The sequence below is a fragment of the Melanerpes formicivorus genome, unplaced genomic scaffold, assembly GCF_026170545.1.
Source record: "Melanerpes formicivorus ecotype bairdi unplaced genomic scaffold, bMelFor1.0.p_v2 SCAF_41, whole genome shotgun sequence".
NCBI lineage: Eukaryota > Metazoa > Chordata > Aves > Piciformes > Picidae > Melanerpes > Melanerpes formicivorus.
In genome coordinates, this window is record NW_027142393.1 from 1 (window position 1) to 60000 (window position 60000).

At 52.9% G+C, this 60000-nt stretch overlaps 2 protein-coding genes across 2 annotated transcripts; both read left to right on the forward strand.

The window, feature by feature from the left end:
- The first annotated feature begins 7386 nt into the window (after positions 1 to 7386).
- Positions 7387 to 23471, forward strand: NMI (N-myc and STAT interactor). Its single transcript, XM_068158671.1, has 11 exons — positions 7387 to 7725; positions 9741 to 9791; positions 11733 to 11840; positions 13688 to 13765; positions 14796 to 14945; positions 15690 to 15797; positions 17594 to 17756; positions 19324 to 19430; positions 19553 to 19745; positions 21497 to 21603; positions 22531 to 23471. Exons 1-11 carry the CDS (start codon positions 7387 to 7389, stop codon positions 22720 to 22722), a joined length of 1596 nt encoding a protein of 531 aa, XP_068014772.1. The 3' UTR covers positions 22723 to 23471.
- Positions 23472 to 27780: 4309 nt separating this feature from the next.
- On the forward strand, positions 27781 to 35978 carry RBM43 (RNA binding motif protein 43). The gene is made up of 4 exons (XM_068158665.1): positions 27781 to 27861; positions 32829 to 33026; positions 34931 to 35025; positions 35108 to 35978. Exons 1-4 carry the CDS (start codon positions 27855 to 27857, stop codon positions 35837 to 35839), a joined length of 1032 nt encoding a protein of 343 aa, XP_068014766.1. The 5' UTR covers positions 27781 to 27854; the 3' UTR covers positions 35840 to 35978.
- The last annotated feature ends 24022 nt before the right edge of the window (positions 35979 to 60000 follow it).

Consider the following 60000-nt stretch of genomic DNA (forward strand, 5'->3'; position numbering starts at 1 on the left):
TCCTTATGGCAGTCATGATCTAAGCACCTCAATTCCATTTTCTTCCTTCTTTGGACCTCTTCTAACTCTACAAAGAACCAAACCCCTCTCCCTCTGATCCCATCTGGTTCTTAACAGTTACTGCCCAGAAGCTGAGGTGTGCTAAGATTGTTTTGGCACCAATGAAAGGTAAGGTCCTGGCTGTAAACCTTCTTCCATCTTAATCAAAGTATTGTGGATGAGTCCTAATCCTAAGCTGCCAGATGGGTCATGGTTTTCTTTTGAAGTTCCCAGATCAGATTTCTAGGCTTATCAAGAGTTTTTCAGGCTCCTGAAGAACAAATCTTGGCATCAATGTGGACTGCTCAGAAAAACCCTGAGAGTTTTAAAGCTTCTTGTACTCCATATTATCAATGAATCACCTAGTTACATCCCCCACCATGGGCAGACACCTTCCACTAGGCCAGATTTCTCAAGGCCCTGGCCAGCATGGCCTTGGACACCTCTAGGGAAGGGGCATTGAAAACTTCCCTGAGCAACCTGTTCCAGAGTCTCATCATCCTCACTGTCCAAAATTTCTTCCTAATCTCCCTTCTCCCAGCTCAAAGCCATTGCCCCTCATCACTACAAGCCCTTCTAAAAACTCCCTTCCCAGCTTTCTTGTAGCCCCCTTCAGGTAGAGAAAGGCTGCTCTAAGGTCTCCCTGGAGACTTCTCTTCTCCAGGCTGAACAGCCCCCAACTCTCTCAGCCTGTCCCCACAGGGGAAGATGCTCCAGCCTTCTGATCATCATGACCTCCTCTGGACCTGCTCCAGCATGTCCATGTCCTTCTGGTGTTGGGGGGCACCAGAACTGGCTGCAGTACATGAGATGGGGTCTCACCAGAGCAGAGCAGAGGGGCATAAATGGAATGGAATGGAATGGAATGGAATGGAATGGAATGGAATGGAATAGAATAGAATAGAATAGAATAGAATAGAATAGAATAGAATAGAATAGAATAGAATAGAATAGAATAGAATTAGCCAGGTTGGAAAAGACCTTTGAGATCATCAAGTCCAACCTATCACCCAACACCATCTCATCAACTAAACCATGGCACCAAGTGCCTCAGCCAGGCTCTTCCTAAACCCCTCCAGTGATGGTGACTCCACCACCTCCCTGGGCAGCACATTCCAACAGCAAATGACCTCCCTCATCCTGCTGGTCACATTTCTTTTGACAGAGCCCAGGATGCAGCTGCCTTCTGGGCTGCAAGTAACTATTACTGGCTCATGTTGAGTACTTTCATTGACTGCACCCCCAAGTCCTCCTCCTCAAGGCTGCTCTCAAGCCACTCCTCACCCAGCCTATATGTGTGCTATATTTTCCTCCTCGATTTTCCCCTTTACAGTATCACAGTACCACAGTATCACCAAGGTTGGAAGAGACCTCCAGGATCATCGAGTCCAACCTGTCACCACAGACCTCATGACTAGACCATGGCACCAAGTGCCACGTCCAATCCCCTCTTGAACACCTCCAGGGATGGTGACTCCACCACCTCCCTGGGCAGCACATTCCAATGATGAATGACTCGCTCAGTGAAGAACTTTCTCCTCACCTCCAGCCTAAACCTCCCCTGGCACAGCTTGAGACTGTGTCCTCTTGTTCTGGTGCTGGTTGCCTGGGAGAAGAGACCAACCCCCACCTGGCTACAACCACCTTTCAGGTAGATGTAGAGGGCAATGAGGTCACCCCTGAGCCTCCTCCAGGCTAAGCAACCCCAGCTCCCTCAGCCTCTCCTCACAGGGCTGTGCTCAAGGCCTCTCCCCAGCCTTGTTGCCCTTCTCTGGACACCTTCAAGTGTCTCGATGTCCTTCTTAAACTGAGGGGCCCAGAGCTGGACACAGGACTCAAGGAGTGGCCTAACCAGTGCAGAGTACAGGGGCACAATGACTTCCCTGCTCCTGCTGGCCACACTATTCCTGATGCAGGCCAGGATGCCGTTGGTCTTCTTGGCCACCTGGGCACACTGCTGGCTCATGTTCAGGCAGCTGTCAATCAGCACCCCCAGGTCCCTCTCTGTTTGGCAGCTCCCAGCCACTCCAACCCCAGCCTGTAGCTCTGCATGGGGTTGTTGTGGCCAAAGTGCAGCCCCTGGCACTTGGACTTGTTGAATGCCATCCCATTGGACTCTGCCCATCTGTCCAGTCGGTCGAGGTCCCTCTGCAGAGCCCTTCTGCCCTCTAACTGACCAACATCTGCCCCTAACTTGGTGTCATCTGCAAACTTGCTGATGACTGACTCAATCCCCTCATCCAGATCATCACTGAGGATGTTAAAGAGGATAGGGCCCAGCACTGATCCCTGGGGCACACCACTGGTGCCTGGCTGCCAGCTGGCTGTGGCACCATCCACCACCACTCTCTGGGCTCAGCCTCCAGCCAGTTCCTTTAGCCAGGCTCTTCAGAGTTGTGAAATCAACACTCTTCCCTTCACTCTGATTCATGTGTGGTTAACACCATAAATTCATCAGGCAGAAATCAATTAACATACCAGCTCCAGGTCAACTCCATTTCAGTGGAGGAACTTGGCCCAGCTTAGTATCTCAGACAGACTTCCTTCACCAAACAAGCACAAACACACTGCTGAGCTCAAATCCCAAAGCAGGCTGTGTAAACAGCTCGGCGTGGCTGCACTCCCTGGGGTTCAGAGCAATAAAGCTCTTGCAGCTCAGCAGTGGCTCCCCAAGATGACCACTGGAGAAAAAGCCTGCCACTCTGACATTTAGATCTGAAAGCTGATGCACTTAGGTCATAACATAATCACCTCCTCCTCCCTGGCTACCCCAACCTAACCTCTCCCTTTTACTCATCTCATTAGTAACCAGCTTTGTGTTTATAAAGCAATAGTAAACATAGTTGTCCACTGTCAAGGCAGAAAGTCAGAAGTGAAACAGCTCGGACCCAGGGGCTGAGTTTCATCCTTGTTATCTTAACAAACAGATAAAGACACTTGAAACTGCCCTCATAACAACCCCATGGGTGAGCCTCCTGCTGCAGTCAGGGGCACAAGGTTCAAGTGATCTTCTGGGATTCCTATCAAAACTTGGATTAGATTAGAATAGAATAGAATAGAATAGAATAGAATAGAATAGAATAGAGTAGAGTAGAGTAGAGTAGAGTAGAGTAGAGTAGAGTAGAGTAGAGTAGAGTAGACCGGGTTGGAAGAGACCTTCAAGACCATCGTGTCCAACCTATCATCCAACACCACCTAATCAACTAACCCATGGCACCAAGCACCCTGTCAAGTCTCCTCCTGAACACCTCCAGTGACAGTGATTCCACCACCTCCCCAGGCAGCCCATTCCAATGGGCAATCACTCTCTCTGTGTAAAACTTCCTCCTGACCTCCAGCCTGAACCTCCCCTGGCGCAGCCTGAGACTGTGTCCTCTTGATCTGGTGCTGGCTGCCTGGTAGAAGAGACCAACCCCCACCTGGCTACAACCTCCGTTCAGGGAGTTGGAGAGAGCAAGAAGGTCTCCCCTGAGCCTCCTCTTCTCCAGGCTAAGCAACCCCAGCTCCCTCAGCCTCTCCTCACAGGGCTGTGTTCCAAGCCCCTCACCAACTTAGTTGCCCTTCTCTGGACACCTTCCAGCAAGTCAACCTCCTTCCTAAACTGAGGGGCCCAGAACTGGACACAGGACTCAAGGTGTGGCCTAACCAGTGCAGTGTACAGGGGCAGAATGACCTCCCTGCTCCTGCTGGCCACACTCTTCCTGATGCAGGCCAGGATGCCATTGGCCCTCCTGGCCACCTGGGCACACTGCTGGCTCATGTTCAGCCTACCATCAACCAGCACCCCCAGGTCCCTCTCTGCCTGGCTGCTCTCAGCCACTCTGACCCCAGCCTGTAGCACTGCCTGGGGTTGCTGTGGCTAATGTGCAGAACCTGGCACTTGGATGTGTTCAATCTCCTGCCCTTGGCCTCTGCCCATCTGTCCAGCCTGTCGAGGTCCCTCTGCAGAGCCTCTCTACCCTCCAGCAGATCAACTCCTGCCCCCAGCTTGGTGTCGTCAGCAAATTTACTGATGATGGACTCAAGGTGATTGCTGTGCAAGCAGGGGGCAATCCAAACATTGCACAGCCAAAGCAAGCAGCCTGGACTGCAGACCTCCTCAAGTGTGCATGCAAAGCTCAAAGCCAGCTTCTGCTCTTTCTCCAACTCTTTGGCATATTTTGCGTTTCAAAGCCCAACCAAATTCGCTATGACCCTTTGCTGCTACACAGCTCACAGATTGCATTGGGTTGGAAGGGACCCTCGAAGGTCATCTTGTCTGACCTCCCTACAAGGACACCTCCAATTAGAGCAGGCTGCCCAGAGCCACATCAAGTCTGATCTTGAATGTCTCCAGGGATGGGGCCTCAACCACAGCCCTGGGCAACCTGTTCCAGCATTTCACCACCTTCCTCGTGAAGACCTTCCTCCTAAAGTCCAACCTAAATCTGCCCTGCTCCAGTTTCAAACCATTGCCCCTCATCCTGTCACCACAGGCCCTTCTAAACAGTCCTTCCCCAGCCTTCCTGTAGGTCCCTTTCAGATACTGAAAGGCAGTTCTGAGGTCTCCCCAGCGCCTTCTCTTCTCCAGGCTGAACAACTCCAACTCTCTCAGCCTGTCTTCGTAGGGGAGGTTCTGCAGCCTGCTCCAGCAGGTCCACGTCTCTCTCGTGTTGGGAGCCCCATAGCTGAACACAGTACTGCAGGTGAAGTCTCACCAGAGCAAAGCAATGAGAGTTTGCTCTGAAGGTAGGAGTCCACATCTGCTAAGTGACAAAGCCACCTTCTACTCCTTCTCCAACTGTTTGGCATATTTGGAATTTCTGAGGCTTAATGTCTTGACCAGCTGGTGCTGGCAGACAGCTAAGCACAGACAAGCCCTTCAGCCAAGGGTACAAGTCTGTTTGCAATTTTGAGGGTGACACTGCAAAATTACTCAGCTTCAGGGAAACCTGAAAGCAAGATGATTCCTTTTTTCCCCTTTGTCTAGGACACAGGCACTGCCCAATATCTGTGTGTGACTGCAGTGCATCTGTTGTGAGTACCAAAAGAGTCTTGAATCCGGAGAGACAGCCACGGCCAGCTGCTTGGCTACGGTCTTGGGTGGATTGTGTGCTCCTGGATCCAAGAGCAAGATGTGTGTGGTGCTTTCCTTTCACCCCCCCATGCTGCACACACTTTGTACCTGCCACCTGACAGCTGCCATCACGAGAAGGCCACCCTGTCCTTCACAACAGTGAGTCATACCAGCTCTTTCGAGATCCATAAGAGACTCTTCTCCTCTTTTCCCTTACTCACCTACATGAAGAAAGATCATTCAGTAGCCAAATCCTTTTACCCTCCCCTTCAAAAAGAAGCCAGGGCTTCCTCTTCCTCAAAGTGCTTTGCTCTTCCTTGGTGAGGCAGCACCTTGAATACCCCTCAGTTTAAGAAGGACATCGAGACACTTGAATGTGTCCAGAGAAGGGCAACAAGGAGGGGTCTGGAGCACAGCCCTGGGAGGAGAGGCTGAGGGAGCTGGGGTTGCTTAGCCTGGAGAAGAGGAGGCTCAGGGGAGACCTTCTTGCTCTCTACAACTCCCTGAAGGGAGGTTGTAGCCAGGTGGGGGTTGGTCTCTTCTGCCAGGCAAGCAGCACCAGAACAAGAGGACACAGTCTCAAGCTGTGCCAGGGGAGGTTTAGGCTGGAGGTGAGGAGAAAGTTCTTCCCAGCAAGAGAGATTGGCCATTGGAATGTGCTGCCCAGGGAGGTGGTGGAGTCACCATCCCTGGAGGTGTTTAGGAAGAGCCTGGCTGAGGCACTTGGTGCCATGGTTTAGTTGATGAGATGGTGTTGGGTGATAGGTTGGACTTGATGATCTCTGAGGTCTTTTCCAACCTGGTTATTCTATTCTATTCTATTCTATTCTATTCTATTCTATTCTATTCTATTCTATTCTATTCTATTCTATTCTATTCTACTCTGTTCTGTTCTATGGTGAGCTCCTTCCAAGACAGTGGGCTCCCTCCAGGATGGTGGACTGCTGCTGTCCCAGGGAAAGTATTTTCCAGAGCTTTTCCAGATATTCCCTCTTGGAATGTGTCTCCTCCATCAGCCAAGGGTCTTGCCATCACTGGGTGTTTCCTGCCTCCTGCCACCACCCAGCAAAGAAGGATGACCTGTTGCTTCTGATGCAAATACACAGTCCCAGGGAACGTGGTTTAGACCTGAACAAACAAATAAACAAATAACCTCCCCCAGAGGCAGTGTGAGGGTGCCAAGCCTTAGTCATTTCACAGGAAAATCCTGACGCCAGACAAAAGGATCCCAGCCAAGAGAAGAGCTGGGTGACAAAGAGGAGAAATGCAAGGCAGATGATGGCTGTCCTGAAGCATTTGTGCCCTCCCTGAAGGTGCAGCACAAGCAGCCTGCCCCAGCTCAGCCACTCCATAACTGTGCTGGGATTTTCCCACTTTCTGTAGGACACTGCATATGGATGCTGCCTGTGCGCTGTTTATCGCTGCTGCCTCAGGGCTCTGAAGCCCAGGCCCCCTTACCTGAGGGGTGGTGGAGCCTCCTTGCTCATGGATGAAAAGCTGGATGTGAGCTGGCAATGTGTGCTGGCAGCTCAGAATCCCTGAATCCCAACCTGGTAAGGGATGGAAGGAACCTCTGGAGACCACCCAGTCCAACCACCCTGCCCAGGATCACAGTGGACAGGTAGATGTGGAATCCCTCCGGACAGAAAAACGCCACAAGCTCTCTGGCAGCCTGGTCCAGCCATAGCCCCAGCTGTGTCCTGGGCTGATCCCCAGCAGTGTGGGCAGCAGGGGCAGGGAGGGGATTCTGCCCCTCTGCTCTGCTCTGGTGAGACCCCATCTGCAGGGCTGGGGCCAGCTCTGGAGTCCTCAGCACAGCACAGACAGGGAGCTGATGGAGCAGGGCCAGAGGAGGCCACAGCAATGCTGGCAGGGCTGGAAGCCCTCTGCTGTGAGGCCAGGCTGAGAGAGTTGGGCTTGTTCAGCCTGGAGAAGAGAAGGCTGCAGGGAGACCTTGTGGTGGCCTTTCAGAGCTTCAAGGGCTAAGCAGAAAGCTGGGGACAGAGTTTTGAGCAGGACCTCTTGTGACAGGATGAATAGTAAAGGTTTGAACTGAAAGAGAGAGATTCAGACTGGAGAGAAGGGAGAAAATTTTGACAGTGAGGGTGTTGAGAGCCTGTCCCAGGTTGCCCAGGGAGGTGGGAGATGTCCCATCCCTGGACCCATTGCAGGTCAGGCTGTCTGGGGCTCTGAGCAACCTGCTCTAGTTACAGATGTCCCTGCCGAGTCCAGCAGGGTTGGACTGGATGACCTCTGCCGGTCCCATCCCACCCAGAGCAGTGGGTGGTGCGATGCCCTCCCGGGCTGAGGGCAGGCTCTGCGGGCTCTGCTGCCCTCCCACGCGGCGGAGCCGCGGCCCCGCTGCTCGGCGCTGCGGGAAGCGGTGCGGGGCCGGCACCACCTTCCCTTCCCCACCTCACGTCGAGGAAGAGGAGCGGCGTGCCCAGGGCAGACACACACGGCCCGGCCCCGGCGGCTCCTCCTCCGCCAGCGGGAAAGGGAAAGCGAAAGCGGCGGCCCGGGCAGGGAGGTGTCCTGGGGCCCGGCGGGGGCTGTTCCGGGAACCGGGCTGCGAGCTGGGAGCCGCGGGGCAGCGCCGGACGCGTCGCCGTGCCGAGACCGCGGCTGCCGTGAGTTGTGCGAGCCCCGCGCCGAGCTCAGCCCCACGCCGAGCTCAGCTCAGCCCCCCGCCTCTGCCTGCCGGTGGGTGCCCGGCCTCGCCGTGGCCCTCGGGCCGGTGCGACCTTCCCAGCCGGGCCGCAGTCACAGCGGCTCCCCCGCACAGCAGAGGCCGTCCCGGGGAGCTGAGGGGCTGGGGCGGGCGGCTGGGCTGCCAGAGCTGCGAGTGCGGCCAAGAGCCGTGGGTTTGGTCCCCTCAGAGCACAAGGGAAAGCGTAGGGGTGCGGACAGGACCCTTCTCTTACCGACTGACCGGGCTGTCCTGGAGAGGAGACAAAGCAGGCTGGTTCTCAGCTGTGCTCCTCTCTCTTTGCTGAATCAGGAGTGTCTAGAGAAGCGAGATTTTTGTTACTAAAGGCAAGCCAGAAAGGGATTCCTAGATCATTAACCGAGAATGGCCTCAGTTTCAAGTTAACTGTTAACAGCTATCATAGTATCACAGTATCAGTCAGGGATGGAAGGGACCACAAGGGTTTGGGTTGGAAGGGACCTTCAAGATCACCTAGTTCCAACCCCCTGCCATGGGCAGGGGCACCTCACACTGGACCACTTTGCTCAACCTCCCGTTGAACGCCTCCAGGACATGGCAGTGATCCTGATCCCCAGGAGAGGGGATCACAAATGTCCAGCTGGGTCATGATGCAACTCAGGTCCTGACAGGTGTTAAACAGCGCTCCTTAGAGAGTGTCTAACTTCTTGGTGTGAAGCCCTTGTGCACCCCAGCAGCATTTACTTGGGAACTTGGGCACTTTAGCATCTGTTTCTGGATCAGTGGCCCACAGACTTGTCTAAATTCCTTTTTATCTGCCTCCACCAAATGCTGTGGCAACACATTCTGCATTTAACGTTATCTGCTGTAGAGAGGAAGTGTTTTTGTTTGTGTTCAGCAGGCTTAAGGGTTATATCTCTTAAAGCAGAGAGCACAGAGGATGTCAAGGGTGTGTGTAGTGTAAAGGGAAGCAGAGGAGTTTTCAGGACAGTGACATCAAGTTGTGCAATGCAGAACTCCTCACATATGTTCTTAGTTCTTAAGCTTAGTGAGGAAGGAGGCTTCAGATACCCAAAATACATCACTTGAGCCTGTAAAATGATAGAGCATTTGTGTGTAAAAATTGCTTTAGAATAGAATAGAATAGAATAGAATAGAATAGAATAGAATAGAATAGAATAGAATGGAATGGAATGGAATGGAATGGAATAGAATAGAATAGAATAGAATAGAATAGAATAGAATAGAATAGAATAGAATAGAATAGAATAGAATAGAATAGACCAGGTTGGAAAAGACCTCAGAGATCATCAAGTCCAACCTATCACCCAACACCATCTCATCAACCCAACCATGGCACCAAGTGCCTCAGCCAGGCTCTTCCTAAACACCTCCAGGGATGGTGACTCCACCACCTCCCTGGGCAGCACATCCCAATGGCCAATCTCTCTTGCTGGGAAGAACTTCTTCCTAATATCCAGCCCAAAACTCACCTGGCACAGCTTGAGTCTGTGTCCTCTTGTTCTGGTGCTGCTTGCCTGGGAGAAGAGACCAACCCCCACCTGGCTACAACCTCCCTTCAGGGAGTTGTAGACAGCAAGAAAGTCTCCCCTGAGCCTCCTCTTCTGCAGGCTAAGCAACCCCAGCTCCCTCAGCCTCTCCTCACAGGGCTGTGCTCCAGACCCCTCCCCAGCTTTGTTGCCCTTCTCTGGACACCTTCCAGCAGCTCAACATCTTTCCTAACCTGAGGAGCCCAGAACTGGACACAGGACTCAAGGTGTGGCCTAACCAGTGCAGAGTTCAGGGCAGAATGACCTCCCTGCTCCTGCTGGCCACACTGTTCCTGATGCAGGCCAGGATGCCATTGGCCTTCTTGGCCACCTGGGCACACTCAGCACAGCTTCTGGTATTCTGCTGCTGCAGATAAAGAAGCCAATGCACACAATGTTGTGACTTCTTTCCCCTTTGTTTTCTCAGGTTGCAATGGATTTAACGAGTCCTCCACTACCTCTGGAAGAGAATGGGTTTGTAAGTACCTCCTGATGTGCTGCCTGGAAGGAACATCTGTCTCTGCCTCTGCCTCTGAGGCTTTGTGCTACTGGGAGAGTGCTTCTGAAATGTCTCATCTTTCTTCCAGCCTTCAATACTTTGGGAATTCCTCATTCCCACCTCCTCTATCCACAGGGAAAGTCCCAGTCCAAAGTGTCTGCTTCACAGATTCTGTCAGAGTGTTTCCTGTCCTGCCTTGCTTGCTCATCTGTCTCTTTGGAGGTTGCTTTGGCATTTCCTTTTTCCTGCTGCCTCCCTTGATTCAGTTCCCAGGGTGGGAATTTCCCTCTGATTTCTGCTGTTTTCCTTCTTATTTTTAACTTCTTTTCAGTTGAAAAAGGCTGCTTTAGGTGAATTTTCAGTAAAATAACCCCAACACCACACATCCTTTCTCAACACCCTAAGCAAAGGAATTTTTTAAGGCACTTTTATAAGCAGATGGGGATTTCCCTGTGGCTTCACAGGCATTTTCAACTGCCCAAAGTAGTGTGGGGGGGAAAGAAATCCTCTCTTTTTTATGGTGTTTGCAGGAAATACCCAGCATCAGCAGGAGTGCTACGCACTGGCCATTGGGTTCTACACATTGGCCACAGCAACCCCAGGCAGTGCTGCAGCCTGGGGGCAGAGTGGCTGGAGAATAGCCAGACAGAAAGGGACCTGGGAGTACTGGTTGATAGTAGGCTGAACATGAGCCTGCAGTGTGCCCAGGTGGCCAAGAAGGCCAATGGCATCCTGGCCTGCATCAGGAAGAGTGTGGCCAGCAGGAGCAGGGAGGTCATTCTGCCCCTGTACTCAGCACTGGTTAGGCCACACCTTGAGTGCTGTGTCCAGTTCTGGGCTCCTCAGTTTAGGAAAGATGTTGAGTTGCTGGAAGGTGTCCAGAGAAGGGCAACAAAGCTGGGGAGGGGTCTGGAGCACAGCCCTGTGAGGAGAGGCTGAGGGAGCTGGGGTTGCTTAGCCTGGAGAAGAGGAGGCTCAGGGGAGACCTCCTTGCTGTCTACAACTCCCTGAAGGGAGGTTGTAGCCAGGTGGGGGTTGGTCTCTTCTCCCAGGCAAGCAGCACCAGAACAAGAGGACACAGTCTCAAGCTGTGCCAGGGGAGGTTCAGGCTGGATGTTAGGAAGAAGTTCTTCCCAGCCAGAGAGATTGCCCATTGGGATGTGCTGCCCAGGGAGGTGGTGGAGTCACCATCACTGGAGGTGTTTAGGAAGAGCCTGGCTGAGGCACTTGGTGCCATGATTTAGTTGATGAGATGGTGTTGGGTGATAGGTTGGACTTGATGATCTCTGAGGTCTTTTCCAACCTGGTCTGGTCTATTCTATTCTATTCTATTCTATTCTATTCTATTCTATTCTATTCTATTCTATTCTATTCTATTCTATTCTGTTCTGTTCTGTTCTGTTCTGTTCTATTCCTATTCTATTCTAATTGACAAGATTACCTAATTTAGCTCTTCTGCATGCCTGCCATTCATGGGTCATGTTCAAGTTGTATGTAATCTTAAGCAGAAGGGAGGGATTCTTTCCACAGAACCCTTTGGATGTTTTTATCTTTTCCCTTCTGCAGCACATTGAAGCCATAGAAACAAAACAGAACAGAGAAGATTTTCTCTCCTCTTGGGCTTTATCCAGTTGTAGTTCTTCCCATGTTGGTGAACTTCTGCCCTGAAGTACTTACACTCTGAAATGCTTCTTTTATCACTTTCCTCCTGCTTGATGTTAGATTTCCTTGTCCGGTCTCCCTGAGCTTGGAAGTGTCCCATTTGGGAAGGGCTTTTTTTTTCTCATTAGGCCTGGATATTTTTTATGCATTCTCTTGGAGGAACTGCTGAGAAAGCAAATAAACAGTTGTGGGATTGAGAGGCTGAGTTCCATGTGGAGGAACACAGGGCCAACCTACTTTTACTATTATTTGTCACAGAATCCCAGCATGGTGAAGGTTGAAAGGGACCTCTGGGCATCATCCAGTCCAACCCCACTGCCAGAGCAGGGGCACCCACAGCAGCTTGTCCAGGATCACAATGGTCAGGTGGGTTTGGAAGCTCTCCAGAGAAGGAGACTCCACAACCTCTCTGGGCAGCCTGCTCCAGGCCTCCAGCACCCTCACACCAAACAACTTTCTCCTCATCTTCAGATGGAACCTCCTGGCTTCCTCTTTGTGCTGTCACTGGGCACCACTGACAAGAATATGACCCCATCCTCTTGCTCCTCACAGGTCCTTTATCTCTTGCTGAACATTGATCAGATCCCCTTTTGGGCTCAACAGCCCCAGGGCTCTCAGCCTTTCCTCCTGACAGGGATTCTCCAGGCTCTTCAGCATCTTTGGAGCCTCCACTGGACTCTATCCAGTAATTCCCTGTCTGTCTTGAACTGGGGAGCCCAAAACTGAACCCAGCAGCCTGACTAATGCAGAGAAAAGGGCAAAGAGAACCTTTCTTCCCCTGGTGGCCACACTCTTCTTATGCACCCCAGGACCCCATTGGCCTCCTTGGCCATGAGGACACACTGCTGGCTCATGAGGAACTTGTCCACCAGCACTCCCAGGTCCTTCTCCATGGAGCTGCTTTCCAGCAGGCCAACCCCTCACCTGTCCTGGTGTAAGGGTTTATTCCTCCCCTGGAGCAGGACTCTACACTTGTTTGTCTTGAATTTCATGAGGTTCCCCTCTGCTTTGCTCTCCAGCCTGTCCCTGTCTGGCTGAATGGCAGCACAGCCTGGCAGGGTGTGAGCCACTCCTCCCAGTTTGAGATCATCAGCAAAGTGGCTGAGGGCTCATTCTTTGCCTTCATACAGCTCTTTGATGCAGATGTTGAATAAGACTAGATCCAGTTCTCAGCCTTGGAGAAGCCACAGACCTCCAACTACACTCTGCACTGTTGATCACAACCGCTGAACTCTGTCCTTCAATAGGATGGGATGGGATGGGATGGGATGGGATGGGATGGGATGGGATGGGATGGGATGGGATGGAATAGAATAGAATAGAATAGAATAGAATAGAATAGAATAGAATAGAATAGAATAGAATAGAATAGAATAGAATAGAATAGAATAGTAGTTAACCAGGTTGGACAAGCACCTTGAGATCATCAAGTCCAACCTATCACCCAACACCATCTCATCAACTAAATCATGGCACCAAGTGCCTCAGCCAGGCAGAATAGAATGGAATGGAATGGAATGGAATGGAATGGAATGGAATGGAATGGAATGGAATGGAATGGCATAGCATTGAATAGAATAGAATGGAATAGAATAGAATGGAATAGTTCAGCCGGTTCTCAATCCACCTCACTGCCCACTCCTCTAACCCACACTTCCTAAGCTTCCCTATGAGAATGTTATAGAAGGGGCAAAACCTTGCTGTAATGGAGGTAGACAACATTCATTGCTCTGCCCTCCTCTGTCCATCCTGTCACACCATCATGAAGGCTATCAAGCCAATACCCTGTGGCTATTGCCAGTTGAGTAGTTAGCAAGTGACAGTTGCTGTCCAGCATCCCTTGGCTTAGCTTTGTGTCCTGTCTGGCCATTAAAATAGTTCACTGCTTTGGCCTGAGTGTCTGAATGGATTTGGAAAGGATTCTGTGGCACATGCTATGCTCTGGCATGCAGGTTCCAGCAGCTTTTAATTACAAAGCATAACTGATCTCTCAAAATGTTTGAGTCAACACATATTGTGCCCCCACATCATTGGAGGAAAACAGCTAACCAGGCTAAAGACTTTGGGCTTCATGTGAGGAGCATACATTGACAATGACCATGGCCATCCAGCTGCAGAGGGTTGGGGGTTTTATTCTGACACTCATTGGATGCTGCAGTGTCCTACTTACTGCCTAACAGAGTGTGAAACCTCTCCCTGCCTTTTCTTTGCAGACTGTGATACCCCCTGCTCCTTGTGACACATCAAAAGATGAGATGGAAGGACTTAAAGAAGAGCTGAAGAAATGGAAGGCAAGTTCTGTGAAGCACATAGAAATCATAGAATCATTAAGGTTGGAAAAGGCCTCTGTGACCATCTAGTCCAACATCCACCCTTTGACCCAACACCTCCATGACCACCAGACCATGTCCCAAAGTATCAACATCTGCTTGTTCTCTGAACAAGGGATGGTGACTCCCACCACTTCTCTGGGTAGAAATGAGCTGAAAGATCCTTAGAAGATCTCTAATCCATCTTTCTGAAACCAAATCAAGTCTCCCCCCAGACAGAACATGTTTAACTTGTTCTCAGGTCCTGGATGGTACATGCTGGGATTGGTCTCATGGATAACTACACTTATAAGACTAAGAAGCAGAGCCAGCAGGTCAAGAGAGGTGATTCTGCCCCTCTGCTCTGCTCTGGTGAGACCCCACCTGGAGCACTGTGTCCAGTTCTGGAGCCCCTAGCACAGGAAGGAGCTGGAAGTGCTGGAAGGTGTCCAGAGAAGGGCCATGAGGATGAGCAGAGGGCTGGAGCTGCTCTGCTATGAGGACAGACTGAGGGAGTTGGGGTTGTGCAGTTTGGAGAAGAGAAGGCTCTGAGGAGACCTCATTGTGGCCTTCCAGGATCTGAAGGGGGCTCCAAGAAAGCTGGGGAGGGACTTTTGAAGGTGCCAGGGAGTGATAGAACTGGGGGAATGGAACCAAACTAGAAATGGGTAGACTGAGATTGGATGTGAGGAAGAAGTTGTTCCCCATGAGGGTGGTGAGAGACTGGCACAGGTTGCCCAGGGAGGTGGTGGAAGCCTCATCCCTGGAGGTGTTTGCAGCCAGGCTGGATGTGGCTGTGAGCAACCTGCTGTAGTGTGAGGTGTCCCTGGCCATGGCAGGGGGGTTGGAACTGGCTGCTCCTTGAGGTCCTTTCCAAGCCTGACAATTCTGTGATACTAAGAGTATTTCTCCAAGCTGTTCAATATAAAGGACTTAAAGTTTTGTTTGTTTGTGTGGAAGGAAAAAAAAACCACCCAAACCATCTAAAAACCTTTGCCTTTTTGCTCTCCAGGAAAGAGTTCAACGAGCTGAGAAAGCAAAAGCTGACCTTATTCTCTCTAAAAAGCTTACTGATGAAGAGTATGCTAAGGAGCTGGCCAGGGTGAAGGACTGGGAAGAGAAAAAGCAGAAGGAGATTGTTATGTCTAGGGAGACCCATGAGGTAAGGAGAAGGCTTATCAGAAGGCTGGAGCACCTCTCCTATGAGGACAGACTGAAGGAGTTGGGGCTGTTCAGTCTGCAGAAGAGAAGGCTCCCAGTTGACCTCATTGTGGCCTTCCAGGATCTGCAGGGGGCTACAGGAAGGCTGGGGAAGGACTTCTCAGGATCTCAGGTAGTGCTAGGACTAGGGGAAATGGAATGAAGCTGGAGGTGGGGAGATTCAGGCTGGAGGTGAGGAGAAGGTTCTTCCCCATGAGAGTGGTGAAGCCCTGGAATGGGTTGTCCAGGGAGGTGGTCGAGGCCCCGTCCCTGGGGGTGTTTAAGCCCAGGCTGGATGAGGCTCTGGGCAGCCTGATCTAGTGTAGGGTGTCTCTGCCCATGGCAGGGGGGTTGGAACTAGCTGATCCTTGTGGTCCCTTCCAACCCTGACTGATACTATGATACTATGAAGGCGTGCTCATAGCTGTTAGTGTTTTGGGAGTTCAGGAGGTGCTGATGAGAGAAAATAGGAGGAGCTTCCCCATGAGAGTGGTGAAGCCCTGGAATGGGTTGTCCAGGGAGGTGGTTGGGGCCCTGTCCCTGGAGCCCAGGCTGGATGAGGCTCTGGCCAGCCTGATCTAGTGGCTGCCACGTAGGATAATTCAAGGCTGAAACAGCTCCTAATGCCTGCAGGTTCTGCTGAAAGTTGGGTTTTGGGGTCTCTGCACTTCATTTTCCCTCTCTTTCATGCTTTTGGGGGCTGCAGCAACAACTCAGACTGATCAACCAAGAGAATGCTGGCCTGAAGAGAGAGATTGAGCAGCTCCAAGAAGACCTTGTGAAATACACTTCGCTGCTGCCACAGAGCAATCAGGTAAAGGTGGAAGACATTCTGCAGTTTGCCTTTTGGAAGCTGGGGGCAGGTGCTCAGCAGTTGGAATTTGGCTGATTTCTGTGTCAAACACAGCTTGAAGTTTTCTTGTTTCCCTGGTGGAGGGTATGGAAGCACATGCAGGTAGGTGGGGTACTGAAAACAGGAGAGGAAGGGCAGGCAAGCAGAACATGCTTAGCTGGAATTCAAGATGCACACATCAGTGGTGTTTCAAGGGCTCTCACTTCCTATTTCTTGAGCAGGAAAATGGAGGGAAGGGAGTAAATCCCTTGTGCAGGCCATGGAGCATTAGTCTCAGCCTCCTTTCAGCTTCTCATGTTTGTGCTCTCTTTTGTGTTACTCCACCTCAGAAACCAATTCCAGCCAGCTGAATATTGTCCATACCAAGCAGGGTCCAAAGTGGTCAAAGTGCTGCAGATTGAGATGCTCAGCAATGGCAACTTTGGGCCACTTCAGCTGTTGGAAACTTGATTTCATTCCAAATTGGAACACAGCCCAACTATTTGGGGGCGTTCACAGTGAAATGAAAGGACTGCTCATTTTGTGTCTGCAGAGAGATTGAGCCACCAGCCATGTGCTCCCTTCTTTAATGCTCAGAAGATGAGCTTGAGCTGTCTGAAGGACATTTCTCAGTGCAGGAGATGTCAGTTAAGTCCAGCCTCCTAAGTTTCCTCTGCAGTCATTGGAGAGGGGAAGGCTTCACTGGAAGGAGAGTCAGTGTGACCAGGAGCCTCCACCCAAGGTCTGAGTTATCTTCAGGAAGAATCTCTCTCTTTCCATTGGCTGTAGAGGGCATGGCAAGACAGCAGGCTCCTAGATAAGATGCCAGTTTTAAGGGTAGGTGTCATTCCTCTGGTTATTTTATCTTGACATAAGCTGGTTTTCTTCCACACAGGGTTTTAACTTGAAATAGTTACATAAAGGGAAAGCAAAGAGTTACCTCAAACTCCCTCAAGTCCACCAAAGCAGCCTTTCTCAACCAGCTTCTCCATGAACAGTTTTGATCTATCCTAGGGATAAAATCCTTGGATACCCTTCCCTATTTTACCAAGGTGCCAACATACAAGGCTGGTGAGCAGCAGAATTCCCCTTCTGGTGGAGCTGTAATGCAATGAGGCAAAACTAAATGGCAGCAAGATGACTCTGCCACTTCCTGGAGGTGTTTAAGCCCAGGCTGGATGAGGCTCTGGGCAGCCTGATCTAGTGTGGGGTGTCCCTGCCCATGGCAGGGGGGGTTGGAACTAGATGATCCTTGTGGTCCCTTCCAACCCTGACTGATACTATGAAATGTGGCCAACATACAAGGCTGGTGAGCAGCAGAATTCCCCTTCTGGTGGAGCTGTGATGCAATGAATCAAAACTAAAAGGCAGCACCAATGCCCCTTGTGTTTGGCAAGTTTGGGATATCAAGTGTTCTCCTTCCTGCAGGTGGAAATCCCTGTGGACTGCAGTTGAAGTGAACTCCACTTACTAAGGTCAAGTTGAAAGTCAAAGTTAGTGATAAAACAAAAACCCCCAAAAGCCAAACCCCAAACCTCATTGGCAAATATCCCAGGAATAGAGAAGTACAAGTGGTTAGTTGAGTTAGAAAGGCTGTAGTTGCTTCACCAGATGTGATTTCAGCCTGCTGGAGTGCCAAACCTTCAAACCCCCCAGGCTCAATGGAAAACAACAATTCACTTGACTCTTCTGGGGGATAAAAAACAACCCTCCAGAAATTACCTTCTTTTCTCTCTCTCTTTTTTTATCCCCCCTCTTTTGATTCTAAAACCATTAAGATCAAGAAGAAGGTGGCAGAAGTTAAGATGAAATTCAGTCACATGGATGACAAGAAGGATGACTGTGTGGACATGAACACTCACTGTTACTTTACTGTAAAGACAAAAATCCCCTTCAGACTGGATCAAAACCAAGCACTGATCACCTTTCAGGATGAAGAAGGTATGATGTGCATTTTAAATATCAAATTAGCTACAAGAAGGACAAGGAGGGGGTGGAGCAGGTCCAGAGAAGGGCAGGAAAGCTGGTGGAGGGTCTGGAGAACAGGGCTGGTGAGGAGCAGCTGAGGGACCTGGGGGTGATCAGCCTGGAGAAGAGGAGGTTGAGGGGAGAGCTCATTGCTCATTACAGCTCCCTGAAAGGAGGTTGGAGTGAGGTGGGGCTTGGTCTCTTCTCCCAAGGAGCAAGTGTAGGACAAGATGGGGTACTAAGGGATGTGGGGTAGCACCAGATGATGGTTGGACTCATTGAACTTAGAGGTCTTCTCAACCAAAGCAGTTCTATAATTGTATGAGCAAAGAATAGAATAGAATAGAATAGAATAGAATAGAATAGAATAGAATAGAATAGAATAGAATAGACCAGACCAGGTTGGAAGAGACCTTCAAGATCATTGTGTCCAACCCATCAACCAATCCAACTCACCTAAACAACTAACCCATGGCACCAAGCACCCCAGCAAGTCTCCTCCTGAACACCTCCAGTGATGGTGACTCCACCACCTCCCCAGGCAGCCCATTCCAGTGGGCAATCACTCTTTCTGTGTAGAACTTCCTCCTAACCTCCAGCCTAAACCTCCCCTGGCACAGCTTGAGACTGTGTCCTCTTGTTCTGGTGCTGGCTGCCTGGGAGAAGAGACCAACCCCCACCTGGCTCCAACCTCCCTTCAGGGAGTTGTAGAGAGCAATAAGGTCACCCCTGAGTCTCCTCTTCTCCAGGCTAAGCAACCCCAGCTCCCTCAGCCTCTCCTCACAGGGCTGTGCTCCAGACCCCTCCCCAGCTTTGTTGCCCTTCTCTGGACACCTTCCAGCAAGTCAACATCCTTCCTAAACTGAGGGGCCCAGAACTGGACACAGGTCTCAAGGTGTGGCCTAACCAGTGCAGTGTACAGGGGCAGAATGACCTCCCTGCTTCTGCTGGCCACACTGTTCCTGATGCAGGCCAGGATGCCACTGGCCTTCTTGGCCACCTGGGCACACTGCTGGCTCATGTTCAGCCTGCCATCAACCAGCACCCCCAGGTCCCTCTCTACCTGGCTGCTCTCCAGCCACTCTGCCCCCAGCCTGTAGCACTGCCTGGGGTTGCTGTGGCCGATGTGCAGAACCTGGCACTTGGATGTGTTCAATCTCCTGCCCTTGGACTCTGCCCATCTGTCCAGCCTGGCAAGGTCCCTCTGCAGAGCTCTCCAACCCTCTAACAGATCAATTCCTGCCCCCAGCTTGATGTCATCTGCAGTTTACTGATGATGGACTCACTCCCCTCAGTTCCCCCTGTAGCTTGCCAGCTCTAGAGATACAGTGGATTTTACCTGGTGCTTCTGACCCCTGGGATTTTATGGAGACAGCCATGCTGGAGACATGGGTAGTGGGATCTGGGCTGCAAAGCTTCTATTTATTTCTCTCAGACTGGTGCCAAAGGAGATTCTGCTTAAGAGACTGGGGAATAGTTTGGGGTCGGTCATGGTTGAACAAAGCTTTGACTATCTGAAAACCTGTGATTTTTCCCTTAGTTGCCCAGATGCTGGTGAAAAAGGGTAAACACACTGTGATCCTGGACAACAAACCAGTGGATGTGACAGCACAGCCTGTCACACTTGACAAGGCAATCAGATTTGAGGTAACCAGCTGAAATATGGAGCTGTGCAGACACAAACTTGCAGTACTTAGAAAGCCTCCAGCTCGGTGCTTTGGGTGTGCTCAGTGCACAAAGGGCAGGAAAGAAAATTGTCTGTCTTTCAGCTCCATGTCACCATTTCTGGGAAGGAGATCAATGTTGCAGATATACCTGACCTGTCCATCCCTGATGACTGGATGAGAGATAAGCTGGAGCTCAATTTCTACAAGGCTGGAAAAGGAGCAGCAGGAGAGGTGGAAGATGTGGCATATGACAGGCAGTCTAGAACAGCTGCTATTACATTCTGCAAACCTGGAGGTACTGTGTCAGATGCTTTGTCAGCTAGGTGGACAGGCCTGCATGTCCTGTCCACCCCCTGTCCCATCCTGTGTTAACCACTGAATGCTGCCCACAGGCAGTGCAGTAGCTGAGGAGAAGCTGGGGGTTCACCCATCCAGCTCTTAAGTAAGTAAAGCAGGCACAGAATCACACAGAATCCACACATGGTGGGGGTTGGAAAGGCCCTCTGCACATCATCCAAGTCCAACCCCTCTGCTAAAGCAGGGGCACCCACAGCAGCTTGCTCTGTCACAATGGCCAGGTGGGGTTGGAAGCTCTCCAGAGAAGGAGACTCCACAACCTCTCTGGGCAGCCTGCTCCAGGCCTCCAGCACCCTCACACCAAACAACTTTCTCCTCACCTCCAGGATGAACCTCCTGGCTTCCAGTTTGTGCCCATTGCCCCTTGTCCTGTCCTTGGGCACCACTGACAAGAGTCTGGCCTCAGCCTCTTACCCCCACAAGTCCTTTAGCTCTTGCTGAGCATTGCTCAGATCCCCTCTGGGGCTGCTCTTCTCCAGGCTCCACAGCCCCAGGGCTCTCAGCCTTTCCTCCTCACAGAGATGCTCCAGGCCCCTCAGCAGCTTTGGAGCCTCTGCTGGACTCTGTACAGCAGTTCCCTGTCTCTCTTGAACTGGGGAGCCCAGAACTAGACCAAATATTCCAGATATGGTTGGACTAGGGCAGAGCAAAGGGCAAGGAGCACCTTCCTTGACCTGCTGGTCACACTCTTCCTAATGCACACTAGGTGACCATGATGGCAGACTGTGGGCTTACAGTGATCTTGTCCACCAGCGCTCCCAGGTCATTTTCTGCAGCATTTCATCACCCTCCTTTCTGCTCAGTCACGACCTGGCCTGCAGTTTGTGAGCTTTATTTCTGCCTTAACTTTGCCAAACCCTTCCTTTTTCTCTGCATTTCTAAACAGTTGCACTGCAAAAAAAGAAACTGAGGGGACTGTGTTTGATTTTAGCTCTTGTTTCATGTCAAAGTCTTTCAGATTGCCCAACTGTGTGCAATCCTGTGAAGATTGCTGGAGCCACAGCCACTCAGAGCAGCTGCTTTAGGTTTATTGCAGAAGCTTTTGTGGGGAGTTAATGATTTTGCTTGTTTGGAAATGCCAGACAAACTTGTTTGCTGAATGCATCTGAAGGCTCTGCAAGTATCATAGTATCAGTCAGGGTTGGAAGGGACCACAAGGATCATCTAGTTCCAACCCCCCTGCCATGGGCAGGCACACCCCACACTAGATCAGGCTGCCCAGAGCCTCATCCAGCCTGGGCTTAAACACCTCCAGGGACAGGGCCCCAACCACCTCCCTGGACAACCCATTCCAGGGCTTCACCACTCTCATGGGGAAGAACTTCCTCCTCACCTCCAGCCTGAATCTCCTCACCTCCAGCTTCATTCCATTCCCCCTAGTCCTATCACTCCCTGAGATCCTGAGCAGTCCCTCCCCAGCCTTCCTGTAGGCCCCCTTCAGATCCTGGAAGGCCACAATGAGGTCACCTTGGAGCCTTCTCTTCTCCAGACTGAACAGCCCCAACTCCTTCAGTCTGTCCTCATAGGAGAGGTGCTCCAGCCCTCTGCTCATCCTCCTGGCCCTTCTCTGGGAAGTGTGCTAGCACATCTAAATCCCTGGAAGAGAGAGAAATCTGTTCCTTGGTACACTTAAAAAGAGCATCTTGGGTTGCAGTGCTCTGACTCCTCTTCTGTCATTCTCCATTACAGCAGCTCAAAGCTTTGTGAGATGCACTGAATACCCCCTCCTCGTGAATGGAAGGTTCTTCTGGCTCTCTGTGTCCCCAAGCACCACCATGCACTCGGACAAATGTCAGGTGAGAGAATCCAGTCCAGGCTGACCCCCCCTAAAACAGAAGGAGGGAGGTGGAAAATGGGAGATGTGGGCAGAACTTTCTGTTTGGAGAACTACAGAAGCTTTGGGGAAAGCTTTTAGGAAACTCAGTAGCCAGCATGAGTCTGCAGTCTGCTGCTCTGATGATAATCTCCTGGTTTGCCATCTGAAATGCATCATTTAATTGAAAGGGGGGGGGGAATCTTTCCCTGATTGAATTATCTCATTACTCAGCATAATGGCTGTGCCAGACAGGGGTCAGATACTGAACTGCTTGTGAAGTAGGTCAGTTGTAGACACATCATCTTTGGAGTCACACAGCACTGTCCTGTTCACCCCTGATGGGATGTGTGTGGCACTCTCAGCAGAGCCTCTTGTTCTAGGAAAGGCTTGCTCCTTTTTTCATTCAGTCACCCCAAATGAGGACTTTTGTCCCCCAGCAACCCCAGTCTGCTTGCTCACTGGAGTCTCCTTTGCCTTTGTGTGACTAGATTGTGATCACCTCAGCACTGTGTATAGAATCAGGGCTATGGAATTAAAGCATCAGTGTGTCTATTCATGAGGTGGATGCAAGTGTCCTTTGCAGCCATGTGTCTGGGTTGGTGTGGATTTTGTGGGGTGATGCCATCTGGAGTCAGCAGAGATCCCCAGATGTAGCATGTGTGTGAGTGGAGGAGTGTAGGGCTAGCTGCTCATGGTTTGGAGAGGTTTGCTGGGCTAAAACCTGGCCCAGAGAGTGGTGGGGAATGGAGTTAACTCCAGCTGGTGGCTGATGGCCAGTGGTGTTCCCCAGGGCTCAGTGCTGGGGACAGCTCTCTTTCATGTCTTTAGCAGTGATGTGGATGAGGGAATTGAGGCTGTACTTCCAGCACCTGGTGTGTAATACCAGTCTGGTTTCTTTCCTCAACAGGTCTACCGTGGGGTTTCCAAGAAGACCCTTCTGTTGAGTGGAATTCCAGGGATAGATGAGGAGGATGAAGAAAGCATCCAGGACATGGTTGAAATCCATTTTCAGAGGCCCAGTAACGGCGGTGGGGAAATAGAAGCAATCAAATATGCACTGAATAGAGCAGCCTGGGTTTGTTTTGAGGAGGATAATTAGAATGCCCTGAGGGGAAATGTAAGTTGAATTCAGGAAGTTCTGCCTCTTCCTGCTTCCTCAGGGGCAGAGGTCACTCTGCAGCCATTGTGCTTTCGAGCTCTGAAGTCTGTGTGTGGAAAAGAACCTCTTGTCCTTCTCATCTATGGAACAGCAAAGGCCTTCCCTGGCAGTTCAGTCAGAATCACTACTTGCTGCTTCAGAGGTTCCTGATTAAAGCTTTTACCAGTACTTGACACTTCTAAGACCTTGCAAACTTTGGGCAGGTCTCCTGCTCCACAGTGGATTGTATTTACTCCCCCTTCTTCCTCTTTGCTTCCAAAAGTCCTATGTAACCTCCCTCAAAAAGTCTCCTTGCAGACCTGCTTTCACCCAGTGCCACAGCTGCAGGAGGTGGCTCTGGAGGAACTCCAGCCTTGCTGAGGTGGCTGTGTGCTCCCATACCTCAAATCCTTGATGACAGTTTCCCTGTCATTTCATAACATCTGCATTCTCACAAGTAGAAGAGAAAGTGGGAGAGTGTAAACCCACCACAGATTTACTCAAGAACCTGCACCTTAGAGTAAAGGTTATAACAGAAATGGTGCTTGGAGCTGCCAGAAAGCTGTTTCCTTCTCCTAGGGTCAGAGCCTCTGATATCTTCATAGCCAGCAACTCAATACAAAGTCCCCAAGTGCCCCCTTTGGTTTCCAGCTTGTCCTTCCAGTTCTCCTTCTAAACCAGCTCTGCAATAAAATAGACATGTCATGCAATGAGGAGTTATTTTCCAAGGTGGAGTGTTCTTCCCTTTCTGCTGTCTGCCTTTTTATTTGCTGCCCTGCTGGGGGCTGAAATGGTTTGGCAACAGTCATCCTCACTTGGAAGCAGCGTGGGTCTAACCTTGAAAATAAGTTATTTGCCAGCTTAGTGTGCAGGAAAAGGACAATGGACCAAACTGGCAGAAGAAGAGCACGACAAATAGCCCTCAGGTATATGTTATTAAGGGAGCCTGTTCACACACAGTATCACAGTATCACAGTATCACCCAGGTTGGAAAGGACCTCGAGGATCATCGAGTCCAACCTGACACCGCAGACCCCATGACTAGACCATGGCACCAAGTGCCACGTCCAATCTCCCCTTGAACGCCTCCAGGGTCGATGACTCAACCACCTCCCTGGGTAACCCATTCCAATGCCGAATGACTCGCTCGGTGAAGAACTTCCTCCTCACCTCGAGTCTGAACCTCCCCTGGCGCAGCTTGAGACTGTGTCCCCTTGTTCTGGTGCTGGTTGCCTGGGAGAAGAGGCCAACTCCCTCCTGGCTACAACCACCCTTCAGGTAGTTGTAGAGGGCAATAAGGTCACCCCTGAGCCTCCTCTTCTCCAGGCTAAACAATCCCAGCTCCCTCAGCCTCTCCTCATAGGGCTTGTGTTCAAGGCCTCTCCCCAGCCTTGTTGCCCTTCTCTGGACACGCTCAAGTGTCTCAATGTCCTTCTTAAACTGAGGAGCCCAGAACTGGACACAGTACTCAAGGTGCGGCCTAACCAGAGCAGAGTACAGGGGCACTATGACCTCCCTGCTCCTGCTGGCCACACTATTCCTAATGCAGGCCAGAATGCCATTGGCCCTCCTGGCCACCTGAGCACACTGCTGGCTCATATTCAGGTGGCTGTCGATCAGCACACCCAGGTCCCTCTCTGTCTGGGAGCTCTCCAGCCATTCCGACCCCAGCCTATAGCTCTGCATGGGATTGCCATAGCCAAAGTGCAGCACTCGGCACTTGGACTTGTTGAAAGCCATCCCATTGGACTCTGCCCATCTGTCCAGTCGGTCGAGGTCCCTCTGCAGAGCCTTTCCACCCTCTAACTGACTAACATCTGCCCCTAACTTTGTGTCATCTGCAAACTTGCTGATGACTGACTCTACCCCTTCATCCAGATCATCAACGAATATGTTGAAGAGGACAGGGCCCAGCACTGATCCCTGGGGGACGCCACTGGTGACTGGCCTCCAGCTGGATGTGGCACCGTTCACGACCACTCTCTGGGCCCGGCCCTCCAGCCAGTTCCTAACCCAGCACAGAGTGTAGTGGTCCAATCCACAGGCTGACAGCTTAGTCAGCAGTTTGCTGTGGGGGACGGTGTCAAAGGCCTTGCTGAAGTCTAGGTAGACCACATCCACAGGCCTCCCCACATCCACCAGGCGGGTCACCTGATCATAGAAAGAGATCAGGTTGGAGAGGCAGGATCTGCCCTTCCTGAATCCATGTTGGCTGGACCTGAGCCCTTGGCCATCCTTCAGGTGCGCAGTTATTGCTGCCAGGATAATCTGCTCCATCACTTTCCCTGGCACTGAGGTCAGGCTGACTGGCCTGTAGTTTCCAGGTTCCTCCATCCGACCCTTCTTGTGGATGGGGACCACGTTGGCCAGTTTCCAGTCATCTGGGACCTCACCAGTGAGCCAGGACTGGAGGAAAATGATGGAGAGTGGCCTAGCTAGCACATCCGCCAGCTCTCTCAGCACCCTAGGATGGATCCCATCTGGTCCCATGGACTTGTGGATATCCAAGTGGCTCAGCAGGTCCCGAACTAACTCCTCATGGATTTCCAGGGTATTACTCTGCTCCCCGACCCCAACGCCCAGCTCCGGAGACCACTCGTCCTGAACTCCTGCCTTGCTGTTAAACATTGAGGTAAAGAAGGTGTTCAGGACCTCAGCTTTATCCTCATCCTCAGTAACTGTGTTCCCCTCCAGGTCCACTAGGGAGTTCAGGTTCTTCCTGCCCTTCTTCTTATTGTTAATATATTTATAAAAATGCTTTTTATTATCTTTGACTGAGGTGACTGGTGGTTCTCTGTAAACAGCTTTATCAATGGTCTGGGTGAGGGCATCGAGACTCCCTCAGGGAATTTGTGGATGACAGGAAATTGAGTGGATCTGTTGGTCTGCTGGAGGCTCTGCAGAGGGATCTGCCCAGGCTGGATCCATGGGCCAAGGCCAACGGGATGAGGTTCAACAAGGCCAAGTGCTGGGTCCTGCACTTGGGTCACCACAACCCCACAAAGACTCCAGGTTTAGAGCAGAGTGGCTGGAAAGTGCTCAGCAGAGAAAGTCCTGGGGGTGCTGCCAGCTGAAGATGAGCCAGTGTGTGCCCAGGTGGCCGAGAAGGCCAAGACCATCCTGGCATGGATCAGCAATAGTGTAGTCAGCAGGGCCAGGGCAAGTATCATACTCCTGTACTGGGGAGGCCACACTGAGAGTACTGCATTCAGTTTTGGGCTGAGAAGGACATTGAGGTGCTGGAGTGTGCCTAGAGAAGGGCAACAAAGCTGTTGAAGGGTCTGGAGAACAAAGTTCTTTGAGGAGCAGCTGAGGAAACTGGAGTTGTTCAGCCTGGAGAAGACAAGGCTGAGAGGAAACCTTCTGGCTCTCTACAACTCCCTTAAAGGAGGCTGGAGCCAGGTGGGCTCAAGTCTCTTCTTCCAAGGAACAAGTGACAGGACAAGAGGAAATGGCCTCAAGCTACACACCCTGTCAAGCCCTGGAACAGGCAGCCCAGGATACTGGTGGAGTCCTCATCCCTGGAGGGGTTTCAAAGCTGGGGAGGATTTTGGAGCACAGCCCTGTGAGGAGAGGCTGAGGGAGCTGGGGTTGCTTAGCCTGGAGAAGAGGAGGCTCAGGGGAGACCTTCTTGCTCTTTGCAACTCCCTGAAGGGAGGTTGTAGCCAGGTGGGGGTTGGTCTCTTCTCCCAGGCACCCAGCACCAGAACAAGAGGACACAGTCTAAAGCTGTGCCAGGGGAGGTTCAGGCTGGAGGTGAGGAAGAAGTTCTTCCCAGCAAGAGAGATTGGCCATTGGAATGTGCTGCCCAGGGAGGTGGTGGAGTCACCATCCCTGGAGGTGTTTAGGAAGAGCCTGGATGAGGCACTTGGTGCCATGATTTAGTTGATCAGATGGTGCTGGGTGATGGGTTGGATCTCAAAGGTCTCTTCCAACCTGGTTAATCTCTTTCCCTTTCCCTTTCTCGCTCTCTCTCTCTCTTTTCCTCTTTCTCCCTTTCCCTTTCCCTTTCCCTTTCTCTTTCTCTTTCTCTTTCTCTTTCTCTTTCTCTTTCTCTTTCTCTTTCTCTTTCTCTTTCTCTTTCTCTTTCTCTTTCTCTTTCTCTTTCTCTTTCTCTTTCTCTTTCTCTTTCTCTTTCTTTCTTTCTCATTCTTTTCTCCTCCCCTCCCCTCCCCAGGGGGGCTGTGGAGGGAGTCTCCCTCTCTGTGGAGACACTCAAACCCCGCCTGGATGTGCTCCTGTGCGATCTGGTGTAGGTGCTCCTGCTCTGGCAGGGGGGGTGGACTGGGTGAGCTTTCCAGGTCCCTTCCAGCCCCTGACATCCTGTGACTCTGTGCTTATGTTTCTGTAGCAGGCAGCAGCTTTGCGCCTACCTGCTGGAGGGAAGTTCTCTTGGGCTGGAAGCTTGAAGAAGAGTTACTTGTCCTTGTGAGGCACCATTGCTGGATACTGGTGGTTACCTAGCTGGTTACCAGGGGTTAGCTGGCTCCCTGGGGGGTCTCTGGATGCTGGTGGTTACCTAGCTGGTTACCAGGGGTTAGCTGGCTCCCGGGGGGTCGCTGGGTGCTGGTGGTTACCTAGCTGGTTACCAGGGGTTAGCTGGCTCCTGGAGGGTCTGTGGATGCTGGTGGTTACCTAGCTGGTTACCAGGGGTTAGCTGGCTCCTGGAGGGTCTGTGGATGCTGGTGGTTACCTAGCTGGTTACCAGGGGTTAGCTGGCTCCTGGGGGGTCTCTGGGTGCTGGTGGTTACCTAGCTGGTTACCAGGGGCTAGCTGGCTCCTGGAGGGTCTATGGATACCAGGGCTTGGCCGGGCAGAGGAGCGTGCAAGGCGCCGAGGGTACTGCGCCTTCCGCGGAATCCAGGCTGTGCCTCCTCCCCGCGCTGCCCCTGGCTGCAGCCCGCAGGAGGGGGCGGTCCGGAGGAGGGGAGGGGAGGGGGCGGTCCGGAGGAGGGGAGGGGGCGGTCCGGAGGAGGGCCCGTGCCGCCGCTTCCCTTTCGGTTTCACTCCCGCGCCCTGGGCAGGCCGATCCTCGCCGCTGCTCGCCGAGCTGCCCCGCGGTAACGGGCGGCAGCGCTCGCCGGGACGCCGCCATGGCAAGTGCCTGGGGCGGGAAGGGCAGGGGGGGGGGGAGCGCCGGGGCCCGCGCGGGGCTGCGGGGGGAGGCCGGGGAGGGCTCGCGCTGCCCGCGGCCCGGCTGCCGCCTCCGGGCCTGCCCCCGGCCGCGCTGCACGCGGGGAGAGCCCCGCCCCGCGCCAGGGGGAGACGCCCATGGGCGCCTAAGCGTGCCAGCAGGGGGAGCCACCCGTGTGAGCCTCGGGGCGCCAACAGGGGCAAGGGAAGGCTCTGCGCGTGGGTCAGGGCAGCCCCCGGCGTCAGCCCAGGCTGGGGATGAAGGGCTGGAGAGCAGCCCTGCGGAGAAGGACTTGGGGTGCTGCTGGGTGCAAAGCTGGACAGGAGCTGGCACCCAGTGCTGCCAGCACAGCCCCAGCTGTGTCCTGAGCTCATCCCCAGCAGTGTGGGCAGCAGGGGCAGGGAGGGGATTGTGCCCCTCTGCTGTGCTCTGCTGAGACCCCACCTGCAGGGCTGGGGCAGCTCTGGAGTCCTCAGCACAGCACAGACAGGGAGCTGATGGAGCAGGGGCAGAGGAGGCCACAGCAATGCAGGCAGGGCTGGAAGCCCTCTGCTGTGAGGCCAGGCTGAGAGAGTTGGGCTTGTTCAGCCTGGAGAAGAGAAGGCTGCAGGGAGACCTTCTGGTGGCCTTTCATTAGGAGGAAGTTGGGGGTGGTGGAATACTGGTACTGGTTGTCCAGAGAAGTGTTTGAGGCCCCATCCTTGGAGACATTCAAAGTCAAACTTGATGTGGCCCTGAACAACCTGATCTAGTTGAAGATGTCCCCCGTGACTGCAGGGGGGGTTGGATGGACAAGAAGACCTTCGAGGGTCCCTTCCAGCTCAGTGCATTCTGTGTGATTCTGGAGCACAGCCCTGTGAGGAGAGGCTGAGGGAGCTGGGGTTGCTTAGCCTGGAGAAGAGGAGGCTCAGGGGAGACCTTCTTGCTCTCTACAACTGCCTGAAGGGAGGTTGTAGCCAGGCAGAGGTTGGTCTCTTCTCCCAGGCAACCAGCACCAGAACAAGAGGACACAGTCTCAGGCTGTGCCAGGGGAGGTTTAGGCTGGAGGTTAGGAAGAAATTCTGCACAGAGAGAGTGATTGCCCATCGGAATGTGCTGCCCAGGGAGGTGGTGGAGTCACCATCCCTGGAGGTGTTCAGGAGGAGACTTGGTAGGGTGCTTGGTTGCATGGTTTAGTTGATTAGGTGGTGTTGGATGATAGGTTGGACACGATGATCTTGAAGGTCTCTTCCAACCTGGTCCATTCCATTCCATTCCATTCCATTCCATTCCATTCCATTCCATTCCATTCCATTCCATTCCATTCCATTCCATCTATTGTGGTAGAATCATTCCAAGTCAGGTTGGCTGGAGCTCAGAGGAACCTGAGCAACCCAGCTGCAGCTGTCATTGCTGACTGCAGAGATGTTGGACTAAATGGCCTTTAGAAGTTCCTCCCAGCACAAACCATTCCATGATTCTACGCTTTCTGCCTTGCAACAGCCACTGAACACAGCCCACTCTCAGAACAGAGACCACTCACAGAACACAGCCCACTCTCAGAACAGAGACCACTCAGAACACAGCCCACTCTCAGAACAGAGACCACTCACAGAACACAGCCCACTCTTAGAACAGAGACCACTCACAGAACACAGCCCACTCTTAGAGACCACTCACAGAACACATCCCACTCTCAGAACAGAGACCACTCAGAGAACACAGCCCACTCTTAGAACAGAGACCACTCACAGAACACAGCCCACTCTTAGAACAGAGACCACTCACAGAACACAGCCCACTCTTAGAACAGAGACCACTCAGAGAACACAGCCCACTCTCAGAACAGAGACCACTCACAGAACACAGCCCACTCTTAGAACAGAGACCACTCAGAGAACACAGCCCACTCTCAGAACAGAGACCACTCACAGAGCACAGCCCACTCTTAGAACAGAGACCACTCAGAGAACACAGCCCACTCTCAGAACAGAGACCACTCATAGAACACAGCCCACTCTCAGAACAGAGACCACTCAGAGAACACAGCCCACTCTCAGAACAGAGACCACTCAGAGAACACAGCCCACTCTTAGAACAGAGACCACTCAGAGAACACAGCCCACTCTCAGAACAGAGACCACTCAGAGAACACAGCCCACTCTCAGAACAGAGACCACTCAGAGAACACAGCCCACTCTTAGAACAGAGACCACTCAGAGAACACAGCCCACTCTTAGAGCAGAGACCACTCACAGAACACAGCCCACTCTTAGAGCAGAGACCACTCACAGAACACAGCCCACCCTTAGAACAGAGACCACTCACAGAACACAGCCCACTCTCAGAACAGAGACCACTCACAGAACACAGCCCACTCATGGGATGGGTTTGTGGGTTTGGTTGGGTTTTTATCCTAACCCCAATAGCAGGCACTGGAGTGTTGTTCCCAAATACCAGCTGGCAAGGTGTGAGAGGCTGCCTGGCAGCTGAGTGCTGCCGCTCGTGCAGGGGCTGCAGGGGCTGTGTGAAGCGTCAGAACACCCTGCCTAAAGCCCTGCCAATCATGGGAGCACTCTGTTTGCATTCTCTTCATGTTGTCTCATCGCTGCAGAAACTTGCTTTCACGTGAACCTTACCACCAAAATGATTGCCTAATGTAACTACAGCTCCTGGCTCTTGTGAAATGTGATGGGTGATAAAATAAGGCCTCCTGTCTCTGTGAATTAAAAGCCTGCATGGTTGCACAGTCTCACTGAATCTCTCTCCTTGCAGCCCTCAGAAGCACTGGGGTGGTGGTCCACACACACCACTGAGGCTTTTGCTCCTCCAGCAGCATGTTCTGCAGGCTTGATAAGCTCTCTCCTTGCTGCCTTCAGAAGCACTGGGGTGGTGGTGCACACACATCAGTGAAGCTTTTGCTCCCCCAGCAGCATGTTCTGCAGGCTTGATAATCTCTTTCCTTGGTGCCTTCAGAAGCACTGGGGTGGTGGTGCACACACATCAGTGAAGCTTTTGCTCCCCCAGCAGCATGTTCTGCAGGCTTGATAAGCTCTCTCCTTGCTGCCTTCAGAAGCACTGGGGTGGTGGTGCACACACATCAGTGAAGCTTTTGCTCCCCCAGCAGCATGTTCTGCAGGCTTGATAATCTCTTTCCTTGGTGCCTTCAGAAGCACTGGGGTGGTGGTGCACACACATCAGTGAAGCTTTTGCTCCCCCAGCAGCATGTTCTGCAGGCTTGATAAGCTCTCTCCTTGCTGCCTTCAGAAGCACTGGGGTGGTGGTGCACACACATCAGTGAAGCTTTTGCTCCCCCAGCAGCATGTTCTGCAGGCTTGATAAGCTCTCTCCTTGCAGCCCTCAGAAGCACTGTGGTGGTGGTGGTGCACACACATCAGCGAAGCTTTTGCTCCCCCAGCAGCATGTTCTGCAGGCTTGATAAGCTCTCTCCTTGCAGCACTGTGGTGGTGGTGGTGCACACACATCAGTGAAGCTTTTGCTCCCCCAGCAGCATGTTCTGCAGGCTTGATAAGCTCTCTCCTTGCAGCCCTCAGAAGCACTGTGGTGGTGGTGGTCCACACACACCAGTGAGGCTTTTGCTCCCCCAGCAGCATGTTCTGCAGGCTTGATAAGCTCTCTCCTTGCTGCCTTCAGAAGCACTGTGGTGGTAGTGGTGCACACACATCAGTGAAGCATTTGCTCCCCCAGCAGCATGTTCTGCAGGCTTGATAACTGCTGTGCTGGTCCTAATCTTTTATTCAGGCCAGGACCAGAAGGAACTTTGTAAGACAAGTCTAAGGAATTTAGGCAGAATGTAGATGGAAGTCTAAAGAATTTGGATGGAGTGACTCCTCACCTGGAGCACTGCATCCAGTTCTGGTGCCCCAAACACAATAAAGACACTGAGCTGCTGGAGCAGGTCCAGAGGAGGCCACAAAGATGATCAGAGGGCTGGAGCACCTCCCGTATGAGGACAGGCTGAGAGAGCTGGGGCTGTTCAGTCTGGAAAAGAGAAGGCTCCAGGGAGACCTTACAGGGACCTTCCAGTACTTCAAAGGGGCTACAAGAAAGTTGGGGGGAGACTTTTTACAACACCAGAGGAGGCCACAGAAATGATCAGAGGGCTAGGACACCTCCCGTATGAGGACAGGCTGAGAGAGCTGGGGCTGTGCAGTCTGGAGAAGAGAAGGCTCCCAGGTGACCTCATTGTGGCCTTCCAGGATCTGAAGGGGGCTACAGGAAGGCTGGGGAGGGACTGCTCAGGATCTCAGGTAGTGATAGGACTAGGGGGAATGGAATGAAGCTGGAGGTGGGGAGATTCAGGCTGGGGGTGAGGAGGAAGTTCTTCCCCATGAGAGTGGTGAAGCCCTGGAATGGGTTGTCCAGGGAGGTGGTTGAGGCCCCATCCCTGCAGGTGTTTAAGCCCAGGCTGGATGAGGCTCTGGGCAGCCTGATGTAGTGTGGGGTGTCCCTGCCCCCTGCCTCAGTGGTGGGGGACACTACAGGAGTGGGGGTCACTACAGGGTTTGGGGGCACCTCAGTGGTGGAGTTCACCTCAGTGGTGGAGTTCACCTCAGTGGTGGGGGTCACTTTTGGGGTAGAGGTCACTTTTGGGGTGGGGGTCACCTCAGGGGAGGGAGTCACCTCAGTGATGGGGGTCACCTCATTGGAGGGGGTCACCTCAGTCATGGGGGTCACTTCAGTGGAGGGTTCACTTCAGGGTGGGGATTACCTCAGTGGTGGAGGCCACTTCAGTGGTGGGGTCACCTCAGGGGAGGGAGTCACTCCAGGGTGGGGGTCACCTCATTGGAGGGGGTCGCTCCAGGGTGGGGGTCACTCCAGGGTGGGGGTCACCTCATTGGAGGGGGTCACTCCAGGGTGGGGGTCACTTCAGGGGTGGGGGCCAGCACTGCTCCTCACATTGAGAGTGTGCCTCGTCTGTGTGTGCAGGCAGCAGCGAGAGAAGCTCGGCGGGCAGCCAGGAAGGTTGTCATTGCTGGTGTTCCTGATGGCCTGCTGCAGGAGGATGTCATGGCTGACATACTCACCATTCATTTCCAGAAGGCAAGGAACAATGGTGGAGATGTGGAAGAGGTGGAGTACCCAACAAGGCTGAAAGGAGTTGCCTACATCACTTTTGAAGATCAGAAAGGTATTTAGGTTGATGTGTTGTAGTCAGGAGAACCATCCCCAGAAGAACTAGAAGCACAGTTTGGGTTGGAAGGGACCATAAAGATCACCTAGCTCCAGCCTCACAACCCTGGGCAGGGACAGCTCCTACTAGACCCAAGTTGCTCAAGGCCCCATCCAACTCATGAAGGTGGTTGGAGCCTCCATGACTTCTCTGGGCAACCTGTTCCAGTGCCTTACCTACCCAAGGGGTGAAGAGTTTCTTCCTAGTGTCTCATCTAAATCCAGTCTCTTCCAGTTTGAAGCCATTAACCCTTGTTCTGTCGCTCCATGCCTTTGTCACAGAAGCACAGAATTGGCAGGGTTGGAAGGGGCCCCAAGGCTCAGCCAGTTCCAAGCCCCCTGCCATGGCCCCCAGGGACACCTCACACTACAGCAGCTTGCTCACAGCCACATCCAGCCTGGCCTTCAAAACATCCAGGGATGGGACTTCCACTGCCTCCCTGGGCAACCTGTGCCAGGCTCTCACCACCCTCATGGGGAAGAGCTTCTTCCTAGGGTCCAATCTTAATCTTCCCTCCTCTAGCTTGGATCCATTCCCCCCAGTCCTGTCACTCCCTGACACCCTAAAAAGTTCCCTCCCCAGCTTTCTTGGAGCCCCCTTCAGATCCTGGAAGACCACGATAAGGTCTCTCACTACCCAACACCCTAAAAATTCCCCCTCCAGCTTTCTGTAGCCCCCTTCAAACACTGGAGCTGAATTGATCCCTCAGGCTGAGCAACCCCAGCTCTCTCAGCCTGTCCCCATAGGTGAGGTGCTCCAGCCCTCAGTCATCTTAGTGGTTTCCTCTGGACTTGCTCTGCCAGTTCCACATCCTTATGTTAAGCCTAAACCCTAATGACTTTGAATTGTTTACTGTTAGGAGGCTGTTAGGGAGCTGGGAGACTTAACACCTCTCTCCCAGTTAAAAGTTTGGGGCTCTTCTGTTTATTGAAGCCATGACTCTGAGCATGCTTTGTGCAGAGCCTTGTGTTTGGGGTGAGGAATAAATTGACACCCTGCACAACATGAGTTTGCAGCAAGGCCTTTGCAAATGAATCTCTTGCTAATTAACATTCTGAGAAGGCTGGCTGTCTCTCCCTCTCTCCCTGAACACTCACAGAATCACTGAGTGGGAAGGGTTAGAAGGGACCTCTGGAGATCACTGAGTCCAACCCCCCTGTCAAAGCAGGGTCACCTAGAGAAGGTCACTCAGAAGCACATCCAGGTGGGCTTTGAATGTCTCTGGAGATGGAGACTCCACCACCTCTCTGGGCAGCCTGCTCCAGGGCTCTGTCACCTTTAAATTAAAGAAGCTCCTCCTCATCTTTAGGTTGAACTTCTTAGAGAATCATAGAGTCAATAAGGTTGGAAGAGACCTCAAAGATCATCCAGTCCAACCTGTCACCCAAGAACTCGTGACTAACTAAACCATGCCTCCAAGTGCCACATCCAGTCCCCTCTTGAACACCTCCAGGGATGGTGACTCCACCACCTCCCTGGACAGCACATTGCAATGGCCAATTACTCTTTCTGGGAAAGAACTTTCTCCTTACCTCCAGCCTAAACCTCCCCTGGCACAGCTTGAGACTGTGTCCTCTTGTTCTGGTGCTGCTTGCCTGGGAGAAGAGACCAAGGCCTACCTGGCTACAACCTCCCTTCAGGTAGCTGTAGAGAGCAAGAAGGTCTCCCCTGAGCCTCCTCCATCCCTGGAGGTGTTCAGGAAACCTGTGGCCATGGCACTTTGGGACAGGGTTTGATGGCCATGGTGACCAACGACCTAATGATCTTAGAGGTCTTGTCCAACCTTAATGGCTCTGTGAAGGTTCTGTGAAAAGTGTTGTGCCATCAGGCTGTGCAATGAGTGCCTCTGCCTTTGTCTTCAGTTGTAGAGAGTGTTCTGAAGAAGGATGACCATCAGCTGGAGGACAGGAGGCTCTCCAGACACTACCCCCTGAGAGTAACGCCTTACTGTGAGGATGTAAGCATGTTCTTCCTCCCTCCCCTTGGGCTTCCATTGCTCTGTTAACCCATCACTCACCTTCTCCCCTTCCAATTTCCAGGTCTTCAGCTCTGTCACCTCTGTCCTCAATATGTCTGTTTTCAAAGAGCAGTTTGTGTTGGAAGAGCTGCTCCAAGAAATCCAAAGGAAGAGCACAGCACTGAGCTTTGGCCCTCTGCAGCCCGACGGGCACGTTTCAGTTCAGGGGTCATTCCCAGACATCAAATTGCTGAGAGACTTTCTCCTACTCAAAGCAAAATGCCTTTCAGAGGAGGACAGAAGAGGAGAGAGTAAGTCCCACCAGAGTCCAAGGAGGATGCTGCAAGACACCCAGGCTAAGAGAGAGCTGAGTAGCTCTGTGCCTGATGCAGGTGGGGAAGCCCAAGTGGTTGTCCTTGACACAGATGTGTACCACTACATGAAGTCCTTCTCCCCCAGCACACTCCAAGGAGATGCTGGTGTTGTCATTTCTGACATCACTGACTGTGATACCACTACCCTGTGCATTAGGAGTGCTGGACATGGGGCTGGTGTTGGACAGATCTCCAGAGTCAGAGAGCAGATTGAAGATCTCTCTGCCAAACTTTACAGGGCTTTACGTAAGGAAAGGATCTACCTGAAGGAGTACACCAGAGAGGAAAAGGAGAGGTACCACAGGCTGTGTGGCCATCTGAAACCCCACTTCCCTCATGTTTTGGTGGTTGAGCGTGAAGCTCACATTGATGTCATAGGAGAACAGGCTGAGCTACTCCGGTTTACAAGGGAGCTGAGCAGTAAGCTTCAGAGCTGGTAGGCAGTCAGCCTTGATGCTCCTGATGTGATGCTTCTCATGCAGACTGCAGTGCTGCAGCCTGCACTCCTCTCTGTGTGGCTCTCCCACTTGCAGGGCTGGGAAGTCCATTCTCCCCCAGATATCAAATAAAGTTCAGAACAAGAAACAAATGATCCTGGAGTCTGATGAAATGACACAATCACAGCGTGGGCTGGGCCAGAAGGGACCTCCAAAGCTCACCCAGTCTGACCTCCCTGCACTCAGCAGGGACATCCCCAACCAGATCAGGTTGCCCAGGGCTTCATCAAGTCTCACCTTGAATAACTCCAGGGAAGAGGTGATTCTCCCCTTGTACACTGCACTGGTTAGGCCACACCTTGAGTCCTGTGTCCAGTTCTGGGCCCCTCAGGTTAGGAAGGAGGTTGACTTGCTGGAAGGTGTCCAGAGAAGGGCAACAAAGTTGGGGAGGGGCTTGGAGCACAGCCCTGTGAGGAGAGGCTGAGGGAGCTGGGGTTGCTTAGCCTGGAGAAGAGGAGGCTCAGGGGTGACCTTCTTGCTCTCTCCAACTCCCTGAAGGGAGGTTGTAGCCAGGTGGGTGTTGGTCTCTTCTTCCAGGCACCAGAACAAGAGGACACAGTCTCAGGCTGTGCCAGGGGAGGTTTAGGCTGGATGTTAGGAGGAAGTTCTACACAGAGAGAGTGATTGCCCATTGGAATGGGCTGCCTGGGGATGTGGTGGAGTCACCATCACTGGAGGTGTTCAGGAGGAGACTTGATGGGGTGCTTGGTGCCATGGGTTAGTTGTTTAGGTGGGTTGGATTGGTTGATGGGTTGGATGTGATGATCTTGAAGGGCTCTTCCAACCTGGTTTATTCTATCTATCTAACCTCCCTGGGCAACCTGTTCTGGGCCCCTTCCACCTAGCTGCAGCTACCTTTTCCCTGTTGTGAGCTGCATTTTGAGCAGATTCACAGGATCCCAGGATGTTAGGGGTTGGAAGGGACCTGAGCACTCTTGCAGGAATGCAATTGTTCCTTATCTCCAACCTAAACCTCCCCTGGCACAATTTCAGGCCGTTTCCTCTCCTATCAGCTGATGGTAGGGAGAAGAGACAAACCCTCCCCTGCCTCCAGCCTCCTTTCAGGGAGTTGTAGAGAGCTGTGAGGTCTCCACTCAGCCCTTCTTCTGCTCCTTGTGGAGCTCAGACAGCTCTTCAGGGCTGTTTTGAGTACTGCCCACAGAGCTTAAGGAAGTTTTTCAACCTCACAAAGAGAAAATCCTCCCTGGAGGATAATCCCTTAATGAAATTAGTGCTTTTTTGCCTGGTGTCCAGATTGCTCTTCCCTCTGCTCTAGACTGGAGGTGAGAAAGAAATTCTTTGCAGTGAGGGTGGTGAGACACTGCAACAGGTTGCCCAGGGAGGTCGTGGATGCCCCCTCCCTGGAGAGGTTTAACACCTTGAGCAACCTGGGCTAGTGTGAGGTGTCCCTGCCCATGGCCCAAAGTGCCATAGCCACAGGTTGCTTGAACACCTCCAGGCATGGTGACTCCACCACCTCCCTGGGCTACCTTTCATCTGGGGTAATGCTTCTGAGTCTCCAGTATGGCCAGATGAAGCCTAAAAATGGTCCTAAAGGAGGAGTTAGCCTCTAGTAATGCTGTTTAACAAAAGGACACAGCCTCAGGTTGCACCAGGGGAGGTTCAGGGTCTGGGTGATCCCTGAGGTCACTTCCACCCCAAACCATTCTATGATTCTCTTTCCTGAAGTGCCTGAGGGTTTTTATTCTGATTCACAGCATGAGTATTTCTCCCTCACCTCAAGACAGTCTGAGGGCTAGGCTGACAAAGCAGTGGCCCTGCTGTCAGGTTAACTCCTGACTGCTTTACTCCTGTCCACGTTGCTCCTGCAGTCGGGCTTGACTGCGCCACAAGCTTGCAGCGCTGCTCCAGGCGTCACTCAGGCCTCAGCTGCCTGGCAAGCCTTTTTCACTCAGACCCCTTCAGCTCCTGAAAGCCTCCCAGCTGAATCACAGGCGTTTGCTTGTTGAATCCTGGCTCAGCTGTAAGAGCTGCTCTTCAGATTCCCTCCCCGAGCTCCCCTTTGCCCCCGCGGCCTTGGCAGCGGCTCTGCAGCCCTTCTGCCTGGCATTGTCTCATTGTTTGCCTGGTGCTTCCCCATCTGCTGTCCCCTGCTTTCACACCCAGGATGTCATTGCTGCAGACAAAAAGAGCTTTGCCTTCCTTGTTTTGTTTATGGAGTGCTCAGTAAATGGGGAGCTGGCTCGGGGGTGGATTGGTTGAAGGGGAGCTGTTGTTGTGCTCCAGGCTTTATCTTCCTTTCCATTGTCAAGCTACTTTTTCAGCTGAGATTTGCAGCAGCCAGAAACATCCCTCCTCTGCAGTGCCACAGAGTTGTTTGGGTTGGAAAAAACCTTCAACATCATCAAGTCCAACCACGAATTTAACACCACCATCATGGCCGTTAAACCATGGCCCACAGTGCCATGGCCACAGGTTGCTTGAACACCTCTGGGCATGGTGACTCCACCACCTCCCTGGGCAGCCTGACATCCAATCTCAATCTCCCCATTGCTACTTTTGCTCCATTCCCCCCAGTCCTATCACTCCCTGACATCCTCAGAAGTCCCTCCCCAGCTTTCTTGCAGCCCCCTTCAGATCCTGGAAGGCCACAACGAGGTCTCCTCAGAGCCTTCTCTTCTCCAGACTGAACAGCTACTAGATCAGGTTGCCCAGATCCTTGTTGAGCCTCACCTTGAGTATCTCCAGGGATGGGTCCCCAACTGGAAGGACACAATGAGGTCACCTGGGAGACTTCTCTTCTGCAGACTGAACAACCCCAACTCCTTCAGTCTGTCCTCACAGCAGAGCAGCTCCAGCCCTCTGCTCATCCTTGTGGCCCTTCTCTGGACACCTTCCAGCACCTCCAGATCCCTCTTGTACTAGGGGCTCCAGAACTGGATGCAGTACTCCAGGTGGGGTCTCACCAGAGCAGAGTAGAGAGGGAGAATCACCTCCCTTGCCCTGCTGGCCATGCTTCTCTTCACACAGCCCTTGATCTCTTGATCAAGGTGCTCCCTGGCTGGGGGGGAGCAGAATGTTGAGCTCCACATGCACCCTGCACAGCCTGCTGCTCATAGCTCGATGAGGGACGAGTTGTGACTGTCAGCCATGGCTTGCACCTTGGAGCAAACCCACCCAGCTCCTGCAGGAGTGGGGCCAAGTAGCAGCACTGCCATCTGTACCTCCCCCCCTCAGCACACCACGCACTTCCTGCTCCACAGGGACAGGCATGGGAGGGGGAGGGAAGGGTTCCACCTGGACAGAGATAATGGAGCTTTGCTCTTTACAGTCTTTCATTCTCCCCCTCTACACCACTCTCATGAGACCCCACATGGAGCTCTGTGTCCAGTTCTGGAGCTCCTGTTACAAGAAGGAGCTGGAGGTGCTGGAAGGTGTCCAGAGAAGGGCCATGAGGATGAGCAGAGGGCTGGAGCTGCTCTGCTGTGAGGACAGACTGAAGGAGTTGGGGCTGTGCAGTCTGGAGAAGAGAAGGCTCTGAGGAGACCTCATTGTGGCCTTCCAGAATCTGAAGGGGGCTCCAAGAAAGCTGGGGAGGGACTTTTGAGGGTGTCAGGGAGTGATAGGAGTGGGGGGAATGGAAGAAAACTAGCAATGGGTAGATTGAGATTGGATGTGAGGAAGAAGTTGTTCCCCAGGAGGGTGGTGAGAGACTGGGACAGGTTGCCCAGGGAGGTGGTGGCAGCCTCATCCCTGGAGGTTTTGAAGGCCAGGCTGGAAGTGGCTCTGGGCAACCTGATCTAGTAGAAGATGCCCACTGCAGGGGGCTTGGAACTGGCTGATCCTTGAGGTCCCTTCCAACCCTGATGATTCTGTGATGTTTGCTGTCAAGTTGAAGGGTACCACAATATGGAGGTGGTCCATACCAGATCAGGTCTTCACTGACAGCTACTGATGTCATCTGCTTTCTGGGCTGGCCTTGAGGGGATGAGCAGGGGCTACCTTTCCCAGTAGGTTGCAGCAGCTGGACTTTGTCCCATCTGACTTCTCCTGCCATAAACACGGGGAGCACAAGAGGGAGCCAGATGCTTTGGAGCTGGAATGCCAAAGGCTGCTGGGGTCCTGCGGGGATGCACTGGGCAGAGGGATGCTAGGAGCAGGTCCTGCTCTGTCCCTTAGCTGGTGAAAGTGGAGCTCAGGTCAGGTTTGCCTGGAGCAGAGGTGAGAGGTGAAATACTGGAACATGTTGCCCGGGGATGTGGTTGAGGCCCCATCCCCGGAGGCACTCAAGGTCAGATTTGATGTGGCCCTGGGCCGGCTGATCTAGTTGGGAGGTGTCCCTGCTGGACTGCAAGATCACTTTTGAGGGTCCCTTCCAACCCAATGCAATCTGTGAGTGTTGGGAGTTGTCCCTTCTAGCCTTTCATCACTGATGAGATGCTCTTACAGCACATTCTTCCAAGGCTCCACCAAAAGAGGCAAGGAAACCAAGCACTTACTGATTCCACACTGACATTATGGATGGCCAAGATGACCACAAGCCTGAGCACTGCTTCAGCACTTGTGCAAAATGATTCTTTCAGCCCACAGAGCCCTGAACCAGGAGAGCACAACATGGCAACAGGCACTTGCAGCTCAGAAAGCCAATCAGAGCCTGGGCTGCAGCAAGAGAAGCAGAGCCAGCAGGTGGAGGGAGGTGATTCTCCCCCTCTGCTCCACTCTGCTGAGAGCCCACCTGGAGCACTGTGTGCAGTTCTGGAGCCCCTAGCACAGGAAGGATCTGGAGGTGCTGGAAGGTGTCCAGAGAAGGGCCATGAGGATGAGCAGAGGGCTGGAGCTGCTCTGCTCTGAGGACAGACTGAGGGAGTTGGGGCTGTTCAGTCTGGAGAAGAGAAGGCTCCGAGGAGACCTCATTGTGGCCTTCCAGGATCTGAAGGGGGCTCCAAGAAAGCTGGGGAGGGACTTTGGAGGGTGTCAGGGAGTGACAGGACTGGGGGGAATGGAATAGAACTAGAAATGGATAGATTGAGATTGGCTGTGAGAAAGAAGTTGTTCCCCATGAGGGTGGTGAGAGCCTGGCACAGGTTGCCCAGGGAGGTGGTGGAAGCCTCCTGCCTGGAGGTGTTTGCAGCCAGGCTGGATGTGGCTGTGAGCAACCTGCTGTAGTGTGAGGTGTCCCTGGCCATGGCAGGGGGCTTGGAACTGGCTGATCCTTGAGGTCCCTTCCAACTCTGACAATTCTGTGTGCACCTGAGCTGTGGGAGTGACCACCCTGTTACCACTGTGTTGAGGCAGGAGTGAGTTAAGCAGAAGGTGAAAGCCAGTGGTTCTGCTCTCTGGGGATGATGCTTCCCACTAAGCCTCAGCCCTCAGAGGTGAGGACTTGCCATGCAAAGCTGTGCTTAAATCCTGGCTTACCTGCTCTTGAGCTCCTGGTCTCCTCCAGATCTCACCTAGAGATACAGCAAATGAAAGGCATCTTGGTGCTGAAGTGGGTCCAGAGAAGGGCAGCAAAGCTGGTGGGGGGTCTGGAGAGCAGGGCTGGTGAGCAGCAGCTGAGAGAACTGGGGGTGTTCAGCCTGGAGAAAAGGAGACTGAAAGGAGACCTCATTGCTCTCTACAGCTCCCTGAGAGGAGGCTGCAGCCAGGTGGGGGTTGGTCTCTTCTCCCAAGCAGCAAATGAAAGGACAAGAAGAAAGAGCCTGAAGCTGCACTAGGGGAGGTTTAGGTTGGGCATTGGGAACCATTTCCTCCCCAGAAGACTTGCCAAGGCCTGCAAGAGGCTGCCCAGGGCAGTAGTGGTTTCCCCACCCCTGGAGGGATCAAATAGCTGTGTAGATGTGGTTCTGAAGGTGGTGGTTTAGAGGTGACCTGGCAGTGCTGGATTAATGGTTGGACCTGATAATCTTAAAGGCATTTCCTAGCCTAACCAACTCTGTGACTCTAAGTATGGAGGCTTTGGAGGAGAGACACCCCCAGCATGAGGCCACCACTGCACTGAGGAATTCAATGCTGCCTGCACATTCAGGATGACCCATCCCATATCCTCCTGGGCCTGAAGTCAGTGGGCAGTGCTGGCAGCCACCCTGGCTCTTGGTTTTCAGTCAAGACACACTAAAAAAAGAAAACCCCAGCCCAGAGCCAAACCTCACAGAAAGCACCCATTCCATCTGACCAGGAATTGTGACAGTTGTTTCCTACCACAAATCACACAGAACCCCAGAGTGGTGGCAGGGACCTCTGCAGATCACTGAGTCCAACCCCCCTGCCCAGTCAGGGTCACTTCAAGAGGGTCACACAAGAACACATCCAGGACAGTCTTGAATGCCTCCACAGATGGGCACTCCAGCACCTCTCTGGGCAGCCTGCTCCAGGGTTCTGGCACCCTTAAATTCAAGGAGCTCCTCCTCCTCATGTTTAGTTGGAGCTTCTTATGGTCAGTTTTGTGCCCCTTGCCCCTTGTGCTGTCACTGGGCACCACTGAAGAAAGCCTGGCCCCATCCTCCTGCCCCCCACCATTTAAATAGTCATCAGCACTGATGAGATCCTTCCTCATTCTGCTCTCTTCCAGGCATTCTATGTCCCAATTCTCTCAGCCTTTCCTCCTCACAGAGATGTTCCAGTGCCCTCAGCATCTTTGTAGCCCTTTGTTGCAGCCCTCTCCAGCAAGCTCCTTGTCCTTGATCTGGGAAGCCCAGAGCTGGACACAGTACTCCAGCTGTGGCCTCACCAGTGCAGAGTAGGGAGCAGATGTGTCCTGTCTGACTTGTGTGTGGGGACTTACTTTGTAGAAAGTCACCATTTTGACCATCAGAGAGTGGTCCAGCCTGGAAGTGACCTCCAAAGGTCATCCAGTCTGACCTCCCTGTACTCAGCAGGGACATCCTCACCTAGATCAGGTTGCCCAGGGCCCTGGTGAGCCTCACCTTGAATATCCCCAGGGAAGGGGCTTCAGCCTCCTCCCTGGGCAACCTGTTCCAGTGTTCCACCATCTGGGTGCTTCTGTTTATTAGCAGGTAGCTCTGGTGCAGACACAAAGAGTTTGTCACCACTGGAAGGGCTTCATGCACACAGTAAACACTGTGGCAATGGCTTTGAGCTGGCAGAGGGGAGATTTAGACTGGAGATTAGGAAGAAATTCCTTGCAGTGGGGGTGGTGAGACCCTGGAACAGGTTGCCCAGGGAGGTTGTGGATGCCCCCTCCCTGGAGGTGTTTGACACCCTGAGCAAGCTGGGCTAGTGTGAGGTATCCCTGCCCATGGCAGAGGGGCTGGAACTGGATGATCTTTGCAAGCCCCTTCCTACCCAACCCATTGTGTGATGCTCAGCTGCAGGAATGCTTCCCCCATGAGTTCAGGGGGGGGCTGACATTTCACTCAGGCGTGCTTTCCATCTCCCAAACTTCCTGAATAACACATTGAGAGGCTTCAGCATCCTCCCTGCCCTGCCAAGCCAAATGAGAGAGAAGCACCGGTACTGCAGGCTCATTAATGCTGAGCACTGACAGGCCTGGAGGGGCTGCGATGTTATTTACACAGGGTAGAGCCAGCTTTAGGGAAGCAGGGTGGTATTTACATACAGAAGTGATGTGCCTTCAGGAGTCTGTGTGTGCGTGTGGGAGGGCTCTCATTTAGATGCAAAAGGGACAGAAACTGGGAGCAGAGTCTGACACAGACAGGTTTTCACCTGTGCTCCCCAAAACACACTTAAAAACACAATCAGAAGTGCTGGGTTTGGTAGCAGCTGGAGTGTGTCACACTAAAAGGAGGCAGATTGGGAGTAGATACAAGGAAGAAACTTTTTACCACCAGGGTGGTGGACTGCTTGGACAGGTTGCCCAGAGAGGTAGTAGAAAGGCAGTAGGAACCCCATCCCTGCAAACATTCAAGGTCAGGTTGGACTGAGATTGAGCAGAGGGCTGGAGCACCTCTTCTACACAGACAGGCTGAGAGAGTTGGGGCTGTTCAGCCTGGAGAAGAGAAGGCTCTGGGGTGACCTTAGAGCTGCATCTCAGTATCTGAAGGGGACCTACAGGAAGGCTGGGGAGGGACTGTTTAGAAGGGGCTGTGGGATAGGATGAGGGGCAACAGTTTGAAACTGGAGCAGGGGAAACCTAGGATAGACATTAGGAGGAATTTCTTTACCATGAGGGTGATGGGATGCTGGAACAGGTTGCCCAGGGATGGACTTGAGCCTCCATCCCTGGAGACATTCAAGATCAGAACCAACGTGGCTTTGGGCAGCCTGATCTAGTTGGAGGTGTCCCTGCTGACTGCAGGGGAGTTAGGCAAGATGAGATTTGAGGTTGGACATTAGGAGGAAGTTCTTCACAATGAGGGTGGTGAAATACTGGAACAGGTTGCCCGGAGAGGTGGTTGAGACTCCATCCCTGGAGACATGCAAGGTCAGACTTGATGTGGCCCTGAGTAAACTGATCTAGTTGGAGATGACCCTGCTGCTTCAGGGCAGTTGGACTAGATGACCTTCAAAGGTCCCTTCCAACCTATCCTACTCTCTAATTCTGCCTTTTCCCCCCAGCTGGAGCTGTTAGGAGTTCAGCTCCATCAGCATCTCCCTGCTAGCAAACAAGGATGAATCAGCTGCGGAGGACAGAGGGAAGAGAACTTGGAGATGGAAGGATTAAGAAAACCCACAAAATAGCAGTGTTTGTAACAACCACACTTGCCAGCCCTCCCCCCAAATCCTGAAGTCAACCCCCAGATGACTGTGTTTATCTCACTGTTGGCTCAATGCTGCTTGCAGAGCTATCCCCCCGCCTCCCATCACTGCTCCTCAATATTCCAAACCACCGCGGCCCAGCCTGCCCACACCACCCACCTCCCCTCAGTCCCTCTCCCCAGCCAATAAGGTCTGGGCTTCACCACCCCAGAGTCATCCTCCCATCCTCCAAGGGAGCTGATGATTAATGGAAGCCAGCTGCTTGGCTCCCTCTCCTCCTTCCCACACCACTTTGCATTCCTGTTAAAGCGCTCGCGCCGCGCCAGGGCCACGCTTGGCTGTCTCCAGCGCGGCAGAGATGCTGCAGAAGCAGGGCCAGCATTCACACCACCCCTCCTCTGCCTGGCCTGCAGCTCTTTGGGTACCAGACATTTGTCTGGGGAGTGTCAGAGCTGCAGAAGAATCACAGAATGGGTTGGGTTGGGAGGGACCTCAGAGACCACCTAGTTCCCAACCACTGTCGCAGGCAGGGACACCTCCGACTAGACCTGGTTGCCCAAGGCCTCATCAGCCCATGATCACTTTCCAGGGCTGGAGCCTCCACAACTCCTCTGGGCAACCTGTTCCAGTGCCTCACCACCCTCCTGGGGAAGAATTTCTTCCTAGTGTTTAATCTAAATGGAGCTTCTCCCAGGCTGAAGCCACTGACCCTTGGCCTGTCACTCCATGCCTTTGTCAAAAGTCCCTCTCCAGCTCTTCTGTAGTCCCTTTAGAATCCTGGAATGGTCTTCCAGGGTCTCCCCCAAGCTTTCTCTTCTCCAGGCTGAACTGCTCCACCTCTCTCAGCCTATCTTCACAGGAGAGGTGCTCCAGCTCTCAATGATCCTTGTGGCCTCCTCTAGACCTGCTCCAACAGTTCCATCTGCTGGGGACAGCAGGACTGGATGCAAGTGGGGTCTCACCAGAGCAAAGGAGAGCAGAGGGGCAGAATCACCTCCCCCATCCTGCTGGTCACACCTCTTTTGATGCAGCCCAGGTTCCCCCAGCACTGCCAGACAAACAGAACTCAGTGGAAACCTGGGCTGAGCAGCAGCAGAAGAGTTAAGCAAACTCTGTGCTCTTCCCCAGGGGAGAGCCTATTGTAGCTTGTAAAGGCTTGCTGTCTAATCCAGGTGGTGATTAAACCAGCTTCTCCCCCACAAGCCACTGTGACATGGAGAGGCTGACAATTTCCTGGAGAAAACAGCTGTTTTCACTAATGAGCCTCAAGATCAGCAAAACTCAGATGCCTGAGCCCAGCTGTAGCCCCAGCTCTGGCACGTGAGCCCCAGAAGTCCCTTTGATAGCTCTCGCTGGTGTTTCTCACAGGTTCTTGTTTCTCCTACTGTTATCATGCTTAACATGCACAGGGCCTGCTCATCAGGCTGGGAAGTTCCTCCTTTCAGATATTTATCAGGTGGGTTGGTGCTAACTGAACCAGGTAAGGATGGCACTGGGCTCTGGGCAACCTGATCTGGTGGAGGATGTCCCTGCTGCTTGCAGGGGGGTTGGGATGGATGACCTTTGGAGGTCCCTTCCAACCCAAACCATTCTCTGAGTCTATGATTCCATGATCCCACAAGCCCTGTGAGGAGAGGCTGAGGGAGCTGGGGCTGCTTAGCCTGGAGAAGAGGAGGCTCAGGGGAGAGCTTCTTGCTCTCTCCAACTCCCTGAAGGGAGGTTGTAGCCAGGTGGGGGTTGCCTGATGGCACAACACTTTTCACAGAACCTTCACAGAACCAGGAAGGTTGGAAAAGACCTCTAAGATCATTAGGTCGTTGGTCACCATGGCCATCAAACTCTGTCCCAAAATGCCATGGCCACAGGTTTCCTGAACACCTCCAGGGATGGAGGAGGCTCAGGGGAGACCTTGCTCTCTACAGCTACCTGAAGGGAGGTTGTAGCCAGATGGGGGTTGGTCTCTTCTCCCAGGCAAGCAGCACCAGAACAAGGGGACACAGTCTCAAGCTGTGCCAGGGGAGGTTTAGACTGGAGGTGAGGAGAAAGTTCTTCCCAGAAAGAGTAATTGACCATTGGGATGTGCTGCCCAGGGAGGTGGTGGAGTCACCATCCCTGGAAGTGTTCAAGAGGGGCTTGGATGTGGCACTTGGAACCATGGTTCAGTTGTCAGGAGGTGTTAGGTGTTAGGTAATAGGTTGGACTTGATGATCTCTGAGGTCTTTTCCCACCTGGTGGATTGATTCTATGACTCTTGATTCTATGATTCTGTGACACATGCAATGGGTTCTATCAGGAGAGGACAAAACAGGGCAAGCTAACCATAGTGGGGAAGAGAATAGCACAGGACAGAGTGCTGCTGAGTTTCTGTCATGAAGTTTAATGATTTAATTTGGTTTTTTTCTTGATTTCTTTCTTCCCCCCCCACCCCCATGAGATGAATTAATTTTTACAGGCCTGGGAGCCTGGGGAGTGGTTTCATTGCCATTTGTTCTCAAATTGCTTTGCAAAGGACCAGCACTCTTTAATAGGGGAGCTGGGCAAAAGAGAATCACAGAATTGGTCAGGTTGCAAAAGACCTCCTGAGATCATTGAGTCCCACACCAGCTGCCCAGGGCAGGGGGGTTGGAACTAGATGATCCTTGTGGTCCCTTCCAACCCTGACTGATACTGTGATACTATGGCCACTAAACCATGTCCCCAGGTGCCATGTCCACACCCTTCTTGACTACCTTCAGGCATGGTGACTCCACCAGGTCCCTGGGCAGCCTGTCCCAATCCCTGACCACTCTTACAGGAAAGAAATTGTTCTGCATGTCCAACCTAAACCTCTCTTGGTGCAGCTTGAGGTCATTTCTTCTCCTGACACTAAGGAGAAGAGACCAACCCCCACCTCACTCCAGCCTCCTTTCAGGGAGCTGTAGAGAGGAATGAGGTCTCCCCTCAGCCTCCTCTTCCCCAGGCTGAACACCCCCAGCTCCCTCAGCTGCTCCTCACCAGCCCTGTTCTCCAGACCCTTCCCCATCTTTGTTGCCCTTCTCTGGACCCACTCCAACCCTCAATGTCCTTCTTGGAGTGAGAGGCCCAAAACTGACCCCAGGGTTAAGGTGCAGCCTCACCAGTGCAGAGGAACCCTCACTTCCCTACTCCTGCTGGCTGCACCATTGCTGATCCAGGCCAGGTTGCTGGTGGCCTTCTTGGCCACCTGGGCACACTGCTGGCTCATCCTCAGCTGGCTGACAAACCTTTATTTTAGAATAAACCAGACCAGGTTGGAAGAGACCTTCAAGATCATCGTGTCCAACCCATCAAACAATCCAACCCACCCAAACAACTAACCCATGGCACCAAGCACCCCAGCAAGTCTCCTCCTGAACACCTCCAATGATGGTGACTCCACCACCTCCCCAGGCAGCCCATTCCAATGGGCAATCACTCTCTCTGTGTAGAACTTCCTCCTAACCTCCAGCCTAAACCTCCCCTGGCACAGCTTGAGACTGTGTCCTCTTGTGCTGGTGCTGGCTGCCTGGGAGAAGAGACCAACCCCCACCTGGCTACAATCCCCCTTCAGGGAGTTGTAGAGAGCAATAAGGTCACCCCTGAGCCTCCTCTTCTCCAGGCTAAGCAACCCCAGCTCCCTCAGCCTCTCCTCACAGGGCTGTGCTCCAAACCCCTCCCCAGCTTTGTTGCCCTTCTCTGGACACCTTCCAGCAAGTCAACCTCCTTCCTAAACTGAGGGGCCCAGAACTGGACACAGGACTCGAGGTGTGGCCTAACCAGTGCAGTGTACAGGGGCAGAATGACCTCCCTGCTCCTGCTGGCCACACTGTTCCTGATGCAGGCAACCAGCACCCCTGGGTCCTGTTCCACCAGGCAGCTTCCAGCCCCTCTGCCCCTAGCCTGGAGCCTTCCCAGGGCTGCTGTGCCTCAGGTGCAGGACCATACACATTCCATATGTGACCCTATTTCCACAGAGTACCAAAGGCAGGGCTATTTTCTTCTGGCCAAGATTCCACCAGAGCTGGATAGATCAGGCCTGCTTTTGGCCCCCTTTGGGAGCATGTGCCAGGCAAAGCTTGTGCTCACTGTTAGAAAGGAGGATTTTCAGTCTCTAGCCTGCTGCCTGCAGTCTCCAGGGCCATCAGTCTGTACCCCTGACAAAAAAGTGAATGAAAGGCACATCATAATCACTTACACATTCCTGCAGCTGACAGCTTCAATATTAAGACATCTACCTGCTCTCAAATCATTCAGCTAGATGTGTTTGTGGCACCTTAGGCTTAGGAGGCTTTGCCTTGCCGAAGCAGTACAGCTCTTCCGTTCACTTTGGGCTCCTGCAACAGCAGGATTTGGTTCCCCTCCCAGGCAAAAGGTTTCCTGCAGCCTCCTGCTGCGATGGTTTGGTTCCACCTGCCCTGAACTTTTAATCCTATGCCTGTCAGCCTCCGGAGATCTCCTCCAGGAGAATCCAGCTCATTAAGATGACATTGGAGGCAATGCATCTCTTTATTTGTCCTGTGAATAGTAAGCACTATGCAAAGTGGGTGCTAATGTCTCTGTGTTTTCATAACTGGCCCAGGCTTGGCATTTCTTTCTTCTTCTTTTATGGGTTGAAGAATCCAGGCAAAGAGGGCAAATGCTTGCCCCAAGGCTGCACCCTCGAGAGCAGAACAAAAACCTGACAGTCACAGGCTCACAGGATGCCAGGGGTTGGAAGGGTCCTCAGGAAGTCATCGAGTCCAACCCCCCTGGGAGAGCAGGACTATGAACTCTGCAGGCTGTGCAAGGGTCTCTGTGACCCCTCCACCTCACCCAGCTTCATTTCAAACACCACAGCAGAGGTTTCATCATCTCCAGATGGTTTGATCACCCTTTTAAGGAAGGGGTGGGGGAAAGCTTAGTTTTGGGCAGTAGTTTTGGACTGCCCTGTCCCAAAGGGCAGTGCTAAGGCTCCGGGCCATCTCATTTCACCTAGAAAGGTTGGGCCAGGTGATTCTTGAAGTCCCTTCCAACCTGGCAGTTGTGATTCTATGAAAGGCTTGGAGGAGATAAGGATTCAGGGGTTGGAGGTGAGTGGTAGGGAGAGCTGGCACACTGCTGGGCAGGGTGAAGCTGGAGGAGTGAGAGGCAGCTCTTCAGCACCAAAGCCTGGCAGGAGGTTTGGGGCAAGGCTCCTGCATGTTCTCACAGGCTCACAGGATGTTAGGGGTTGGAAGGGACCTCCAAAGATCATCGAGTGCAACCCCCCTGCCAGAGCAGGAGCATAGAATCCAGCACAGGTCAGACAGGAACACATCCAGTTGGGGCTGGAAAGACTCCAGAGAAGGAGACTCCACAACCCCTCTGGGCAGCCTGCTCCAGGGCTCTGTGACCCTCCCAGTGAAGAAGTTCCTCCTCCTGTTGAGGTGGAAGCTCCTGTGCTGGAGTTTGTAATCACACATTAAGGTCAGGCCAGAGAAATATTAACACTTTGTCAGGCTGAGGCATTCAGGAAGCACAGGACAAGGGACCTCAGCTGACTTGATGTTCCTAAAGCTCTTTGTGTTGAGCTGTCTGCTGGCTGAGGGCTGTGTTTCATTGAATCATGGAATGACTTGGTTTGGAAGGGAGCTTTCAGTGTCATCCATTCCAACCACTCTGCAGTCAGCAGGGACATCTACAACCAGAGCAGGTTGCTCAGAGTGCCAGACAGCCTGACCTGCAATGAGTCCAGGAATAGTGCTGAGAGAGTTGGGGTTGTTCAGCCTGGAGGAGAGAAGGCTCCAGGAGACCTTCTGGTGGCCTTGCAGTGCTTCAAGGGCTGAGCAGAAAGTTGGGGACAGACTTTTGAGCAGGGCCTGCTGTGACAGGACAAGGAGGGATGATTTGAACTGGAAGAGAGAGACTGGGACTGGAGAGAAGGGAGAAATGTTTGACACTGAGGGTGGTGAGATTCTGTCCCATGCTGCCCAGAGGGGTGATAGATGTCCCACCCCTGGAACCACTGCAGGACAGGTTGTCTGTGGCTCTGAGCAACCTGCTCTTGAATGGTAGAATCATTAAGGTTGGAAAAGATCTTTAAGATCACTGAGCCCAAGTGTAACCCAACTAGGATGACCACTAGTTGCAGGTGTCCCTGCTGAGTGCAGGGGGGTTTGGACTAAATGACCTTAAAAGGTCCCCTCCAACCAAACCTATGCTGTGATTTTGTGATTAATTAGATGTCAGCTAATGATGTGACCAATGGGCTCTCACCCTTGGCCCCTTCCCCACTGGTGGTGCTGTAGGACTTTGCAGGTGGGATTGAGGAAGATGGATAGATACTGCTGGGGACAGTATGTCCCCTAGCTATCATTCTTGGGGCCCTTCCCAACATCATATCCAAGGGCTTCAGCACTCCCTGTGCCTGCTGAAAGTCAGCTCCTGCATAAAGCTACAAAGTAGGGCTGCTTTTTTTGCCCCCCCCATCAAGATGTGCTAACCCCAACATCAATAACACTTCCCAGGTTTCTTTGCTGCCATGCTCCTTCCTTTCATCCTTGGCAGCAAGCAGCTCATTAAAGAAATCAAAGCAGGTTTTAGGGGGCTGCCTTCATCCTGTCAGCTGCACTTCACGTGGCAGGTCCTCACCCAGATGCTGCAGATACCCTGCAGACAACAGGGAATGAGTATCACAGTGTAACTAACTAACTGAGGTTGGAAGAGACCTCGAGGAGCATCGAGTCCAACCTGAGGCTGCAGACTTCGTCCCTGTGAAGATGCACTTCAGCTGAAGAACTTCAGGAGTGGGGTTTCCAGCAGGTCCCATGGCTATGCTCAGGTACAACCAACTCACTTGTTTCCCCTGTTTGTCAGGAGATGTGTCAGGTTCTGCTCCTCCTCTACTCTGCCCTAGGGAGGTCACATTTGGAGTCCTGGGTCCAGTTCTGGGCTCCCCAGTTCAAGAGAGACAAGAGAGAATCCAGAGGAGGCTGCAATGATGCTGAGGGGCCTGGAGCAACACTGTGAGGAGGAAAGGCTGAGTGCTGTGGAGCCTGGAGGAGAGCAGCCCCAGAGGGGATCTGAGCAATGCTCAGCAAGAGCTGAAGGACCTGTGGGGGGCAAGAGGCTGGGGTCAGACTTTTGTCAGTGGTTCCCAGGGGCAGGACAAGGGGTAGTGGGCACAAAGTGGAAGCCAGGAGGTTCCACCTGAAGATACAGAGAAAGTTGTTTGGTGTGAGGGTGCTGGAGGCCTGGAGCAGGCTGCCCAGAGAGGTTGTGGAGTCTCCTTCTCTGGAGAGCTTCCAAACCTGCCTGGCCACTGTAATGCTGAGCAAGCTGCTGTGGGTGCCCCTGGTGTAGCAGAGTGACTGGACTGGATGATGTGCAGAGTCTCTTCCACCCCCTTCCCCCATGCTGGGATTCTGTGACACCCATGTGGATTGCCTGCACTGCTAAGGAGGTTGGTTAGTGGCTTGTAAGAGCCTTCCTCATCAGGGTGAGAGCCACGTGGGCTGCAGAAGAGGTCCTTGGTAGCAGCAGTGAAGGCAAACACTTCTTGCTGGTCCTCATCTGGAGGTCCTGTGCAGGAAGCCCAGGTCTGTGGGGTGATCTCAGAGACCAGATGTTCTGTGGCATGTGCTGCAGCAGAGAGGCACAAGGGGAGGTGCTTCCCTTCTCACTGGTTTGGGTTCATTGTCCTGCAAGGTTGATTTTCCTCTCTGGTGCTTACCTTTAGCTGTTAACCACAGCCAGACATTTGGCAGCCATGAAACCTTTTCTGCTCACACAAAGATTTGCTGATCCTGAGGGTCTTTTCCAAACCTCAATGTTTCTGTGCTTCAGTGAAAGACCATTAATGGTCCACCCGGAGGCCTTTTCCATGTTAACAAGTCATTTGCTCAGGTGAGCACAGCCTCAGCTCAGCCCTACTGTGGGAATCAAGATGGTCCAAAGAGCTCTAATAGCTACCAGTGCTGCTTGAGAAGGGAAGGGAAGGGAAGGGAAGGGAAGGGAAGGGAAGGGAAGGGAAGGGAAGGGAAGGGAAGGGAAGGGAAGGGAAGGGAAGGGAAGGGAAGGGAAGGGAAGGGAAGGGAAGGGAAGGGAAGGGAAGGGAAGGGAAGGGAAGGGAAGGGAAGGGAAGGGAAGGGAAGGGAAGGGAAGGGAAGGGAAGGGAAGGGAAGGGAAGAGACCAGGCCAGGTTGGAAAAGACCTCAGAGAACATCAAGTCCAACCTATCACCCAACACCATCTCATCAACCCAACCATGGCACCAAGTGCCTCAGCCAGGCTCTTCCTAAACACCTCCAGGGATGGTGACTCCACCACCTCCCTGGACAGCACATCCCAATGGCCAATCTCTGTGAAGAATTTCTTCCTAACCTCCAGCCTACACCTCCCCTGGCACAGCTTGAGACTGTGTCCTCTTGTTCTGGTGCTGGATAGCTGAGCATGGCTGATTCCAGAGAACATGGTGAGTGGCAGCAACAGAGAGGCTTCGGCTTGTTGCACCTCTACCTCGTTGGAGGTGAGAGTTGGTCTCTTCTAAGGAACAAGTGATAGGATAAGAGGAAACTGCCTCAGAGAATTCTTTGGGTTGGAAAAGACCTCCAAGTTCATCCAGTCCAACCATCAACCCACCACCACCATGGCCATGAAACCATGTCCCCAGGAGCCATGGCCACAGGTTGCTTGAACACCTCCAGGGATGGGGACTCCACCACCTCCCTGGGCAGCCTGTTCCAGTGCCTGACCACTCCTGCAGCGAAGAAATTGTTCCTCATCTCCAACCTAAACCTCCCCTGGCACAATTTCAGGCCATGTCCTCTCATTCATTCACCTGATAGTAGGGTGAAAAGACCAACCCCCACCTCCACTCTATCCTCCTTCCAGGGAGCTGCAGAGAGCGATGAGGTCTCCCCTCAGCCTCCTCCAGACTAAACACCCCCAGTTCCCTCAGCTGCTCCTCACCAGAGCTGCTCTCCAGGCCCTTCCCCTGCTTTGCTGCCCTTCTCTGGAAATGTTTCATGTTGCACCAGGGGAGGCTGAGGTTGGAGATGAGGAACAATTTCATCCCCAAAAGGGCTGCCCAGGGCAGTGGTAGAGTCCCCATCCCTGGAGGGGTTCCAGAGCTTTGTAACTGTGGTGCTGAGGGCCATGCTTTAGTGGTGTCCTGGCAGTGCTGGTTGGACTTGATGATCTTAAAGGAGTCTTCTAAGCACAGTGATTCTATGACTCTGTGGCACCATAGGCTCACCCACCAGCCTCCTGCAGAGGACTGGCTGCCACCTGGCTTTTCCCAGCTCTGAGGGAATGCTCTTCTGAGCCATGGGGTGAGGAGCCAGCCCTGCCCTGGTGCTTCCATCCATCAGCCCTTATGGCCCTGGGACTCCCAGTTTGCCTGGAAGACCCAGGGAGTGCAGTTGGCACAGCACCCTGTGGGAGTAGGAAACCATGGCAACGCTGTTTCCAGCATTTCCAGGCTGTTTAGTTTGCCCTAAACATTTTGCAGGCTTTTTTTCCCCCTCCTTTGGCTATTTGTGTGGGGTTTTATGTGGATTTGAACAGGGTGGCCTAAGCCAGAGTTTTTGTCCCTCCCTGCACTTGCCCCTTAGAGGCAGCCTCGTGATGTAGAGTGTTGGAAGTTTCTTGCTTCAAACCCTTAGGCAGGCAAAGAATTTGGCTTGCTGGAGCATCACATCACGTGCATGGCATTGTTGTACCCTGTGAAACTGGGCCAAAAAAGCTCAGCCTAGGGCCTGCCTGGTGGTAAGGGTGAGGAGAGCTTCACTTTTAAGGGAGCCTCCAGGTTCGAATGAGAGCAAATGGCCTCAGGCTGCACCAGGGGAGGCTTAGAGAGAACAATTTCTTTGCTGTGAGAGTGGTCAGGCACTGAAACAGGCTGCCCAGGGAGGTGGTGGAGTCACCAAGCCTGGAGGGGTTCAAGAAAGGCTTGGATGTGGCACTTGGAGCCATGGTTTAGTTGTCAGGAGGTGTTGGGTATCAGGTAGTAGGTTGGACCTGATGATCTCTGAGATCTTTTCCAACGTGGCTGATTGTATGATTCTATGAATCCCATTAGTGGGAAGAGCTAGAAAGCTCAGGCAGCAGGCAGGAGAGATGTTTTCTACCCTCTGCAGTATCACAGAATCACCAAGGTTGGAAGAGACCTCAAAGATCATCAAGTCCAACCTGTCACCACAGACCTCATGACTAGAGCATGGCACCAAGTGCCACATCCAATCCCCTCTTGAACACCTCCAGGGATGGGGACTCCACTACCTCCCTGGGCAGCACATCCCAATGGCTAACAACTCTCTCTGGGAAGAACTTTCTCCTCACCTCCAGCCTAAACTTCCCCTGGCACAGCTTGAGACTGTGTCCTCTTGTTCTGGTGCTGGTTGCCTGGGACAAGAGACCAACCCCCTCCTGGCCACAACCACCTTTCAGGTAGTTGTAGAGGGCAATGAGGTCTCCCCTGAGCCTCCTCTTCTCCAGGCTAAGCAACCCCAGCTCCCTCAGCCTCTCCTCACAGGGCTGTGCTCAAGGCCTCTCCCCAGCCTTGTTGCCCTTCTCTGGACACCTTCAAGTCTCTCAATGTCCTTCTTAAACTGAGGAGCGCTGAGCTAGACACAGGACTCAAGGTGTGGCCTAACCAGTGCTGAGCACAGGGCACAATGACTTCCCTGCTCCTGCTGGCCACACTGTTCCTAATGCAGGCCAGGATGCCATTGGCCTTCTTGGCCACCTGGGCACACTGCTGGCTCATGTTCAGGCAGCTGTCAATCAGCACCCCCAGGTCCCTCTCTGTTTGGCAGCTCTCAGCCACTCTGACCCCAGCCTGTAGCTCTGCATGGGATTGCCGTAGCCAAAGTGCAGCCCCTGGCACTTGGACTTGTTGAATGCCATCCCATTGGACTCTGCCCATCTGTCCAGTCGGTCAAGGTCCCTCTGCAGAGCCTTTCTACCCTCTAACTGACCAACATCTGCTCCTAACTTGGTGTCATCTGCAAACTTGCTGATGACTGACTCGACCCCCTCATCCAGATCATCAGTGAAGATGTTAAAGAGCACAGGGCCCAGCACTGATCCCTGGGGCACACCACTGCTGCCTGGCTGCCAGCTGGCTGTGGCACCATTCACCACCACTCTCTGGGCTCAGCCTCCAGCCAGTTCCTAACCCAGCACAGAGTGTAGTGGTCCAAGCCATAGGCTGACAGCTTAGCCAGCAGTTTGCTGTGGGGGACGGTGTCAAAGGCCTTGCTGAAGTCCAGGCAGACCACATCCACAGCCTGCCCACGTCCACCAGACAGTCACCTGATCATAGAAGGAGATCAGGTTGGAGAGGACACAGTCTCAGGCTGTGCCAGGGGAGGTTCAGGCTGGAGGTTAGGAGGAAGTTCTACACAGAGGGAGTGATTGCCCATTGGAATGGGCTGCCTGGGGAGGTGGTGGAGTCACCATCACTGGAGGTGTTCAGGAGGAGACTTGCTGGGGTGCTTGGTGCCATGGGTTAGTTGTTTGGGTGGGTTGGATTGGTTGATGGGTTGGACACGATGATCTTGAAGGTCTCTTCCAACCTGGTTTGGTTTATTCTAAATAAAGGCAGGACCTGCCCTTCCTAAATCCATGCTGGCTGGGCCTGAGCCCTTGGCCATCCTTCAGGTGCGCAGTTATTGCCCCCAGGATAATCTGCTCCATCACTTTCCCTGGCACTGAGGTCAGGCTGCCAGGCCTGGAGTTTCCAGGTTCCTCCATCCCACCCTTCTTGTGGATGGGGACCTACCTTCTGCAGAGGGCACTCTACCTTGGGGGAAAAAAGCCCCAACCCCAAAGCAGCCCACACCCAAGCCAGCCCATTTCACTTCAAATGCAATGCCTCTCCCCCATCCCTAATTCTCCCATTTCCAAGCACATTAGCTGCAGGATCTGCTGGGTTTGCTGGAGAGATGCCATCAGGTAGCAGTCTGAGTGTCAGACATAAAAGCTTAATAAGTGCCACGCTTTACATTCTCATTTTTTTTTCCTTGGGTGCAATCAAATAGAAGAAAAAAAACCCTTCCACTCACTTACAATTACCAGAGGTAATTTCAACACAGCTGTCAAGTGCTGCTCCTGGAAATGGAAGGGTGGGTTTTTTTTTTTTCATGGGCTTTTTGGTTCTTTTTCTTTTTTCCTCTTCCCTCTTCCTAATGTGCTTTTTACTGAGCTTGAGGGAAATCATTCCTGATGTCATTTCTTTCCATGCATGTGCTCTGGGGGAGAGCTGGAAGCTTTGGTGTTCTGCTGAGGAGGGGTTCCTCTGCTTGTGCCTAGGAGGTGTGCTGCTAGGGAGCAGAGAAGCAGCCAGGGCTTTGGGGTGGAAGGGACTTGTCCAGAACTTGTCCAGGGAGGTGGTTGAGGCCCTGTCCCTGGAGGTGTTTAAGGCCAGGCTGGCTGAGGCTGTGGCCAGCCTGATCTAGTGTGGGGTGTCCCTGCCCATGGCAGGGGGGTTGGAACTAGGTGATCCTTGTGGTCCCTTCCAACCCTGACTGATTCTATGATACTATGACTTTTGAAGGCCATCTGGGCCAAACAAACCCCCTGCCTGAAGCCAGGAGCCAGCAGGAGCAGGGAAGTCAGTGTGCCCTGTACTACCTGGGGGTAGTGGTTGATAGTAGGCTGAACATGAGCCAGCAGTGTGCCCAGGTGGCCAAGAAGGCCAATGGCATCCTGGCCTGCATCAGGAACAGTGTGGCCAGCAGGAGCAGGGAGGTCATTCTGCCCCTGTACACTGCACTGGTTAGGCCACACCTTGAGTCCTGTGTCCAGTTCTGGGCTCCTCAGTTTAAGAAGGACATTGAGACTCTTAAATTTGTCCAGAGAAGGGCAACAAAGCTGGGGAGGAGTATGGAGCACAGCCCTGTGAGGAGAGGCTGAGGGAGCTGGGGTTGCTTAGCCTGGAGAAGAAGAGGCTCAGGGGAGACCTTCTTGCTCTCTCCCACTCCCTAAAGGGAGGTTGTAGCCAGGTGGGGGTTGGTCTCTTCTCCCAGGCAAGCAGCACCAGAACAAGAGGACACAGTCTCAAGCTGGGCCAGGGGAAGTTTAGGCTGGAGGTGAGGAGAAAGTTCTTCCCAGCAAGAGAGATTGGCCATTGGAATGTGCTGCCCAGGGAGGTGGTGGAGTCCCCATCCCTGGAGGTGTTCAAGAGGGGATTGGATGTGGCACTTGGTGCTATGGTCTAGTCATAAGGTGCTGTGGTGACAGGCTGGACTTGATGATCTTTGAGGTCTCTTCCAACCTTGGTGATTCTGTGATGCTGAGACTGATAAATTCAGTTGAATGCTCATTTTCCCCCACTGAGGTGTCACCTCAAGGAGCCTGAAATGGTCCCACATGGGTGGTGTGGAGCACCCCCCAAAGAGCACCCCCCAAAACTGACTTCTGAAAGGCAGGGAGGTCTCAGTGGGACCTGTGCTGTAATCCCTCAAACACCTTGGTGGGATGTTGTGGAGGAAGGGCTGAACCCCCTTTGCACCTCCAGAAGAAAAGAATTCAACTCCAAGTGTCAGCTCTTTCAGCTCCTGATTGTTCAAGCAGGGCAAGAAGTTAGCAGTGCTCTGCTGAGGAGGAGGAGAAAATGTCATTTCCATGTTAAGAGGCTGCAGTTGAGGCTGGAAAGCTCACTCAGCCCTGACAAAAGAGGTGCTTAACCCAAAGTACCCCTCCTGCTTAAGTGCTTCGCTGGATTGGGGCCTTATCAGTATTGACTTTTAAGCCTGATGATGAGCCAATCTGAGAGGCACTCTGCTGCCATCCTGGCCCTCGAAAAAGACCTTTCTCTTGAAGGGCCAAGGCTTTTGGAGAAGCTGATGGCCTTTTAAAGCCCACCCTTGAACTCTGCAGGCTGTGCAAGGGCCCCTCTGACACCCCCCACTCCCCCCAGCTTCATTTCAAACACCACAGCAGAGGTTTCATCATCTCCAGATGGTTTGATCACCCTTTTAAGGAAGGGGTGGGGGAAAGCTTAGCTTTGGGCAGTAGTTTTGGACTGCCCTGTCCCAAAGGGCAGTGTTAAGGCTCTGAGCCATCTCATTTCACCTAGAAAGGTTGGGCCAGGTGATCCTTGAAGTGCCTTCCAACCTGGCAGTTGTGATTCTATGAAAGGCTTGGAGGAGATAAGGATTCAGGGGTTGGAGGTGAGTGGTAGGGAGAGCTGGCACACTGCTGGGCAGGGTGAAGCTGGAGGAGTGAGAGGCAGCTCTTCAACACCAAAGCCTGGCAGGAGGTTTGGGGCAAGGCTCCTGCATGTTCTCACAGGCTCACAGGATGTTAGGGGTTGGAAGGGACAGGAGCATAGAATCCAGCACAGGTCACACAGGAACACATCCAGTTGGGGCTGGAAAGCCTCCAGAGAAGGAGACTCCACAACCCCTCTGGGCAGCCTGCTCCAGTGCTCTGTGACCCTCCCAGTGAAGAAGTTCCTCCTCCTGTTGAAGTGGAACCTCCTGTGTTGTAGTGGAACCTCAGCACCACAAGCCAAGCCAGGAACAGGGAAGGAGAAAAAGGGTGAAGGATGGTCCAGGGGGTCCCTGTATTTGTGTTGGGGGTGCCCCAGGTCCCTTCTCATGGTGTCAATGTCTCTGCATGCTGTAAGAAACCACCCACAGTGTGGCTTGGGGCACCTGGAAGCTGTGGATAGTGCACATGTGGTCCATCAGGGAGCCTTAAGGAGAAGGTGCAGCCAGACCTTCAAGGGCTGAAACCTCAGCAAGCACATTTAGGGTACTGTGTAGCCTGTGGAAACCATGGAGATGGGAGGTCAGAACACAACATCTTTGTGCTCTGCAGCTTTCCAGAGCCAGCTGATCCCTCTGCTGGGCTGTCATTGAAGGTTTCTTGGCCACCTGTCCCAAGAACTTGCATTCCAGCTCAGTTGTGACAAATAAATTGCTCTAAAGGGCAAAGTATTTGCTTAAGCTTTGGTAATATTGCTCCACACATCCTCTAATTCCCTCCCAAGCATCTGTGCTAGCATTCATCTTCCCTTTTCATCCAAGCAGCACGTGGTTATCCCAAGCCAAGGAGCTCAGCAACCCATGAAATCACACCTGGAGGCCTTGAGCAACCTGATCTAGTGCAAGGTGTCCCTGCCCAAGGCAAGGGGTTTGGAACGGGATGATCTTTAAGGTCCCTTCCAACCCAAACCATTCCATGAATCTATGATCATTCATGGGTTTCTATCTCCTTTTCCTTCCCCTGCCCCTTGCAATAGGAGCACCAATGATGGGAGTTGTCCTTTCTCAGCCATGCAGGAGAGCACTGGGGTGCAGCTCCAATGCTCAGATTCAGCTTTCACCACCCTTGGCATGAGCCAGGGTCTCCTTCTCCAGAAGCTTCTTATCATCCTTCTCCAGAGAAGGGCAACGAGGCAGGGGAGGGGTCTGGAGCACAGCCCTGTGAGGAGAGGCTGAGGGAGCTGGGGTTGCTTAGCCTGGAGAAGAGGAGGCTCAGGGGAGACCTTCTTGCTC

Coding starts and splice junctions, on each gene's coding strand:
- RBM43 (XM_068158665.1), top strand. Junction 33,027..34,930: donor CACTTTTGAAGATCAGAAAG/GTATTTAGGTTG, acceptor CTTTGTCTTCAG/TTGTAGAGAGTGTTCTGAAG. Junction 35,026..35,107: donor TAACGCCTTACTGTGAGGAT/GTAAGCATGTTC, acceptor TCCAATTTCCAG/GTCTTCAGCTCTGTCACCTC.
- NMI (XM_068158671.1), top strand. CDS start 7,387: ATGCCCTCCCGGGCTGAGGGCAGGCTCTGCGGGCTCTGCTGCCCTCCC. Junction 15,798..17,593: donor TGCTGCCACAGAGCAATCAG/GTAAAGGTGGAA, acceptor AAAACCATTAAG/ATCAAGAAGAAGGTGGCAGA. Junction 19,746..21,496: donor TACATTCTGCAAACCTGGAG/GTACTGTGTCAG, acceptor TCTCCATTACAG/CAGCTCAAAGCTTTGTGAGA.